This window comes from Lolium perenne, chromosome 5, assembly GCF_019359855.2.
Source record: "Lolium perenne isolate Kyuss_39 chromosome 5, Kyuss_2.0, whole genome shotgun sequence".
Lineage (NCBI taxonomy): Eukaryota > Viridiplantae > Streptophyta > Magnoliopsida > Poales > Poaceae > Lolium > Lolium perenne.
In genome coordinates, this window is record NC_067248.2 from 11,249,757 (window position 1) to 11,320,926 (window position 71,170).

Below are 71,170 nucleotides of genomic sequence, written 5' to 3' on the forward strand. Positions count from 1 at the left end.
GCACAATGAGGAGAAGACAACCATCTAGCTACTGCTATGGACCCATAGTCCAGGGGTGGACTACTCACACATCGATCCGGAGGCGATCATGGCGATGAAGAGCCCTCCGGGAGATGATTCCCCTCTCCGGCAGGGTGCCGGAGGCGATCTCCTGAATCCCCCGAGATGGGATTGGCGGCGACGGCATCTCTGGAAGGTTTTCCGTATCGTGGCTCTCGGTACTGGGGGTTTCGCGACGAAGACTATATGTAGGCGAAAGGGTAGGTCAGGGGGCGTCACGAGGGACCCACACAACAGGCCGGCGCGGCCAAGGCCCAGGCCGCGCCGCCCTAGTGTGTCGCCACCTCGTGGCCCCACTTCGTTTCCTCTTCGGACTTCTGGAAGCTTCGTGGAAAAATAGGCCCCTGGGCGTTGATTTCGTCCAATTCCAAGAATATTTCCTTACTAGGATTTCTGAAACCAAAAACAGCAGAAAACAGCAACTGGCTCTTCGGCATCTCGTCAATAGGTTAGTGCTGGAAAATGCATAATAATGACATATAATGTGTATAAACTGAAACTTCCACCATGAATCATGGTTTTAGTTAGCGGCCCAATGTTCTTCTCTAACAGTATGCATACTCAAACCATTTGATCATGAAAATCTCCCTTACTTCAGACAAGACGAACATGCATAGCAACTCACATGATATTCAATAAAGGTAAAAGTTGATGGCGTCCCCAGAAACATGGTTACCGCTCAACAAGCAACTTATTAAGAAATAAGACACATAAGTACATATTCTTCACCAGAATAGTTTTTAAGGCTATTTTCCCATGAGCTATGTATTGTAAAGGCAAAGAATAGAAATTTAAAGGTAGCACTCAAGTAATGTACTTTGGAATGGCCGGGAAATACCATGTGGTAGGTAGGTATGGTGGACACAAATGGCATAGTATTTGGCTCAAGGATTTGGATGCACGAGAAGAATTCCTCTCAATAGAAGGCTAGGCTAGCAAGATTGTTTGAAGCAAACTCAAGTATAAAAGGTGCAGCAAAGCTCACATATGAACATATTGTAGCTATTATAAGACTTTACATTGTCTCCTTGTTGTTCAAACACCTTAACCAGAAAATATCTAGACTCTAGAGATCAATCATGCAAACCAAATTTTAACAAGCTCTATGTAGTTATTCATTAATAGGTGCAAAGTACATGATGCAAGAGCTTAAACATGATCTATATGAGCACAACAATTGCCAAGTATCATATTATTCAAGACATTATACCATTTACCACAGGCGTCATTTTCCGTTTCCAACCATATAGCAATGAATGAAATAGTCCAACTTTCGCAATAAACATTAAAGATAAAGCTAAGAACACATGTGTTCATACAAAACAGCGGAGCGTGTCTCTCTCCCAAACAAAGAATGCTAGGATCCGATCTTATTCAAACAAAACAAAAATAAAAACAAACAGACGCTCCAAGTAAAGCACGTAAGATGTGACGGAATAAAAATATAGTTTCACTAGAGGTGACCTGATAAGTTGTCGATGAAGAAGGGATGCCTTGGGCATCCCCAAGCTTAGATGCTTGGGTCTTCTTAAAATATGCAGGGATGAACCACGGGGGCATCCCCAAGCTTAAACTCTTCACTCTTCTTGATCATATTGTATCATCCTCCTCTCTTGACCCTTGAAAACTTCCTCCACACCAAACTTAAAACAAACTCATTAGAGGGTCAGTGCATAATTCATATATTCAGAGGTGACATAATCATTCTTAACACTTCTGGACATTTCACAAAGCTACTGAAAGTTAATTGAACAAAGAAATCCATCAAACATAGCAAAACAGGCAATGCGAAATAAAAGGCAGAATCTGTCAAAACAGAACAGTCCGTAAAGACGAATTTTTTAGAGGCACCAGACTTGCTCAGATGAAAATGCCCAAATTGAATGAAAGTTGCGTACATATCTGAGGATCACGCACGTAAATTGGCAGATTTTTCTGAGTTACCTACAGAGAATCATACCCAAATTCGTGACAGCAAGAAATCTGTTTCTGCGCAGTAATCCAAATCTAGTATTGACTTTACTATCAAAGACTTTACTTGGCACAACAATGCAATAAAATAAAGATAAGGAGAGGTTGCTACAGTAATAATAACTTCCAAGACTCAAATATAAAACAAAAGTGCAGAAGTAAAATAATGGGTTGTCTCCCATAAGCGCTTTTCTTTAACGCCTTTCAGCTAGGCGCAGAAAGTGTGAATCAAGTATTATCAAGAGATGAAGCATCGACAGAGGAGTTTGGAGTTTTCTCAACTATACATGTTATCTTATCTATGTAAGTTTTAGAGGCTCCTTTTTCATTACTCTTAGGCTTGCTATTCTCATCAAACAAATTTTCAGGAACAAGCCAACCATAGTTATTTTCTAGAGCTTCATGCATTCCTAGGAGCTTACTAGGTATCGGTACTTTAATCTCCCCTCCATCATTAACATTATTAGTATACTTTATTCTATCAATGTTCATCTTTTCAAGGGTACTAGCAAAGTTGGTATAAGAGCCAAGCATCTTATATTTAATAAAGACCTTTCTAGCCTCTCTTGCTACACCACCAAATTCTTTAAGAAGGGTTTCTAAAACAAAATCTTTCTTTTCTCCTTCTTCCATATCACCGAGTGTAAGAAACATATGTTGAATTATAGGATTGAGATTAACAAACTTAGTTTCCAATATGTGTACTAAAGAAGCAACAGCAATTTCATAAGTAGGAGCAAGCTCTACCAAGTGTCTATCTTCAAAATCTTCAGCTGTACTAACATGAGTGAAAAAATCTTCTATATTATCTCTTCCAATTATAGACCCTCGGCCTACCGGTATGTCTTTTAGAGTGTACTTAGGAGGAAACATGATGAAATAAACAAAAGGTAAATAAAGTAAATGCAGGTAACTAATTTTTTTGTGTTTTTGATATAGAGAACAAGACAGTAAATAAAGTAAAACTAGCAACTAATTTTTTTGTGTTTTGTTTTAGTGCAGCAAACAAAGTAGTAAATAAAGTAAAGCAAGACAAAAACAAAGTAAAGAGATTGGAAGTGGAGACTCCCCTTGTAGCGTGTCTTGATCTCCCAAGAACGGCGCCTTAAAAACAGTCTTGATGCGCGTGAGACACACGTCCGTTGGGAACCCCAAGAGAAAGGTGTGATGTGCACAGCAGTAAGTTTTCCCTCAGAAAGAAACCAAGGTTTATCGAACCAGTAGGAGCCAAGAAGCACGTTGAAGGTTGTTGGTGGCGGAGTGTAGTGCGGCGCAACACTAGGGATTCCGGCGCCAACGTGGAACCTGCACAGCACAATCACAGTACTTTGCCCCAACGTAACGGTGAGGTTGTCAATCTCACCGGCTTGCTGTAAACAAAGGATTAGATGTATAGTGTGGATGATGATGATTGTTTGTGAAGAACAGTAAAGAACAATTGCAGTAGATTGTATTTCAGATGTAAAGAATAGGACCGGGGTCCACAGTTCACTAGTGGTGTCTCTCCCATAAGATAAACAGATGTTGGGTGAACAAATTAAAGTTGGGCAATTGACAAATAAAGAAGGCATAACAATGCACATACATATATCATGATGAGTACTATGAGATTTAATCAGGGCATTACGACAAAGTACATAGACCGCTATCCAGCATGCATCTATGCCTAAAAAGTCCACTTTCAGGTTATCATCCGAACCCCTTCCGGTATTAAGTTGTAAACAACAGACAATTGCATTAAGTATGGTGCGTAATGTAATCAACACAAATATCCTTAGACAAAGCATCGATGTTTTATCCCTAGTGGCAACAGCACACCCACAACCTTAGAACTTTCTGTCACTGTCCCAGATTCAATGGAGGCATGAACCCACTATCGAGCATAAATACTCCCTCTTGGAGTTACAAGTATCAACTTGGCCAGAGCCTCTACTAGCAACGGAGAGCATGCAAGAACATAAACAACATATATGATAGATTGATAATCAACTTGACATAGTATTCAATATTCATCGGATCCCAACAAACACAACATGTAGCATTACAAATAGATGATCTTGATCATGATAGGCAGCTCACAAGATCTAACATGATAGCACAATGAGGAGAAGACAACCATCTAGCTACTGCTATGGACCCATAGTCCAGGGGTGGACTCCTCACACATCGATTCGGAGGCGATCATGGCGATGAAGAGCCCTCCGGGAGATGATTCCCCTCTCCGGCAGGGTGCCGGAGGCGATCTCCTGAATCCCCCGAGATGGGATTGGTGGCGGTGGCGTCTCTGGAAGGTTTTCCGTATCGTGGCTCTCGGTACTGGGGGTTTCGCGACGAAGACTATATGTAGGCGAAAGGGTAGGTCAGGGGGCGTCACGAGGGACCCACACAACAGGCCGGCGCGGCCAGGTGTAAGGGTACATTGCCCCTATGTGTGGTTTTTTTTAATTAATGACAACCCCTATGGACTAATGTTTTCATTGAGTTTATATGAAGGAATATTCCATATGTACTACTTGCTATCCATGTGTTGGATTCAAGTATGGATGCCATGAAGATAAAGGTATACCTTGTGTATTGGCATCAAGATCATCGGTATGAAGATATATATGTGATATGATCAAGAAGAAGAAATGAAGATGGAGTTCTTATGTGGAACTCAATATTAGCCATGCTCTATCTTATGTGAGTATGAGAAGATACAAGGTTGAGTTGGGCAAGTTCAAGATGAGCATCTTGTGTGGATCACATGCTTGAAGCTTGCCGTCCATTTGGTGATAGTGAAGATGTGCATCAATGAACCTTTCCCATCATAGTGTATGGGGGAGCATTTGTGAGTATTCACGAAGCGACAATGATCAAGTGATGGGATGCGCAAGGCAAAGGTATGACCTTGATAGGTTTTCCTTTTGCCGGTCTCGAGGTGGTTGATGGGAGACCGGATTATAGGATAGATAGCCGCACTATCAAGAGGGGCTTCCGGTTGGGTAGCTTGATCACATCGTCTTAGGGAGCTCAATCCTTTGCATACTTTGCATATTCTTATTGCTTCTTGGTATTTCTCGGTGTGAGGTTCTTGAGCTTGTTGCTAGCTTTACAACAAGCCCAAGTTCATCGAAAACGGAGTTCACATGCATCTTCTATTGCGTTTTCGAGGTTGGGTGATTTTACCGGTTATTCATGATATAAGGTTCTACCTTTTATATTCATGATAAAATCTCCTCCTACAGATTCTTGGGTTTTCACTTTCTATTAGATAGCATTCGTTGTTATCTTCCAAACAAAATTGGTTTCATGCGATTCGGAGTTCGGGAGCATTTATTATTAAAGAAAAAGGAAAAGGAGAAAAGAATAAAAGGAAAAAGAAAAAGAAGGGGCCAGCCGACAGGCCGGTCTGACCGGACCGGCAACCGGCCCACCCGGTCCGCGACCGGACTTGGCACTGGTGCCATCCGGGCTGTGTCCAGGGGCTTCTGGCCCATGACCGGTTGCTGGCCCGGTCACCGACCGGCCCGCCCGGCGCCAGCTCCGGCCGGACCGGCCTCCACGCCGGCCGGGCCTTAGCGCCCGCACGGCCCACCTTCCCCCGCGCGCCGCCTTGCTCCTCGCCGCCCGTGCGCGAGGCCGCCGGCTCCCCGAGCAGGCGCGCGCGCCGCGCTCTCTCGTCGGCCTCTGGCCGGTGCCGGAGCCTCACCGCCCGCCGCCGGCCCAGCGCGGCCTCTCCCCGCGCGGCCGCAGCCTATCCGCCGCCTTTGTGAGCGCAGTTTGGCCCGCCCGATTCTTTGGGCCGGTCGGACCGGGCCACCGACCGGGCTCCTCGGTGCCCAGCCGGTCGGCCGGCTCGGCAACCGTGGGCTCTTTTTCAGGGCGTTTTTTATGCCTTTTTCACTTGTCTTTTCCCCCAACGGTTTTATTTGCTCCCATGCTATAAATAACCCTTCTTCCACCTTGAGCAAGTAGTTCTTCCTATTCTCTCTCCTCCATTGCTACTATTTGAAGAACTTGCTCTTCCCCTTGATTCCTCCAACCATTGTTGCTCATATTTGAGGATTTGAGAGAGGAGATCTAGATCTACACTTCCACCGATCCATTTCTTCTCTAAGTGAGGGAATCTCTTGGGATCTAGATCTTGGAGTCTTTGGTTGACTTTCCCCCTTGTTCTTCCTCTCCAATCTCATCCTAGCATTCGTTGCTTTGGTGGGATTTGAGTGTGAAGGACTTGAACACCTCCGGTGTTCTTGCTTTGCATCATTGCATAGTGTTGAGCTCTCCACCACGATTTGTTCGAGTGAGAGACCGTGAGCTTGTTACTCTTGGAGGGTGACCTCCTAGTTGGCTTGGTGGTTGGTGCTCCGGTGATCTCTTCAAGAAGATTGTGAAGAGGCCCGGGCTTCTCCTTCGTGGAGCTTGTGAAGTGGTTGTGGAGCTTGCCATCTCCGGAGCGGAGGAAAAGCTAACCATAAGGAAAGGGCCATTATCCTTCGTGGGTGTGGTTCGGAGAATAGGGTGAGCCTTCGTGGCGCGGGGAATCCTTCGTGGGACCTCCACTCCTCCAAACGTGACGTACCTTGTTGCAAAGCAAGGGAACACGGGAATACATCCTCGTCTCCGCGTGCCTCGGTTATTTCTATACCCGAGCTCTCTTTCCTTGTGATAGCCATCGTGCTTGAAGTACATATATCTTGCTATCACTTGTGCTGCATATATCTTGTGCCTATCTTGCTTAGCTCTAGTTGCTATTGTTACACTTAGTTGAGCTTAGCATATTTAGGGTTTGTGCTTGTAAACTAAACGATAGTTTAATTCCGCATTCATACAAGACAAATCCGCAAGAGTTTGTAATTGCCTATTCACCCCCCCTCTAGGCGACATCTCGATCTTTCAATTGGTATCAGAGCAAGGTCTCTCCTTGTTTAAGGCTTCACCGCCTTGAGAGTAAAGATGTCGGCTAGTATAGTGCACAATGACACAATTGTCTTTAATGGCCCAAATTATCTTTTGTGGAGAAATTGCTTGCTTTGTAAGCTTCGGACCTTGTGTCCACATATAGAGCAATTTCTAGATGTCGGTTTTTCTCCTCCGATGGATTCTCAAAATCTATCTTTAGAGGATGAGAAAAACTTACATCTTGAAGCTCAAGTATCTAATGAGCTTTTATTCTCTTTGAGACCCGATTTTCGTAGGTTCTTGATATATATAAAGCGAAAATCGTCTCATGAGATGTGGATCAAGCTTAAGGAAATGTTTGGTGGATCCACTTCTCAATTGGTCGGTGGTGACTCCGAGGAGCTCTCTTCCCCTTCACATCATGAAGAGCTCCAAGTTGCTTCCACCTCCTGGTCGTGATGATATATCATCTTCTTCCACTTCACCAACGTGTTGCAAGACACAAGGTAATGATATGGTGAGTGGTGAGGGAAATTGCAATGTTGATATTGTGCTCAATAGTGATGACTCTTCATCTCTATCTCATTGCAATGTTTCCTCTTTGGACTTAAACACATCTTGCATTGAAAATAATCTACATGCTTGTGTTGATAGTCCTTGCATATCATGTGTAAATTGCTTATATAGATCTCATGAGGATATGCTTGCCTTGTCTTGCTCCCATAATCAAAATGTTTCTATTTCCTCTAGTTGCTTGTTGACTAACATTGTAGAGGAAACCGAACACTCTATGGATCAAGACATGATTTCAAATGAGGATTCAAGAATATCTTCATCTTCATCCTCCCAGTATGCACATGTGCCTTATGGCAAATGGACCAAAGGTATCTCCTACTTTGACTCCTAACACACCCTCTAATGATGAGAGTGATGATGATGATAATGATGAAGAACATAATATCTTGGTGCATGATATGGCAATGGTATATGCTTCTCTTCGTGGTAATAAAGAAGCTCGTGCTTATCTCGAACACTCTATGGATACCTTGAATAAATATAGGGAAACCATGGTGGAGTTGGAGTCCCATGTTGAAAATGGGGAAATGAGATTCACTCTCCTCAAGCATGAGCTAAAAGATGAGAAGCATGCTAATTTCATGCTTACACAAAAAATTGAATCCTATATGCATGAAAATGAGAAAACTATTGTTGATGCTTGTGTTACTAACTCTAATTCTTGTGAAGCATCGACCTTAAAGGAGAATGTTGAGCTAAGGGCTCAACTTGAGTTGCTAACTAGCAATTATAGGGAATTGGAAGAAAGTCATAAAAAGCTCACAAGCTCTCATGATGATCTTCTAATTTCCTATGATGGGCTAAAGTTAGCTCATGAGGCAAGTATCACTAAGGTAACATCTTGTGAGCCTCATATGGATGTTAGCACAATCTCTACTACAAATGTTATATTGCCATGTGCTAGTCCTTGTAATCCATCTAGTCAAACTAGTGATACACCTTGTGTTGGATTACTCACTTTGCCTTGTTGCTCTAACAATGAAGCTTCTACTTCCTCTAGTACTTGCATTTCTACTAACCATGTAGAGGAAATCAAAGAGCTCGAGGCCCAAGTCCTTTCTTTAAAGAAAGACTTGGAAAAGCGTCATGAAGGGAAATCCGCACTTGACAAGATGCTAAGTGTGCAACAATCCCCCAATGACAAGAGTGGACTTGGATTCAACTCCAATAACAAGAACAAGTCCAAGAGCAAGAGCAACAAGAAGAAGGGCCAAGACAAAGTCAAGGATCCGGCCAAGTTGGTTTGCTTCAAGTGCAAGGTTGAAGGGCATCATGTTAGATCATGCCCATTGAAGAAGAAGAAGCACTTGAGTGAGAAACAACAAGGGAAACGGCCACAAGATCAAGGTCAAGCTCATGCTCGACTTCAAGTTGAAGATAGGGCACTTCCCAAGAAGAATCAAGATATTGTTCCCCAAGAGAAGAAATCAATAAAGAAGAGAAAGGGGAACACTTGCTACTTATGTCGTGAGAAGGGGCACTTTGCTTCTTCTTGCTTAGGTGGTACCTTATCTAACCCTATAATTGTTGATAATGATTATTCTCTAGGGAAGGATAAGGATGGTAATGTGTTTGCCAAGTTTGTTGGAACTCAAAGTGGTTTCAAGAAAAGAACCATTTGGGTTGCCAAGCCTATTGTGACTAATCTCTTAGGACCCAACTTGGTTGGGGACCAACAATCTCAAACTTGATCAATAGGTGCATGTGGAGGTCATTGGAGACTTGGCTACTTCATGAAGAATTAAGGGATCTTCATATATTATATTTTTACCAAGCCAAGTCGTATGGATTATCATCTATATCTCATAATCCAATGTTCCTCCTTGCGGTAACTTATACTTCAACTCTTCATGTTTATTGTAAGTTACTTGCCTCTTTGCATGTTTGGTTTTGTACCAAATATGTGTATGTATGTGTTGTGTCTTACTTGCTTATCTTGTGTGTTCAAGTATGTTTGTTTGACTCACCATATACTTGTGTATTGTTTTGAGCCTAATGCATCTTGATGATATCTTATTTGGCTCTCTTTGAAGTGATTAATGGAACATCCCATTTTGGGGGAGTGATATGCTTTCTGCATCTCTCTTTCTTTAAAATGTGTGTACATGGGTACCACCACTTAGTATTGATATTGCAAGATTATCTAGTCACTATGTGGTGTGCCATACTCATGAGAAATTCAAATTCTAAATATCCATTAATCATCTCTAGTTGAATTTTAGTTGCCTCTTATTTAGAAGAAATGTTTTATCACATTATGGGGGAGTAATATGTTTTGTACATATCACAAGCCTAGAAAATGTGAACATATGAGGTTATGCCACTTAGAGTTGATGCTCTTAATTATCTTGTTCCTAGGTGGCATGTTTGCTCAAACAAGCTCCATTCCTAATAAAAATATTTTATTACTCATCTTGTGGGCTTTTGTTTGAATATGAAATTCTTGGTGCGGTTTTTCCTCAAATACATATCTCTATATCTTATTTGGGACACCGTTTGCTTCAAGTTATTCTAATCATTGCCGTGCGTGATTGTGTGACTAGTTGAAGCTATCAAGAATCTTCATCCGTGCATAGTGCTCAATTCTATATACTTATCCTATGCCTTTTATTGTGAAGTTGATCCTTACTAACATTGTGAATACTCCACCGGAAATTATTTCCAATATACTCATTGTCTTTGACAATTGATAACCTTGTATGTGGTTGAATTTTTGGATCATCTTCACCTTGGATTGTTTCTTATTGCCTTATTTTATTTCCAACAAATCTTTGTTACTCCCATGTGTCTTCCTTGTCCCTTTGAAAAATCTTTTGATAAATTCTCTTGATTCATATCAAGTGTTTGTTTTGGAAGACAAACATTTTCCTTACGGTACATTGTGCCATTGTGAAAAGTGTATAGGGTTTGGTTTATTTTGTTTGAACCTTGCTCTTTTGGAGAGTTTGCTATCTCATTCTTTCTTACATGATTTATTTGCTTGAATGAGATAAATCCTTGAGCATGTTTGCTTTATTTCATCCTTTATGCTCAATGGTTTCTTCTTAGTTCATTTGTTGAACTTTGTTGAACAAATCTTTTGTGATTTGCGTCTTTGATATATTTTGGACAACAAATTTGTTTGGTGACACCTTTATGCCTTATTCGATTCTTTTGGTGTTTTGTCCAAAGTATATCTTTCTTGGATCTTTAAAAGTCTTTATGTGTGCTTATATGTAATTTGTTTATATTTGTAGCATGCTTGCTTTGTTTGATCCATTATATAGGGTATACTCCATCAAATCCTAAATGGCTAAGATGTGCATGAAATTCAAATTTCATCTAAATATGCACATATTTATATGGAGTGTGTCCTATATATTGTGGTTTGTCTAACCATGTTGGACCCAATAAGTTTGGGGGCCAAGATGTACTTGAATGATGTTTTAGGTACATTGGAGATGCAATGGAGGCTTGTCTCATCTATAAGGAAGGTGTTATCACCATATGAGAATTGGAGTCAAGACTAGGATGATCGATAAACTCCTATCTACTACATCATGCCATTGCTATCTCGGTAACAAGTATCTTATTCATGCATACTCATATAGCATCCAACCTCTTGTAGGTTGCATCTTGGCATGAAATTCTTTATTTCGAAAATATTGAGGTTCTTGAAAAATCCTTTTAAAGAAAACTTCTTATTGTACACGTGAGTAATTTGAGAAGATGCATATGATGGGGATATATATATATATCATGTTTATGATTCACCTATCCCAAATAGGCCCTCTAGCAATTTATTGCATATCAATTCCTCAAAGAACTCTTATGTGCAATATTGATGAAATTGCGAAATAAATCCGCATTTGTGATACTTGTTGCCTCTCTCAAAACATTCCAACTAGCTTTACTTCCCTTATTGTTGGTTGTGATGTTTTTGAGATTTTACTTGGTTGAAGCTCATTCATATACCATAAGTGAAAATTGGAGCCATAGGCTATATATATGTGCTTTATTAAGCAAACATCCTTTGGTATATTTTATGACTTCATCTTGGATACCTTGTCTTATCTATTTTGTTAACCTCTTGTGTGTGCATGTTTCTTTATGGATCACTTTGTCCACTTTAGAAACTCATATACATAAGAGCGCTAATCCATCACCTTGATATCCTTGTTCTTTGCCAACCATCTTCTTATCCTTTTGATTTTAGTGTTGTTGGTAAAGAAGATTTATGAGTGCTTAGTTTATTTGTTTTCCTTCTTGCACTCATATCTCGTAATTGTTGGACTCAAGTTTTTCTTGATAAGCATATTCTCTTTATCTTAGTCGTGTTCTAAATGATATATAGGGAGTGAGGATTCCATGTTTGTGCATATTGTATTCAAATGTAACCATTATAAATTGTGCACGAACCTTGGGGAGCTTTCTTATATTCTTTAGAGCACCATATCTCTCTTATCATGATATCTTTGTTTGTCCAATTGGATCCTTGTTTGCTTGCTTTATTTGTTGAAGCTCACTTCACCATGTTATCTTTATGCAATCTTTGATCTTCAATATAGTTTGACTTCCTTCAAGTATTCATCACTGGATATGTGCACTTGATTCCACTCAAATTATGAGAAGTGCACACTTTGGGGAGGAACTCACATTATATTGGCCTTCTATATTTTTCACCCATTTTGACAATCGATGCCAATGGGGGAGAAGTTTAGAGGGTTTAAGGGAATGGTTTTATACTTAAGTTTGGTTTGTGCTTAAGTGTTTTGCCTCTCAAGCATTCCATATTTATATGTCTTGCATGGTTGTATATATATAGTGGAAACTATCCCAAAGGTTAATCTTGACAATGTATGCAATGAATTCATGTTCATCACACGTGCATACATTGTGGGGGAGTTTTCTCTATATATATTGGTTCTACTCACATCCATTGCATTTGTTGTAGTTGTGTGAGTAGAGTCGGTTTTGATATGGACTAGTTGCTTTGTGTTACTTGACCATATCAAATACAACCTCTTGTATACAACTTATTCTCGGATAAGTTGCGTACTTGTCACTAATATTCATTATATAAACCCTCTTATTGTGGTTGTCATCAATTACCAAAATGGGGGAGATTGTAAGGGTACATTGCCCCTATGTGTGGTTTTGGTAATTAATGACAACCCCTATGGACTAATGTTTTCATTGAGTTTATATGAAGGAATATTCCATAGGTACTACTTGCTCTCCATGTGTTGGATTCAAGTATGGATGCCATGAAGATAAAGGTATACCTTGTGTATTGGCATCAAGATCATCGGTATGAAGATATATATGTGATATGATCAAGAAGAAGAAATGAAGATGGAGTTCTTATGTGGAACTCAATATTAGCCATGCTCTATCTTATGTGAGTATGAGAAGATACAAGGTTGAGTTGGGCAAGTTCAAGATGAGCATCTTGTGTGGATCACATGCTTGAAGCTTGCCGTCCATTTGGTGATAGTGAAGATGTGCATCAATGAACCTTTCCCATCATAGTGTATGGGGGAGCATTTGTGAGTATTCACGAAGCGACAATGATCAAGTGATGGGATGCGCAAGGCAAAGGTATGACCTTGATAGGTTTTCCTTTTGCCGGTCTCGAGGTGGTTGATGGGAGACCGGATTATAGGATAGATAGCCGCACTATCAAGAGGGGCTTCCGGTTGGGTAGCTTGATCACATCGTCTTAGGGAGCTCAATCCTTTGCATACTTTGCATATTCTTATTGCTTCTTGGTATTTCTCGGTGTGAGGTTCTTGAGCTTGTTGCTAGCTTTACAACAAGCCCAAGTTCATCGAAAACGGAGTTCACATGCATCTTCTATTGCGTTTTCGAGGTTGGGTGATTTTACCGGTTATTCATGATATAAGGTTCTACCTTTTATGTTCATGATAAAATCTCCTCCTACAGATTCTTGGGTTTTCACTTTCTATTAGATAGCATTCGTTGTTATCTTCCAAACAAAATTGGTTTCATGCGATTCGGAGTTCGGGAGCATTTGTTATTAAAGAAAAAGGAAAAGGAGAAAAGAATAAAAGGAAAAAGAAAAAGAAGGGGCCAGCCGACCGGCCGGTCTGACCGGACCGGCAACCGGCCCACTCGGTCCGCGACCGGACTTGGCACTGGTGCCATCCGGGCTGTGTCCAGGGGCTTCTGGCCCATGATCGGTTGCTGGCCCGGTCACCGACCGGCCCGCCACGCCAGCTCGGCCGGACCGGCCTCCACGCCGGCCGGGCCTTAGCGCCCGCGCGGCCCACCTTCCCCACGCGCCGCCTTGCTCCTCGCCGCCCGTGCGCGGCCCAGGCCGCCGGCTCCCCTGAGCGGCCGCGCGCGCCCTCGCTGTCTGGCCTCTGGCCGGTGCCGGGCCTCACCGCCCCGCCCGGCCCAGCCAGCACCGGCCTCTCCCCGCGCGGCCGCAGCCTATCCGCCGCACATGAGCGCGGTTGGCCCGCCCGGTTCTTTGGGCCGGTCGGACCGGGCCACCGACCGGGCTCCTCAGTGCCCAGGCCGGTCGGTCGGCCTGGCAACCGGCTGGGCTCTTTTTCAGGGCGTTTTTTATGCCTTTTTCACTTGTCTTTTCCCCCAACGGTTTTATTTGCTCCCATGCTATAAATAACCCTTCTTCGACCTTGAGCAAGTAGTTCTTCCTATTCTCTCTCCTCCATTGCTACTATTTGAAGAACTTGCTCTTCCCCTTGATTCCTCCAACCATTGTTGCTCATATTTGAGGATTTGAGAGAGGAGATCTAGATCTACACTTCCACCGATCCATTTCTTCTCTAAGTGAGGGAATCTCTTGGGATCTAGATCTTGGAGTCTTTGGTTGACTTTCCCCCTTGTTCTTCCTCTCCAATCTCATCCTAGCATTCGTTGCTTTGGTGGGATTTGAGTGTGAAGGACTTGAACACCTCCGGTGTTCTTGCTTTGCATCATTGCATAGTGTTGAGCTCTCCACCACGATTTGTTCGAGTGAGAGACCGTGAGCTTGTTACTCTTGGAGGGTGACCTCCTAGTTGGCTTGGTGGTTGGTGCTCCGGTGATCTCTTCAAGAAGATTGTGAAGAGGCCCGGGCTTCTCCTTCGTGGAGCTTGTGAAGTGGTTGTGGAGCTTGCCATCTCCGGAGCGGAGGAAAAGCTAACCATAAGGAAAGGGCCATTATCCTTCGTGGGTGTGGTTCGGAGAATAGGGTGAGCCTTCGTGGCGCGGGGAATCCTTCGTGGGACCTCCACTCCTCCAAACGTGACGTACCTTGTTGCAAAGCAAGGGAACACGGGAATACATCCTCGTCTCCGCGTGCCTCGGTTATTTCTATACCCGAGCTCTCTTTCCTTGTGATAGCCATCGTGCTTGAAGTACATATATCTTGCTATCACTTGTGCTACATATATCTTGTGCCTATCTTGCTTAGCTCTAGTTGCTATTGTTACACTTAGTTGAGCTTAGCATATTTAGGGTTTGTGCTTGTAAACTAAACGATAGTTTAATTCCGCATTCATACAAGACAAATCCGCAAGAGTTTGTAATTGCCTATTCACCCCCCCCTCTAGGCGACATCTCGATCTTTCACCAGGGCCCATGCCGCGCCGCCCTAGTGTGTCGCCACCTCGTGGCCCCACTTCGTTTCCTCTTCGGACTTCTGGAAGCTTCGTGGAAAAATAGGCCCCTGGGCGTTGATTTCGTCCAATTCGGAGAATATTTCCTTACTAGGATTTCTGAAACCAAAAACAACAGAAAACAGCAATTGGCTCTTCGGCATCTTGTCAATAGGTTAGTGCCGGAAAATGCATAATAATGACATATAATGTGTATAAAACATGTGAGTATCATCATAAAAGTAGCATGGAACATAAGAAATTATAGATACGTTTGGGACGTATCAGCGGCCCAGGAGGGGGGCGCGCCGCCCTATTGTGTGGCCGCCTCGGCTGGCCCCCGACGCCCTCCTTTGGACTACTTAACGCCTTCGACCTAAAAACGCACGGGGGTTAGAAGAAATCGCCAGAAGACATCCAGTACGCCGCCACCATCGCGAAACTCCATCTCAGGACCAGAAACTCCGTTCTGGCACTCCGCCGGGACGGGGAATCGGAGGAGATCATCGCCATCATCACCACCGACGCCTCTCCATCGACCAGCCATGTTTCCCCCATCCATGTGTGAGTAATTCCCCCGCTGTAGGCTGAAGGGGATGGTAGGGATTGGATGAGATTGGTCATGTAATAGCATAAGATTGTTAGGGCATAGTGCCTAGTGTCCGTAATTGGTACTTTTATGATATTGTTGCAACTTATTATGCTTAATGCTTGTCACTAGGGCCCGAGTGCCATGATCTCAGATCTGAACATGTTATCAATTCATGATGATATTCATTGCTTTATGATCTTACCTGCAAGTTGTATACACGTATTGTTGTCCGGAACCCGAGGCCCCAAAGTGACAGAAATTGGGACAACCGAAGGGGAAGGCGGTGATATGAGGATCACATGTGTTCACGGAGTGTTAATGCTTTGCTCCGGAGCTCTATTAAAAGGAGTGCCTTAATTTCCAATAGATTCCCTAGAGGCCCGGCTGCCACCGGCTGGTAGGACAAAAGATGTTGTGCAAGTTTCTCATTGCGAGCACGTACGACTAAATATGGAACACATGCCTATTGATTGATTAGTACTTGGATACCATTTTATTATTATCTGCAAATGCCCTGCTTTGATTGTTACATGAGTTTCTCTCATCCATGCAACGCCCGTTCATCCATCCCTGTACCTACAGTATTTTAATCCTGCTGTTTACTATAATCACTACTGCTGTCTTTGTTACTCTGCTGCTGTTATTTCACTATTGCTACTGCTATAAAACTGTTACTACTGATAAACTCTTGCGAGCAAGTCTGTTTCCAGGTGCAACTGAATTGACAACTCCGCTGTTAAGGCTTTCAAGTATTCTTTGTCTCCCCTTGTGTCGAATCAATAAATTGGGTTTTACTTCCCGCGAAGACTGTTGCGATCCCCTATACTTGTGGGTCATCAGGCCCCACTTCGTTTCTCCCTCGGTCTTCTGGAAGCTTCGTGGAAAAATAAGCCCCTGGGCGTTGATTTCGTCCAATTCCGAGAATATTTCCTTACTAGGATTTTTGAAACCAAAAACAGCAGAAAACAACAACTGGCTCTTCGGTATCTCGTCAATAGGTTAGTGCCGGAAAATGCATAATAATGACATATAATGTGTATAAAACATGTGAGTATCATCATAAAAGTAGCATGGAACATAAGAAATTATAGATACGTTTGAGACGTATCAGCCGCCCATTTCCAACGACAGTACCGCTGAAGACGCTCCAACGGGAAGATTCTGTAGGGTGGTATAAATAGGACATTTCCCCTACCTTGGAAAGTTGCTCAAACCTTCAAGTCCTCTTCCACCATTGTTGAGCCACCAAGAACTTGAAAATCATCAGATCTCCTCCCTCAACCACCCAAATCTCTTGAGCTTTGGAGAATCGAAGTAGAAGACCCGATCTACATCTTCACCAAAGCGATTTGCATTTCCCCCTCATTTGCTTGAGGGCACCCTTGCTAGTGTTTCTCTTTGGAAACACTAGTTGTTTGTGGTTGATTTGTTCTTGTTGTTGTTGTTGTGTTGTTACAGATATTGGGAGCCTCCAATTCGGCTGTGGATGTGTGCCCCAAGAACCTTGTAAAGACCCGATTTCCGCCTCGAGGAAATCCCTTAGTGGAAGTGGGCTAGGCCTTTGTGGCGTTGCTCATAGGAGACCTAAGTGAGGCCTTTGTGGGGTTGGTTTGGCCTTCGTGGCTGACATAGGCATCCCCGATGGGCCTGCCGAAGAAGGTACCCGGGGTTTACTGAAGGCCCATGACTCGAAGAATATGAAGCCCGGAAGCCAATTAAGTGTCGGTTTGGAAAGATAGAGTTGTATTAGGAATAATGACTTGTAACTATTATGGGACGAACTCAAAGAGTATCCCATTGTTTGTAACTTGTACATCACGAAACCCTCGGCTCCGCCTCCTATATAAGGGGAGTCGAGGGAGAAAGAAAGGATCGATTCATTGTCAACATAACCCTAGTTTTCTAGAAGTCGAGTACTTTTCCGGCTGAAATCCTCGAGATCTACTTGCCCTCTACTTTACACGAAACCCTAGTCTACAATTTGTAGGCATTGATAAGTTGATACCTTGTCAATTGGCGCCGTCTGTGGGAACTAGAGGCGACAAGGAGCTAATCTCGATGGCACGTTCAACATCGTCGATATCATCGGTGGCAAGCAACGCGATGGACGGAGGTAAACAGATCGAAACTGGTCTTGTCGATTTTGTACCTCACCCTCCCACCCGTATGGATGCATATGCGTATCTGGAGGAGCCAATGGAGATGACGTTCGGAGGTTTCCACTTCCGCGTCGGGAAGGAAGGATCGCATCGCCTCGTAACGCCGATTTCGGGTTCGTCGGCGGTCGACTCCGATTTCTCGGGATCATCATCATCGTTCGAGACAGGAGATGAAGAGATCTCGCCGCCACGCTTCGTCAAGCCCGCGTCAAGCGGAAAACTCGCCAACATCTTCGGCAACATGTCCTTCGGGTCGCATGCATACTCTGATCTAAGCAGCAGCTCGGAAAGCATCGACAGATCTACATCAGTTCGAGAGGTCCTCACCGATCCGCGCGACGGTGTCACCAACTCCAGGAGGAACAACCCGACAACATATCATCATGTCTATGTAATCGGAGAGATGAGTCGCGCACAGGAGGAAACATCAGAGGCTTTCGATGATCTGGGAAATCCATACATCGATCCCGCTGATCTCTCGCGAGGTTTGGGCACCAAATATGTCGGGCCTACACCGCAACAGAGGCTATCGCTTCCGCAAGAAGCCTGGGATAGAGCAACAAGAGCCATGAATGGCATGGATCCGATGGCCACCATTGCAACTTTAGAGGAGATGCAAGCGTATCAATATAGACTCGCTCGGGCTAGACGAGAGATAGAAAAAGAAAAGATAGAACTTGAGAAAAGGAAAGCCGCAACTTCTGCATCAAGCAGGCGAAGAGCTGACCTAAGTCGACAGTCAAGGACCTCGGATGATAACCACAGAGCAGCGCGTGATAGAGGAAGATCTCGCCTGCAGCATATACCCGAGAATGAACGGGAGCACTTGATCCAGAATCTCGACATGTCCTTTATGTCGATAGACACAAGAGGGAACATTGTCCCCAAAACACCAGAGGCAGGGTATATGGCAGCTCAAGCTTTCATATTAGCGTCAAGGCCACCAGCTGGAGACCCGAGAGAGGCACTGTATCAGATGGCCATGACAGGAGTGGGAGTCATGGGAACAGCGTTCACATGACCTAGTACACCACAACCTGCAAATGCTCCAAGGCGAAATAGTCCTCGAACCACCCCGGTGGCGCGAGACCCTCCACGAGCAGACGTGGCGAGTATGCACCTCCTGGAATGACCTTTGTGACGATGTATGGACCTATCCATGGAGATTCAAATTTCTCGTGACTGTCTTGGGTGAGCCAAAGAACCAAGTCGCCAACTTGAAAAGATCTTGGTCGCAAACGTCGACTCTGGTAATTCTTTAGGTTCTGTTGGTACGTGGTGACCCTCAATAACACCTCATCTCTAGCTTCGTCGAGCGCGTCAACATCATCCTCCAGCGCTTTCTCGAAGTTTCCTCGTCGTACTCCGCAACTCTTGGTGAATTATGCTCTATTTCTATCGGGAGCACTGCCTCAGCTCCATGGACTAGAAAAAACGGGGTTTCCTGCGTTGTAGTGTTAGGCATTGTTCGGATGCTCCAAAGGACACTTGGAAACTCCTCAGGCCAAGTGTGTCGAGCTTGAAAGGACACGGATGTCGCCTAGAGGGGGGGTGAATAGGCGGTTTAAAACTTTTACGAGATGGGCTTAATAAATGCGGAATAAAACTAGCGTTTACTTTGTCAAGCCCAAAGCCTATATACTATGGTTCACCTAAGTGCACCAACAACTTATTCTAAGCAATGGTTCACCTATGTGCACCAACAACTTATGCTAAGCAAGACAAGCAACTTATGTGATAGCAAGATATATATAACTTCAAGCACGATGGCTATCACAAAGTAAAGTGCATAAGTAAAGAGCTCGGGTATAGAGATAACCGAGGCACGCGGGAGACGATGATTTATCCCGAAGTTCACACTCTTGCGAGTGCTAATCTCCGGTGGAGAGGTGCGGTGGCTTAGTGCTCCCGAACGCCACAAGAGGCTCACCTTGAGGTGTGGTTGCTCGATGCACACCAACGCCACAAAGGTCACCCCAAGATGCGGTACTCACACCACACACCGAACGCCACGAAGGCGCCTCACCTAAATCTCCGGTGACCCTCGCCACAAAGGCCTAGGTCACGGTTCCACTAAGGGATTTCCTTCGAGGCGAAAACCGGGCCTTACACAAAGGTTCGGGCACACTTCCACAACTTAATTGGAGGCTCCCAACAAATCGCCACAAGGCCTAGAATCCGTCTAGGGTTCCAAGAACCCAAGAGTAACAACCTTCTTGCTTTCACCACCACGAATCACCGTGGAGAACTCAAACCGATGCACCAAATGCAATGGCAAGAACACCACAAAGATGCTCAAGTCCTTCTCTCTCAAATTCCAACAAAGCTACAAAAGCTATTGGGGAAATAAGAGAGGAAGAACAAATAAGAGGAGGAACACCAAATTTCTCCAAGATCTAGATCTAGTGGATTCCCCTCACAAAGAGAGGGATTTGATTGGTAGGAATGTAGATCTAGTTCTCCTCTTCCTTTTCCCTCAAAAAGATTCAAGAAGCATAGGAGGAGTAGAGGGAAAGGGAAGCTCTCAAGGTCAACAATGGTGGAGAGCACAAAGGGGTAGAGGTAGCAGCCCAAGGAGGAAGAAGGGGGGCTTAAATACCCCCTCCCATCGAAATATGACCGTTTGAGTATGCTCAGACCGGATTTTCCGGACAGGATATTTGCAAAATATCCGGGCCCCGAAAAACGGCAAAGGACCAGAAAAAACATGCCCCTGGATGGGGGCCGGATTTTCCCAGAGGCCGGATTTTTGCGGGGGGGGGGGGGGGGGGCGGATTATCCGCCCCAAACTTGGGCCGGAATATCCGCCCCCTGGAAACTGGCAGAAACATCAAACTGAAACGGGCATAACTTTAGCATCTGGACTCCGATTTTGATGATCTTGGGCTTGTTTTAAAGCTAGGAATAAGCTCTACAAGATCATGCAGGGAACCATCATAATCCAACAATGTAGGATAGAAACAAATGATGAAAGGTTTGACCTATCTAAAAAAGACATACCAGTGAAAACCTCCAACCTTGAAAATGCAACAAGTTGCCCATGCAAAAACCATTTTCGATGAACTAGAGCTTGTCATGAGAATAATCACAAGCTCTAAAACATAACATGGATAAGATCCAAATAAAACCAAGAAAGATCATGCAATGATGCAAAGGTTTGAGTTCTCTCCGAACGATACGATCGAGTTACTCACTCGAGAGCCCTCTTGATAGTACGGCAACTAAACTATAAACCGGTCTCCAACTACACTATGAGACCGGTAAGAAAGAACCCCTATCAAGAGCAAACCTTATACTTGCGCATTCCACTTGAGCTCGATGATAACGATCTTGACCGCAACAAGATGGAACGCCTTTCTTGATTGTGCTTGCTTGACGAAGTCTTGTGGATTGCTCCCCCATAATCCATCATGGAAGAGCTTCTTCTTTGGCGCATCTTCACATATCCATGAACACCATATGGAGAGCATGCTTCAAGCAAATGATCTCTTTGAGATGGCTCACCTTGAACTTGCACTTCATTTCTTCATGGCTAGCTTCAAGCATATGATCTCTTCGAGTTGGCTCATCTTGAACTTGCACTTTATTTCTTCATGGCAAGCTTCAAGCATATGATCTCTTCGAGTTGGCTCATCTTGAACTTGCACTTCATTTCTTCATCATGTAGATGTCTTGAAGTAACTTGAGGGCTCACTTCATCTTCATCTTCAAGACATACTTGACACTTGATATCCTTCATCAATTTCTTCTTATTGCAACCTTGAAGCCAACATATGGTTCAAACATTGCCTATGGACAACACCTACAAATATAACTCAATGCAAACATTAGTCCATAGGGATTGTCATTAATTACCAAAACCACACATGGGGGCTCCATGCACTTTCAGAGCTTTCTCCAGCGGTGTTAACAGACATTTCTTGATTCCATTGCAGATGATGCCGTTTGATTTTTCGACTTGACCATTGGTTTGCGGGTGTGCTACCGACGCGAAGTGCAGTTTGTTGCCTACTTCATCACAATATGCCTTGAACTCCTTTGAAGTGAAGTTGCTCCCGTTGTCTGTGACAATACTATTTGGCACGCCAAACCGAAAAACTATGCCTTTGATGAAACTCACCACTGATGCTGCATCTGCCGAAGTTACTGGTACTGCTTCAATCCACTTTGTAAACTTGTCGACAGCCACGAGCAAGTATATGTATCCTCCAGGCCAGGCCTTGTGTAATTTTCCTACCATGTCGAGTCCCTATTGTGCAAAAGGCCAAGATATTGGTATCAGCATCAATTCTGCTGCTGGAGAATGAGGCTTTGCCGCGAATCTCTGGCACGCGTTGCACGTGCGAACTATTTCTTTCGCGTCCTCTATTGCTGTGAGCCAATAAAATCCAGCTATGAAAACTTTGGCTGATATTGCTCGGCTGCTCGCGTGGTGGCCACATACTCCCTCGTGCACATCTTTAAGTATGAGTCGTTCTTCCTCGGGTGTCACACACCTTTGCAATACTCCCGAGATACTCCGCGTGTACAGTTCCCCTTTAACCACAGTAAAGGCTTTGGATCGTCAGATGACTCGCCTGGCTTCAACTGGATCGTCGGGTATCTCGTTTCTTGCAATATATGCCACATAGACCTGCATCCAGGGAATTTCTACCATCATAACTTCGTGTGGTTCTTCCTCATCTCCCGATATATTTGCTTCTAGTTCTGCTGCAGCCCCCGAGCCTTTCTTTAGTTTCTCCTTTTTCTTCGACTGCGTCGGATTTTTCTTCGGCTTGGTAGATCTTTCACTTATTTCTTCCCAGAACACACCAGGTGGTATTGGCAGGCACTGCGACCCTATGTTTGCAAAAACGTCGGCTTCATCGTTGTTGAATCTGCTGATGTGATTGATTTCGCAGCCGTCGAAGAGCTTCTCGAGTTCATTGTACAGTTCTTTGTATGCTATCATACTGTCATTGACTGTGTCGCACTTGTTCATCACCTGTTGAGCCACCAACTGAGAGTCACCGAAGATTTTTAGGCGAGCTGCTCCACACGCCTTTGCTATCTTCATCCCAGGTATACGTGCTTCATATTCTACTTCATTATTTGACGCGTTAGAGAACGTCATCCGAAGTATGTACTTCATCTTGTCGCCTTGGCGTGATACGAGTATCACGCCTGCGCTAGCTCCCTCCAATCTCTTTGGAAACAATAGTGGATATTTTGTGGTTGATTTGTTCTTGTTGTTGTTACAGATATTGGGAGCCTCCAATTTGGTTGTGGATGTGTACCCCAAGAACCTTGTAAAGGCCCGATTTCCACCTTGAGGAAATCCCTTAGTAGAAGTGGGCTAGGCCTTTGTGGTGTTGCTCACAGGAGACCTGAGTGAGGCCTTTGTGGCGTTGGTTTGGCCTTCGTGGCGACCACACCCCTCCAAATGTAGATGTACTTCCCCTCAAAAGGAAGGAACTACATGACAAAATAAAAGAAAGCCATTACTCCTATTATTGGTTTAGTAGAAAGTCCACAAGGTCAAGTCCAAGAATGAATGGTCACATGGCGGTAACATGGAGAGTCGAGTGAGTGAGTGAAATGACAATCCTCTCCTCGTCACTGTCTGTCATCATGTGGCCTCGCCGCCATTAACACGCGCTCTCTCCTCTCCTCTCCGCCCCACCGAGCTCCGAGGGAGGACGCATTGCGACTGGGATTTGCTGGCGGGCATTGCCGGCGGCCATGGCAGATCCGTACGGCGACGGCGGAGGCGGCGGCAGGGCGATGAAGCAGGCGCCGCAGCAGCGGCAGGCCCGGCTGAAGCCGGCGCTGGAGATGGAGGACCTCATCAGCCTCCTCCACGGCTCCGATCCTGTCCGCGTCGAGCTCACCCGCCTCGAGAACGACCTCCACTGTAAGCTCCTCATCTCTCACCCGATCTGCTCTGATCTGATCTGCCAAGCTCCACTGCCGCGCGCGCGCGCGCCCAGATCTCCGACCCATTCTTGATTGAATTGCTCCTGCAGATAAGGAGAAGGAGCTTGGGGACGCGCAGGCGGAGATCAGGGCCCTCCGCCTCTCCGAGCGCGCGCGCGAGAAGGCCGTCGAGGATGTCAGTACTCTGCTTCTCTCTTTCACTTCTTGGTAGACTACTACGTACTAGAAAGATCCCCAACTTCAGAGCAAGCAATTATGTCTTTTTCCTGGACAAGGACACCATCATTTTCCCCACGAAAGCTCCATATATGTAACCATCTTCAATGCGTACCAACTCTGATATTGTGATAGATGATTAATTGCTTACAACTAGATAATGGAAACATGCAAGGAAGAATGAAAAATCACTCTCAATGTTGTTGTCATTGCACATGAAATGTTTTCTTCGTTCACACATCTGTCAAAGTTTGAGCTAGTTATTTTGGGACAGAGGGAGTAATGCTTTCAAAATTAATATGTTTCTTCAACTCTCTGGACAATCCTGACTTTGCCTTCCGCGTCAATGTAAGCTTACGGAAGAACTGGCGAAGGTGGACGGGAAGCTCAAGCTCACAGAGTCTCTCCTCGAAAGCAGAGTAATGAAATGGACCAGCCCTTCCTTTCTCTCTCGTTTAATTAAACTTCAAAGTTCTATCTAACGACATTTGGCACGCTGCAGAACCTCGAAGCGAAGAAGATCAACGATGAGAAGAAAGCAGCAATGGCTGCCCAGTTCGCGGCAGAGGCTACGCTGCGGAGGGTCCATGCGGCACAGAAGGACGATGACATGCCTCCTATCGAGGCCATCCTCGCGCCGCTGGAGGCCGAGCTGAAGCTAGCTCGTCAAGAGGTGCTTCATCCAGACTTGCCTGCAGATGTCACGGTCCCTGTTCATTCAGTGTACTCCTGCTGAAAGGCTAAGCTGTTGGTTTTCTCGTGCAGATTGCAAACTTGCAAGATGACAACAGAGCATTAGATCGCCTTACAAAGTCCAAGGAAGCAGCTCTGCTGGAAGCGGAAAGGACGGTTCAGATAGCATTAGCAAAAGCTTCCTTGGTGGACGATCTGCAAAACAAAAACCAAGAATTGATGAAACAGATTGAGATATGCCAGGTATAAGGCGTACAGTTACTAGCTGTGGCATGCAATTAGTTACGGTGTATGAGACTTTTTTTTTTTGGTTTTTCAGGAAGAGAACAAGATCTTGGACAGAATGCATCGCCAAAAAGTTGCAGAGGTTGAAAAGCTTACTCAGACTGTCAGAGAGCTAGAGGAAGCTGTTCTTGCTGGTGGTGCAGCCGCGAATGCTGTGAGAGACTATCAGCGGAAAGTTCTGGAGATGAATGTAATGCGTCATGGCTGGAACCCTTATCTGTGTATATTTCAAGATGTTTAGTGTATCTGAAATCACATTACTATATGCCAATGTATCTTACCTGCGTGTTGTTGTTGTTGTCAGGAGGAAATGAAAACTCTGGAACGTGAGTTATCTCGTGCCAAGGTTTCAGCAAACAGGGTTGCAGTAGTGGTGGCAAATGAGTGGAAAGATGGCAATGATAAAGTTATGCCTGTTAAACAATGGCTTGAAGAACGGAGGATTGTACAAGTAAGTAACGAAGGCTTCATGTGTTCTAGTTTTACACTGGTGTTGTGTAGTTCTGGATGGATATTCAAATGTGACGTTTTGTATTTTCTTTTGTTTTACCGGACTAAACTATGGCGCTTTTTGTTAATCTCTGGAGGATTATCCTTTTACAGGGAGAAATGCAGCAGCTCCGGGATAAACTTGCTATAGCAGAAAGGGCTGCAAGATCAGAAGCTCAACTGAAAGTATACATCTGCTCTTCATATTTCTCATCAAGTCCCTTTACTTGTGTCTTCCTATGAGTTGTCTTTCCATCCTCTCTTCATCATGATCTGCATCGAATATCGCAGGACAAGTTCCAGCTTCGGCTTAGAGTACTCGAGGAAGGACTGAGAATGTCTACTACATCTCGAACCAATGCAAGCGCCGCCCGTCGCCAGTCTATCGGCGCTGCCGAGAGTGTATCCAAGACCAACGGCTTTCTATCAAAGCGGCCATCATTCCATATGAGATCACAAGCATCTTCTACCACCACAACTACTCTAGTGAACCATGCAAAAGGGGCATCAAAGTCTTTTGACGGAGGATGTAGATCGCTCGACCGCTATAAGGGCCATGTAAATGGGATCGGCATGAACGTATCTACAGACTCCAGCGAGGACAAGGAGTCAAATAACTCAGATGAAAAGGAAGTTGTTGAACAGGAGGATACAGTATCGGGGATGCTGTATGATATGCTGCAAAAGGAGGTTGTTGCTCTAAGGAAGGCGTGCCATGAAAAGGATCAAAGCCTGAAAGACAAGGACGATGCAGTTGAGGTAACTTTAGCTGGATACTAGTATCAAAAGGTCCGAGTTCATTCTCTTGCATTCCTTTAGCCTGCCTCATGTTAAATGAGTGGTTTGATGTGCAGATGTTGGCTAAGAAAGTTGATACCTTGACAAAGGCGATGGAATCAGATGCCAAGAAGATGAGGAGGGAGGTGGCCGCCATGGAGAAGGAAGTGGCTGCTATGCGATTAGAGAAAGAGCAGGACGCGAAGGCGAGAAGGTTTGGTAGCTCAAGTGTTTCTTCAAACAGTTCACAGCTGCCACCTGGAAGGTAGGTCACATTTTACAAGAGATATCATTTTCTTGTCTACATTTTGGAATAAATTTCTTTGCCTCAGAGTATGTTGCTCAAAGAGTGAGTGTGTATCTCAGGACTCTGCCTCGGAGCGGTTCGGCACGCAATATGTGATATGGAAAGGGAAACTGTGAGCGGATTCAAAGGACCTCAGAGCATCTCTTCTTTAGTTTAATCATGGGATCCTCTTGCTGGTTGCTTCTTGGAGAAAAGAAGATGGCATTGCATATTGCTACCAGGCAGAAGCGGCAATCCTTTGCCCAGATAGAAAATCAATCGATCAACCAGTGACTGGAGTGAAGCTAGTGTGATTGATGAGTTTTTTTTTTCATATTTGTTATTGCGGAACTGGGACCCTTCGCCGCTGTTCGTGCATAGGTTTGGTGTGTGCTTGCATTTTTTTTTCCATTTGTAATCTACTCGAGAGTAATGTATGGCTGGTGTTTTGTGGTAGCCAAGTTGTGAATAACATAACATGATGATGATAGTGCAATCAAACGGGCGTCTCTTGTGTTGAGTATGGTTGCAAAATACTGATAAATAGTTTGTGGTTGGTACTATGTAATTCGTTGAAAAAAAGCTAAATAGTTTGTGTATATACATTATTTATCTAATTTTATTTTTGATTACTCGCAATTTCATTTGTATGAAACTGACAAAACAGTGGTACTTCTCCTAGCCGAAAGGAAGAAAAACATAGGCTAAACCGAATAACTCTGCTATCAAAACACAACATGTAGCATGAATTCCTACAGTTACTACAAGACACTCAGCAGCAGAAACTGAACCTCAAAAGATGAAAGTATCGGTTCCCACTCTTTTCTCATGTCCACCATTGTTCATCCCTCCATCTGAAGCACTTCGATGAACCCTATAGTGCTTCGACGAAAGAACTCCGTGGTACTAGTTGCTTTGCCCCATTAGAGGAGGAGTCCACCCCATCTTCACCAAACCCTGAAAGCACTTTAACAACTCTGCTCAAGGTGTTGTCTCCGACTTCTACAAGCAAAAGACTCTTGTTGCTCAGTTTATATGTAGTTGAATTCAGAATTAGAGAAGAGAGAACATCAACTTTGCGATGCATTTACCTTCGACATGGGTTCCAAAGTTTATTATTATGTGGTCTTTAAAATAAAAGACTACTGTTTGAACTTCAGTTCTATCAGCTACCGGAGGCTGGCCCAAGATTCCTGAGTATATATACTACCATTCTATCGAAAGAAGCTTCATCGGTAGATGACTCTGCTGGCTGCTTTCTCATAACAGAATATAGAGACAGAAACAAAATTCAATACTGTGAGACGACAAGTGTGCTCATCTTCCTATTGAACACATATAAATACTACACAAAAAAGCATCAGCTTTATTGCAAACATCATGATAGGCAATAAGTGTGGTAGGGGATGACTGAATTCTAAGCCACACGACCTCCAGTTCGCAATGTCATTTAAGAGGAGATTTACCTTTGAGAGTATCAGTCTATCCACTGTCATGTAATATGAACTACGACACCAACCTCTTCTCAAATTTGATCAGCATAATATAGCTCATAAGAAGAGGCAGAGACAACTTATCTTCGCCATGAACAAACTAATTGTGTATCCTCCATTTGTTTAAAAACTCAACGGCTCCTCCTAGATTGTGGTAAGAAACTCGACGATATCTTTCTTCAATTGTGGGTTTTTTCTTTTCCCACGTTGAGCCATTTCTTGCCCAATATTGACCAGTTGCTCAGTCAGATACCTTTCTGAATCTGCTTTAGCCTGAGACTGCCGCCGCCTTACTATGGCATTGTATTGTATTGCTTTGCGTTCACATAAACATGCTCTTCAATTGCATAAGCAGGCGACCGTAGACCAGATGGATGACCAAATGGTGGATGTATGGGGAAAAGCACACCAAAATCTATGAGCTGGACTAGTCTGAATAGAGTGACAGCAGTATAGGAAGGTTAAGAGCTTCCCTACTTCCCTAGTATATTGACTTAATTTTGGGCAGTCGGAACCTTCTAACCAGACTCCCAACACCGGCATTTTTTGCAACCAATTTTAGCGGATAGATCAACAAATTCCATGTAATTTCAGCGCCAACTTTGGAAGGGCGAAGAACGATAAGTTGACTTTGATGGAGGAAAACAGCCAGCTGACCACCAAACAAGCTGCCAAGCACCAAGGATTCCGTAAAAGTTTTGTGTAGAAATGCAATCGACACAATACTACAGTGCATCAGAAGGCTTGCCTGAATAACAACAGATAGCCTTGTGTTCCCTCCATTGTGCACACAAGATTAGAGTTAGATAATAACGTAAGGAAAAAGCATAACTCATCTGCTTCTGTCCCACTGGTCTGTATGGAAGAATACTCTTTCCATTAGAGGTAAACAGGCAGGGAGGGTTCACCTACGAAAATAACAAAGCTCCATTATAAGACACAAAATTACTATTTCCATTAGAGGGAAAAAAAATTCACCTATGAACATGGTTCAGAATTGCAGCAAACCCAAAGTGCCAAGAACCTGTGAAACAAGTGGTAACATTATAGTAAATCCCTGAAATTTGAGGAAAAGTCTACTTAAAAGCTAGTACAGTAATATAATATTGCACCGGTAACTACTCGGGAAAAACTGCTCCTGATTACTTATATGATAGCAAATTCTAGGATAAGATCCATTGAGTTCTCTTCGCACTCCTTTGTGAAAGAGTAGAATGAGAAAGCTAATGAATCTTAAACCCATTGATAAAAAGAAAAAAGAGGATAAATACTATAAATTAGGGAATAAATGAGGGTTTGGGGATAGAGGGACTTGAACACTCACGACTTACAAATTCGACGGATTTTCCTTTTACTAGAAATTTCATTGTTGTCAGTATTGATATGTAGAATGGACTCTCTCTTTGTCCTCATCTGATTAATCCACTTTTTTAAAGACCTCAAAACTTTGAACTGAAGGATTTGAATACAAAATATTCAATTGGAATGGATTCACAATAATTCCAAAAAAAATCTGAATTTTTGATTTCATAATCATTTCTGTTTAAAAAGAACACCAACAAGCCCATGCTTACTCATTCTCCTCAGCTACAAAGCATGCATTCTCCTCATATCCTATTACGAGGATTGTATTGTATTAGATAGATAAACAAGGACAAGGAAGATTTAATAAAAGCCTTAATTTTGTACACAAATGCCAAGAATATCAATCATCAAGTAGAAGCAAACTTTCAACAAGCCCATGGTACATTGGATGTATTTCATCAAGCCTTATCATCAATTGCAATATTCAGTCTACTAAAATTGCTCACATGAGCTTGACTATATTTTGTTCAGGGAGCGCCATAGCAAATTTGTTCAGTTTTAGTAAGAAGAACAATGCTCTGCCACCGGAAATATAGTGTTGGCATACATTAGTAAGAAATAGAACCAGAAGGATACACAAATGACGATTTACTTCGCATTGCATAATATATACGACATACAGATATTTGTAGATGACATCAATCCATACGCTACTGGAAACACTAAATGAAAATACAACTTCTTTCATAACGTCGAGACAAACGCCTTGTCCTCAACAAGACGGGACCAAGCAACAGTGATCTCCAGCTCAGAGTCGCCAATGTGACATATATTCTCGGTTATATTGCACTCCTGGGCATCGATGGATACTACTACCTGACCAGCCATAGCCCCACATCGCGATCTGGCTTCTATCACAAGTTCAAGCTTTCCCCGTAGTTTTACAGAGACGACATGCCTTGCTAGATTAAGGTAACCCTTTGAACAAGTAGTCATTGCTCCATCTTGAAGCACGACTTGCCGAAACGAGGGGTCAGCAGCAATGTGTTCAGAATCAGGCAACTCCCCTTTCCTCCGAGGCAGAGAGGAGCAAACAACCCGGCCGCCATACTCAAAAGGGTTTGGGCTCCCTTCAGGAACACGGACACGGATACCCACGATGGTTGCCTGGACTGAGGCTCCAAGTGTCTCTGCGCTTAACACCATTGTGCAGTAGTCTCCTTCCAGAGGGGTATATAGAGTGCGTAACCCTTGATAACTGCTGCTGTAGTACCAGCGATGTCTCATCAACACACTATCTTCAGACTTTGTTGTGCCCTTCACTTTCAGCTCGATTTCCACATAAGCAGGTTCAGTCACAATTGCACGAGACGGACCAGTCAGGCGCAAAAATGGATCCTGCATTTGACGTTGATTATTCAGTTTTGCATTATTTCTACTTGTTGCCTAATTGTTTAGTGCTTGATATGTGTTCTTAACTACACGCTATCCTTATCAGGAAACAGAAAATAGAAAGAAAAAAATGCAATACGGACCTCTGGAGTGAGTATTTGGCAGTTATTCCTCTGACGGGAGAAGAGAATGTTGCGATTGCGATCCACCGTGTCTCTTGCAGCAACCACGCCGTACACTTGCAGCGGCCAGTTCAAGCCAGAATCATCTTCTATATCTGTGACTTTGATGGAGTATATCTGCAGAGTGCTATCGACCAAAGCACCACGTGGGCGGTGTCCCGGTGTACTGTGTGTAAAGTGCATCGGACTCAATGATGCTGCAGCCATCAATCAAAAAGGAAGAGTATTTAGAGAATTCATTCCGCTGGTACAAGGAGTAATAAAGTAAATACCTTCCCTTATTGAACAATGAACGAATGATACCAAATGCAGTAGGAAACAAATGAGCAGATAAGTGGCATGAACAAATGTTTAGAGAATTCATTCGCCTGGCTACTAGGAGTAATTACGTAATTTCCATCCCTTATTAAAGAATGAATGAATGGTACAAAATGCAGTACGAGAGAAGAACACAATGATTAGCAGATAAATAGCGTGAATGAATGTTTACTCACTCGTCTCTGTGAAGCTACCGCAAAATATGGACCAACTCAATACCCAGCCCTGGCGGTACCACTCAAAGTACTCCTCCTCAGTCTGTGTCTTATCGCTATCTTCGTCTTCCTCTCCCATCTCGTTGGCTTCATCTATCTCCAATTTAATGTCTGTGGAAGAGGAAATCCTCGGTGACACCTCATCCTTCACCTTGGCTGCCTCCAGAGTCTCCCTGGACAGCTCGGAGAACGATTGGGATTTCAAGGTACGCTTGTAACTAAGAAGCCCCATCTGATCCAACCAGGTGCAGAACTGGTCCAACCCATTGAAGAGCGCATTCGGTCCGTATTTGTTGTGCACGTTCTCCATCTTCAGCAGCAAACTTGTCACGTCTCTGTACATGTTATTCATGTGGATCTGGACCTCGCTAATGCTATAGTCGCTGATCCTCAGCTTCGGCTCGGCTTTGAGCTTCATGGCATTCTTGGAGATAAGATCGAGCAAGGAGTAGATCTTCGTGGCCGACTGGCTCTTCAATGTTGCCTTCATCCGCTGGATCCACTTTGTTGTATGCTCGAACGCCTGAACATCGTCATCCACACATTCTTCCCTCCTCGAGATACACCGCTTGTCTCGAATCAGCAGCGACCAGGCAACAGTTACCTCCACCTCATAGGGGCCAAGATGACATATGCCGCGGCTTGACTTGCATTCCTTGGCCGGGAAGAAGACATGGCCACGGAATTTGGGCGAACGGATGATAACCCTCAGCTCTCCGTTTAACTCAACAGAAACAACACGCCTTGACAGATCAAGGTAACCATCACGGGAAGCAGTGCTAGCCGCAGTCACTTGATCTTGAAGTACAACCTCTTCCTCTTCTTCTTTAGGTTTAACAATTGGCCCCTTGGCAACACAGCTAACTTTACCACCATGTTTAAAAGGCCATGCCCTCTTCCTCCAGTTGATAACACGGACAGCCACTATAGTTGCCTGGACAGTGTTTTCCAACTTGGCACACCGTAGCATGATTTTGCAGTGGTCATTACTCGGCAGAGTGACCTCGTTATTACCGCCGCCGTAGACGAAGGTCTGATGCATCAGCACCCTATCTTCTGATGCCTTTCTTCCGCTGCCCTTTACTTTCAGTTGGATTTCCAAGTCAACAGGATCTATAGCAACAATTGCACGAGACGGGCCAGTCAATTGCAGAGATGGATCCTGCAACAAATTTCCGTCAGGATATATATAATTAAGAAACAAACCAAGAAAGATGCAAGCAAAAGGAAGTAAAGAGAAACCCCCCGCGCGGGCGGACCTTCTGAGTGAGAATTTGGCAATTTTCCCTCGCACGGTGGAAGAGAATGTTGCGGTTGCGATCCACGGTGTCTCGGGCGGCGACCGTGCCGTACACACGCAGTGGCCAATTCGACCCGAGAGCTTCCTGGTTTACCTCTTGGAGTTTGAGAGAGAAGATCTGCAGGGTACTAGCAACGGAAGCGGCATCACCCGGCTGTGTAGCGTGTGTGAAGTGCATAGGACTCAATGACGCTGCAGCCAGCAAGCCAGCCACCGGTAAAAAACATTAGGACTGGTCACTACAAGTAAAGTAAAGTATAGTAAAGCAAACCCCTTGTTGCTAAGTAATCTTCATGGTTACAGTTACGGGTGGGCAAACACGGTGTCACGAGGTTTCACAGATTTGAGCTTAGTTCAAAATTTTGTACTAAACTGGAAATAAGAGATTTAGGTTTGTAAAGAAAAATGACCTAGGTGACACTGACCGGTTTGAAACGGTGTGAGTTTTGCACACCCCTAGCTAGTTTGAGGGGTGCAGCATTGTGTGAAGTGAAGGAACTAGTAAGAGCAGGTCTAACAGATCCCGTAAAAGGGGCAAACCCGTATAATAACCGCCGATTTGAGGGTTTCGGCTCTACCCGGCCGTCTAGCACGCCCCGTAAAAACGGCCCCCGAATCTTTTTTGCTGTTTTCGAGTACGGGGCGGGTCCTCGCCCCCTACTTGTGCGGGGTGGGAGCGGGGATAGTGGGCGAAGCCAGTATCCCAATTCCGAAAGCGCGCGCGAAGATTTCAGTTCCCCCCACCCGTTTTCCCCCGCGCGCCGCCGCCGCAATCCGTCAGATCCGTGCCCCTCCGCCGTCCGCCCAGCCTCGTCGAGGTTCGTCGACGCCCGCCGCACCTCCGCCGCACCCCCGCCGAAGTTCCACGTCCCTCCGCGCGCGCCGCCCGCCCTCCCGCCGTGGTCTTTTCCGCCGGTGAGTATTCCGCCGCGTTCTTCTTCGTTGCCGCCGGTAAATTGGTCGGATTTGGGGCTGATGTATGGTACACCGTGGTAGATGGCTTCGGAGGATGTGCACATGGCGGATTTGGACGCGACGTCGATGGATTGGTCGTCGTCGGATTCCGACGATTCTTCCATTAGAACATTTGTTGACATTTATTGTAATAATTAAGACGATTATTGTGTGATGTAAAACATTTATTTTATGTGAATGGTGTGTTGGTTCTAATATGCAATTTGTCAAAAAACCCTGTTTTGAGGGGCCGGAAACTCGGACGAGCTAGCAGAGCCCGTATCCCCAAAACAGAATACTGTTTTACGGGGTGGGGATACGGGCTCTGCTAGCTCGTCCGAGTTTTTGGCCGGTGAAATCCGGATACAGGGCCCTCTACTCGGGTTTTACGGGCCGAAAAAATACGGGGCCTGTTAGACATGCTCTAAGGGAGGCAGAATTGGTACCCAGTCGTATCATCATCTTTGTAGGTTGTGCTGAACAATTTGTACAAATTCGCTAGGAAGAATCTGGAGCCCATATCCAAGAATTGGCCGGTCTGCATCACCGTCCCCTCTTTGGCTTCCTCGGTCTCGTGCAATTCTTCTGTTGTCTCACTGCCCATCTCATTGGCTTCCTTAATCTCTGACAATTTCGTATCATCTGCCGAAGCGGAAATCAACTCGCCTTGGCTTCCACTGGCTTCATCCATGGATTTTGTACAATTCAACCTGGAAGATGAATCGGCGTCATAGAAGAAAAGCCAGGAGGCTTCCTCGATCTCGTCCAATTCTGCTGTCTCGGTGCCCATCTCATTGGCTTCCTCAATCTCTGACAATTTTGCATCTGTGGAAGCGGAACTCAACTCGCCCTGGCTTCCACTGGCTTCCTCCATGGTTTTTGTAGAATTCGGCCTGGAAGATGAATCAGCAGCGTCATAGTAGAAAAGCCAAGAGGCTTCCTCCTCCATCTCCATGGTGATCGATCCTCAGTCTGGCTTCCTTCCTGTAGTTGGATTCTGGTCTCCAGTTTTATTCTTGTCAGGTTGTCTTTGAACAGATCGGAGATTGGTTTGGAACCGGATTCGAGTGGTGCGAACCGGCCCACTGCCGAATCCAAAGCGGAACCCGGCGCAAATGACGGCTCAGTTTCTCGGAGAAGCGGAACGGGGCGGTGCGCGATGGTCTTCTCGGAAGCGACGCGGGGTGGTCCGTGCGGTGCTCCTCGGAGAATGGTGCGTCGGCGTTCAGCCCGTACACCGGCGGCGGCGGAGGGGTGTCACCATCGCAGGCGGTGGATTTGGGGAAGAGAGGAGATGCACGTCTTTTTTTATGTATTTTCACAAACAATACCATATACTACTGTACTAGGAGTAAGTATATTCGTAGTAATCAAATCCAGCGATTATATACAAAATAAAGTCCAAATTAAACGGCAAAATCTTTGAGATCTTAATTTTCTTTCTTTCTTTCATGACATAATAATGTATTTTTCTGAAAGCAGTCACCGAATAATACCAACAAAAGTTATATCCCATGATTTTAATTTGAACTGTTGTGGCAAAGCTAGGTATTAAAATAGTAAATCAACGCTGGCGAAAATACCAACACCAGTATACTAGGAAAAATAGTACCATTGGCAAGAGTACCAACACATCGTTGGGGAGCCGCAAAATATAAATCAGCATTGTCAATAACGTAGTAGCCAGGACAAATACTGCAAGGTCTCGCGACAACTACAAGAAAAGATCTAAAAATCTATTTTTAAATGTTTCCCTCTCCATGGAGGTAGATGTTAGAAAGAAAGAAGATGGATACCAAACCCTGTAAAAGACTATTTTTTATTAAAAACTCCATACATCGATCGGGTTCCCCCACCCCTCCCAACGACGGTGAGGTCGGCGGGAGGAGGGGAAACCGATCTACGGAGGAGGCGTAGGTGGAGGCCCTGCTAGATTTAGGTTTAGAAGAAGATGCGGTTAGTGGAGAAGCATGCTTCCGATTAGAACCTTTACATGAGGTTCACACAAAAAATAAGAACACCACATCATTTTGGCGCTAGATTGATGTGCAAAATGATCTTGTCCTTGAGAGGGGCCAGAACTTCCGAGGATCCTAGGGACCGAAGATTCCAGTGGCTCGGACCTTGGAGATTTCGATGCAGCCGAGGTCAGAGATTCCGGTGTCCTGGAATGACCTTGAACAACAACTTGAGGGCTCGTAGTTTGTCTTTGGCTGGCATTAGATTGCTCCTGTGCAACACAAGGGGTTCCTCAATGGAGCGGAAGAATCCAACACTCATTCTTCTTATGGTCTCGGGAGGAATTACATCACTTACATCAAAAAGATCACTCTGCCGCACTTTTTTCGATAAAGGGAATATATTAATATCAAAAGATACCAATTACACCCAGCCTCTGCAACAACGCACCACCCTAATGGCACTACGGATGCACACAGCCAAAAAACGAAAAGAAAACTAAGAAACAAAAGTCCCGCTACAATATCTCGGGCCTAACAACAACAATACATCCACCGCCAAGACAACACCTGAAAAACAGACTCTCCAAAAACGACGCCTCCAAGAAGGGAACAGTGCTCTAACACCGTCGTTGTCCGATCAAAGATCTTAGGTTTTCACCCTAAAGATAGTCCCCGCTCTCAAAACAATGCCTACAACAAGGTTATTGCCAGGCACAACCAGTTAAGGCCAGACCTTGGGTTTTCACCCTGAAAGGTAGGACTCTGAACTTCACCTGTGTTGTCGCCCCACATTCATACCGCTGCTGTGAAGCCCGGAACACCAAGCAAGTCCCTCAACAGCGCGGAGACTTCAACCTCCCTTAGCTAGTCCCCCCTCCGGCCTTCATGAAATTCTCTTCTTCCGACTTTCATCATGGATCCATAGTCACTTGATGTCAACACAGAAAAAGAGCTTCGCGCCGCTCCCTCCAGAACCAATCGGTCGGAATAAAAGCATGGGTGCGCACGACCGAATACCACCGATCCAGCAAACTCCAGGCAAAAGCACTGTTACATTCGCTGGCGGAGCCTTCCGGAACTCAACACTCCGGCCAGATCACGAGTCCAGGCTTCCGGTAGGTCCTCCTCTTCACGCAAGAGAGGCCCTAGGACCGCCGCCTTTATTCAGGTCGGACCCCCACGTCGGCAACCACCCTGGGCTGGCCACTCCAACCCTCCACCGGCGACACCATCATCGGCTTCCAAGCCCCTCCATCTCGCCGCCAGAACGCGGTGATAGATCAATAGATCCACCACCACCAACCGCAGGCCGATCCTCTCCGCACCTCCACCGTCGAACCCAAGGCTGCTGCCCCGGGCGTCCTCGTACCGCGGGAGAAGCCCAAGATCATCACCCCTCACTGGCGAGAGGCGGAGGGAAAGGCGCCCGCCTCCACCAACCACCACCGCCAGCATGCCGCCGATGGGAGGCGGGGAGGCCGCAGCCCGTAGCTGGATCGACCCCGGGAGGGCCGCCGCCGCCCCTACATCCTCATCCGGCCGCCGCCGCCCCGGGAGGCGGAAGGGCCGCCACCGCGTGAGAGGCTCCATTGGCCGCCGTTCCCAACGCGCCATGAGGGGAGGCCCCCGCCGCCGCCACGCCCCGAGATCTTTGCCCCGGCGGCGCTGCCGGCGGCGGCGGCGGCGGGAGGGTTGGGAGGCGGCGGCGGTAGGCTAGGGTTGGGAGGAGAAGGAGGGGTTGGGAGACATTATTCTCGTCGAACTTCACATTGCAAGTTTTCGCAACGTGACCAGTGATCTTGTTGTAGATCATATAGGTGCGTGAGTCCACGACATAGCCAGCAAACATACCATGTTTCGCTTTGGATTCAAACTTAGCATAACACATACCTTTTTATGAGAATATAGCACTTGCATCCAAACACACGAAAATAAGAGATATTGGGATTGTGTTCAAAGAGAATTTCATAAGGCGTCTTGTTAACGCCTTATAGATAGAGACGCCTAGTAGCATGGCAAGCGGTTTAAATGGCTTCGGCCCAAAAATTATATGGAGTCTTGAACTCTACTGACATAGTTTGTGCCGCATCCATCAACATTCTACTATTCCTCTTATCCATACCATTATGTTGAAGCGTGTAAGAGCATCTCCAGCCGCGTCCCCCAAAGCGTCCCCAAAGCAATTTGGGGCGCGCCGGACCAAAAAAAACGTTCCAGCCGCGTCCCCCAAACCCGAATTTTGTCCGGCGCGCCCCGATACGGTGTCCGGTGCCCCGAGCCCATCCCTGTCCCACATGAGACGCTCCGGGGACACCGGACACACCGAACAGCGAGGCGGGGAGTGGCGGGGCCGACTCGTCAGCGGCACAATAAATTTTAACCTAACCGTCGCCTACCTCGCAACAGAAGTTATTGGCTTTGCAGCGACGGTGCGGTTCCCGCAGAGGCGCAGCAACGCGTCCCGTCGCGCCTAGCTCTGCGTGCCGGCGTTAATGAGCGCCACCGCTCCTCCGCCTCCCTCCGGCCTATAAAAGGGCCGCCTCTCATCGTCCCTCTCACACAGAAACCCTAGCGCCTCTCTCCCAAACCCTAGCCGCCACCATCTCAACAAGACTCGACGCTATGTCTGGTAGAGGCGGAGGCCGACCTCGCGGCCGTGGTCGTGGTCGTGGCCGCGGCAGAGCTGAACGCTCGACGTCGCCTCCCACGCCGTCGGCTTCATCGTCGGAGATGGACGTGGAGCCGGACGTGCTGTTCGAGTTCGTCCTCGTCCTCAAGGGCGACCCGCGCGGCATCCAGAGGCTGTCGGACTCCTTCGCTGACTACGTCGCCGGCGACGACTGCCCGCGCACGATGCATCTGCGGGAGGCTGCGTGCGGCTACTACCGGTGGATCGTCGACGTGATCTACGACGCGCGCGGTTTCAACATCGGCTGGGAGAAGTTCGTGCGGCACCACAGCCTCGAAGCCGGCTTCATCCTCCTGTTCTCCTACTTCGGCGACAGGGACATGAGCGTCAAGGTCTTCGACGAGTTGCCGCCGGGACTACCACGGCAACAACACCGATGAGGAGGACGACTGATGATGCAGAGTGTTGTTTCTTCGCAGCGAACACGTGCACGGAAGTTTCTGGATGTTCGCCTCATCGGTAGAACCAACAAGGGCACCATCCTCCCGCTGGATTTTCCAGTTTGGGTGACTGGGTGTGCCCTCGAGTGTTCTTTCTTAGCAACGAATACAGGAAACATTCGATGCACGGCCTAGTTAGGTTTAGTTTCTTTGCAAAATTTTATATTTGTGTCCACCATGGTTCAAACTATGTATTAGTTTGTGGAAAACCATGTTCCAAATTGTGTCTTTCTGTAAACCACGTTCCCAATTATGTATTAGTTTGTGGAAATTGAAATAAAAATGCCAAAAAAATATTTTAAATGTTTGGTGGAGGCGTTTGGGGGACGCGGCTGGGGAGCGACGTCCCCCAAACGCGGCACGAACAAAACACGTCCCCCAAACGCTCAATCCGGCTCGGTTTGGGGACGCTTTGGGGGACGTGGCTGGAGATGCTCTAAGGAGCCAAGTTGTGGTGCTTTATCCCCTCATCACTAAGGAACTCATGCAAAGTATAGTTCTTGAACTCTGGACCGTGGTATTGTGTTGGCATTGAACTTCATTGACAAAGTCGATGACAGTCCTTTGAGTCTCACTCTTGCTCTTGAATAAATAAACTCAAGTGTATCTTGGATAGTCATCAACAATAACTAAGCGATACTTCTTCCCACCAAGCCTATCATGAGATGGAGGTCTGATGAGGTCCATGTGAAGGAGCTCTAAGCACCTTGTAGAGGAAATGGTGGTATTAGACTTGTGATGAGTTTCATGCATCTTCCCTTCAACGCAAGCCCTACACATACGAATCTTACAAAAGAAACATCTTGTTTTAGCCTGAGGATGTGACCATCCATGTGGTGACTTTGCAAAGACCTCATTTTGACATGGGCTAAACGGCGATGCCAAATCCCCTGAATCACTAGGATAGCATGAAGCCTCAAAAAGTTCAAATACATGTGAATATCATATGGAATAAACCATGTGATTAACATGCCATATGAATTTCAAATTCCAAACTCGATTTACAAATTCGAGGGGAGAAAACAAATTGGATGTGATCAAATTTCGACTTTGCCCTCCAAGTGGAGCCGAATTTGCCTCCAAGTGACATGTGCCAAATATCCCGATAGACCCCCGGTAACCATTCTTCCTACCTCCTCACCGGAGCGGAGCTCTCTCCCGTTCCTCAGATCGGAATTTCGCCGGAGCCGCCCGCCTCCACCTCAGGCCGCGGCAGCCCTCCAAGATCCGCCGGTAATGGCGCCGCCACCTCCCTGACCAGCCCGCCCTCCCGCCCGACTTACTCCCGCATCCCCCACCGACGCCGCAAGCGCAAGGTACTCACTGTTCTGAGAGAGCTCGCGTCGGTACTCAACTCACTGTGTGTGCCGGCCGAGGTGTGAGCTCCGGATCTGCCCCCACCCCTCAAACCTTCTTCTCTTTGCAAGCAAATACCCCAAAATTCCTGATTTTCACAGCTCTTTGTTACCACTCGAGTCTTTCAGCTTCACTTTCACTTTCTTGTGGCTGTTTTGCAAATTCTGACTTCTAGTGCTACTAGACGAATTTCTGATTATGTTTCATTTTATGGCTGGTAACTGATGCTATTTTTATCTTAATGGTACCGCATCAGCCTGAAGCTGAGCTATGTAGCAGTAATGTACTATTTACCTAAGGCTTCACTCTTCAGTGCTGCAGATTGATACAGAGGATTCCTGAAGCTCAAGAAACACAGATGGTAGTTGCATAATGCAGCCTTCAGATATCTGGAAGGCGCATGCCGGACCACCATCACCCCAACCATCGCTGGACATGGAGAGAAACGGCTGCAGCAGCCATCACCATAACTGCTGCCCGTCCCCGTCGCCACTCCAGCCAGTTGCCTCAGCCGGCCAGCACTCCGAGAGCAGCGCTGCCTACTTCTCCTGGCCTACGTCTACCCTGATGCACGGGTCCGCCGAAGGCCGCGCCAACTACTTTGGGAACCTGCAGAAGGGGGTCCTCCCGGGCCACCTTGGCCGCCTCCCGAAGGGGCAGCAGGCCACCACCTTGCTTGACTTGATGATCATAAGGGCGTTCCACAGCAAGATCCTGAGGCGGTTTAGTCTGGGCACGGCGATCGGGTTCCGGATCAGGAAGGGGACGCTGACCGACACGCCTGCGATCCTCGTGTTTGTTGCGAGGAAGGTGAACAAGAAGTGGCTTAGGCCTACGCAGTGTCTTCCAGCTGCCCTTGAGGTACAAATGTTCTTCTATATTTTTAGCAGATTATTTAGGTCATGCGAGATTTAATAATCTATTTCTTTCTGTTCCATAAACAGGGGCCTGGGGGTGTGTGGTGTGATGTTGACGTTGTTGAATTCTCTTATTACGGTGCACCTGCAGCGACTCCCAAGGAACAACTGTATGATGAGCTTGTGGATGGATTGCGTGGCAGTGATCCATCTATTGGTTCTGGTTCACAGGTCATTTTTTTTGCTCTGCTTCTTCTTGACAATTGAAAGTTAATGTAGCACCGGTCGCCTTTCACTAGTATTGCAAATATTTTAGGGCCTCAAACTTCTTGGAAATATACCTTTTGTTTTTTGTACTGTGCAATCAAACAACTCAAACCTACATATTTATTATTACTACATTTACCAAATCATTCATCATGGAGGCCCTTGCCTCCTGATCTGCTTGGCTTAATCAAATAAGAGGACCAAAGAATCTGTTATTATTTTATTTCAATAATCTTTCCTGTGCATTAGAATCATTATTTAGCTGTCAGTTTCATGAACTGATATGATGTAACTGAGAGTTGTTTGTTTTATAATCCTCAGGTAGCTAGCCTTGAAACCTATGGGACTTTGGGTGCCATTGTGAAGAGTCGATCTGGCAACAAGCAAGTAGGCTTCCTAACCAACAGACATGTTGCAGTTGACCTGGATTATCCTAATCAGAAGATGTTCCATCCCTTGCCCCCTAATCTTGGACCTGGAGTTTACCTAGGTGCTGTTGAGAGAGCAACATCTTTTATCACTGATGATGTTTGGTATGGTATCTATGCAGGAACAAACCCAGGTAACATGCTGTGTCACGAGAATCACTTGATATATTAATTAAACAATTCAACGACCAACTCTAGTCCAACTGAAAGAATAGTTTATTTGTGCATCTTTCCTTGTTACATATATTTGTATCGTATTCTGTCAGGTCTATCTTGCAGTCCATTCATTTCATGCTTTTACTGTCTACTTTTGTTACTGTGATATGTTCTTATATAGTGTTTGTGTTCCCTAAATATCATTTACCCTTGTGATGCATCTGCAGAAACATTTGTCCGGGCTGATGGTGCATTTATACCGTTTTCGGACGACTTTGACATTACTAATGTCAGCACTTCAGTTAAAGGAGTGGGACTCATTGGTGATATCAAGGCAATCGATCTACAGTCCCCAATTGGCAGTCTCATTGGTAAGCAGGTTGTTAAAGTGGGAAGAAGCTCAGGTCTGACAACAGGGACCGTCATGGCATATGCTCTTGAGTACAATGATGAGAAGGGCATATGCTTTTTTACTGACTTTCTCGTTGTCGGGGAGAACCAGCAAACGTTTGATCTTGAAGGGGACAGCGGAAGCCTTATAATCTTAACAGGACAAGACGGTGAGAAGCCACAGCCTATAGGGATTATATGGGGTGGCACGGCTAATCGTGGAAGGTTGAAGCTGAAAAGCGGTCAGGGTCCAGAGAACTGGACGAGTGGAGTTGATCTCGGCCGCCTTCTTGATCTCCTTGAGCTTGATCTAATCACAACGAGTGAAGGTTTGCAAGGTTTGCGCTTTGTTATCACTCAACAGAAATTTGATCTTTGTTTGTAGCATTATCACCTTGATTTCCTCTGATGAAACACACCTCACTCTTTTGGTACACAGAGGCCCTGGAAGAACAGAGGATCACTATAGCAGCAGCTGCTGCTGCAGCTAATTCTACGGCCACAGAATCATCACCAGTAGCCACCCCCCAGGAGAACGAGAAAGTCGACAAGATCTACGAGCCCCTCGGTATCAATATCCAGCAACTTCCCCGAGACGGTTCTGCCAACTCGACGGACCAACCCAACGAGTTCCACGTCGACACAGTGGAAGGGATGAACAACGTCGAGGAGCGCCAGTTCATCCCAAACCTGATCGGCATGTCTCCTATGCGCGATGCTCAGGAAGGCAATGGCGAGTTGGAGAACCTGGCGGAGCTGCAGAACTCGCCTGAGGACATCTGTTTCTCTCTGCACCTGGGCGAGCGGGAGCCAAAACGGCTCCGCTCTGATTCCACAACTGTGGACATAGACTTACAGAAGTGAGGGAACTGCATTATGACGCAGCAGCGTCTTATTCATTCCATCATTGAGCATTTGTAATTTGTATGCATTATTATTTGAGGCGATTCGGATCTGTGCCAGCAGTGGAAAAATAAACCTTCTGTGTAAACCAGCTGTATCGAGTTTAAGTAAGTAGTTTCAGGTGAAAATGATGGTCACTCCTGCAGTCTTGTCTCTATAATGTAGAAGTGAACTGCATGATTTAACTTGCCTCCAAACTCATAGAGCCAAAGCCAACTAACTTCTTGAAACAGTATATAATGTGTGCAACAGCATGAGTATTTTCATGGAGTATATTATGTGTATCTGTTTTTTATTTTCTTTTTGTTGTCGGTTAACCCCAAACATGACTTTATTATAATTTTTTTCTTATTGTGTTTTGAAACTCAAATGTTTAGTTTCTCAATATATTCACCAATTTGCTTACTTGTGTTTATACATATTTCTTCTTTCAAAAATTTCAATATCGGTTTACTTGTGAGTTTTGAAAGTTCACATCTTTATGATGGTGTCTTTAAAAAAGCACAAACATGAAACTGCATTGATTCAGTAGAGTTCCTAACTAAAGTTTAAATCTTAAATCTGCATTGTATGTAGAAATTTTAGGATGCTCAAATTCAGAATATGTAGACCAAAAGATTTCATAACATCTTTTGTTACGTTATATTAGCATCACAATACGAGAGTCAATAATAATGTTACTTGATACTACACTGTATCGAGAATATTAGAAATATTTATTCACTTGATGAGTCCAAGAAATGCAATAATAATAATCATCTCGACCGCTAGCCGGCCATTACATTATATTGAATAAAAAGATATAATGCTTGCACGTCATCAGATGACAGACGGCGAATGTGATGCATTACATAGCATTAAACAAGAAAAAAAAATGTAGATTCCCGAAGAAGAGAAATTAGAAAGGGAAACCAAAAAAAGAGGATCATTATCGATCCGACGGGGCCGTGATCGATCGATTGACCGAGCGGGCGCGCGACCATTAGGTACTCCGGGTTCGCGCGCTGTAGTTTGTTTGGCGATGATGAAGGAAGGATGTAGTACGTATGTGTATCTAGAAGCACTTCCGGTGGACGATGGATGGTCCGGATTCGTCGTACTCGGCCTTGGCGATCCACATCTGCTGGAAGGTGCTGAGGGATGCGAGGATGGAGCCACCGATCCAGACACTGTACTTCCTCTCTGGCGGCGCGACGACCTTGATCTTCATGCTGCTGGGCGCGAGGGCGGTGATCTCCTTGCTCATCCTGTCGGCGATGCCGGTGAACATGGTGGTGCCACCGGAGAGGACGATGTTGCCGTAGAGGTCCTTCCTGATGTCGACATCGCACTTCATGATGGAGTTGTAGGTGGTCTCGTGGATGCCCGCAGCTTCCATCCCGATGAAGGAGGGCTGGAAGAGCACCTCGGGGCAGCGGAAGCGCTCGGCGCCGATGGTGATGACCTGGCCGTCGGGCAGCTCGTAGGACTTCTCGACGGTGGAGCTGGTGTTGGAGGTCTCCATCTCCTGGTCGTAGTCGAGGGCGATGTAGGAGAGCTTCTCCTTCATGTCGCGGACGATTTCGCGCTCCGCGCTGGTGGTGAAGGAGTAGCCGCGCTCGGTGAGGATCTTCATGAGGTAGTCGGTGAGGTCGCGCCCGGCGAGGTCGAGACGGAGGATGGCGTGGGGCAGCGCGTACCCCTCGTAGATGGGCACGGTGTGGCTCACACCGTCACCGGAGTCGAGAACGATGCCTTGTTCGTTGTTGGTCCGGATCAAGTTAGTTAAGATTGTACATATTGACATAATCGATCTATACCGGCCTAAGAATAGAGAGACAGAATGAGATGTACGTACCGGTGGTGCGTCCGGACGCGTAGAGCGAGAGCACGGCCTGGATGGCGACGTACATGGCGGGGGTGTTGAAGGTCTCGAACATGATCTGGGTCATCTTCTCCCTGTTGGCCTTGGGGTTGAGCGGCGCCTCCGTCAGCAGAACGGGGTGCTCCTCCGGCGCCACGCGGAGCTCGTTGTAGAAGGTGTGATGCCAGATCTTCTCCATGTCGTCCCAGTTGGAGACGATGCCGTGCTCGATGGGGTACTTGAGGGTGAGGATACCACGCTTGGACTGCGCCTCGTCCCCGACGTACGCGTCCTTCTGCCCCATCCCCACCATCACGCCCGTGTGCCGCGGCCGCCCCACGATGCTGGGGAACACGGCCCGGGGCGCGTCGTCGCCGGCGAACCCGGCCTTCACCATGCCCGTGCCGTTGTCGCACACCAGGGGCTGGATGTCCTCGCCGTCCGCCATCTTCGACCTCCGGCGATCGACCGCCCGGCTTCTGGTTGTTTTTGGTGTTCTAACGAGAAGGAGACGCGAAAAGGGAGATGGACCTCCAAGACCAGCTACGATCCATGGAAGGGTGGATGGAGTATTATTTAACGTGAACGCAAGCGGAGGCCCGCACTCTTCGCCGCCTTCCCATGCACGGACAGAAAAGAGAGAGGGAGAGGAGAGAGTCCTCAGCCTCACAATTAATCACCTTTTTTTTCTCCAAGCGATTAACTCTATATCATCATTAAATTAATTCACAGGTGGAGTGGCCTTTACATATAGAGAGAAAAGGATGTTTTTTTTTCCGCACGTAGGAACATCTTTGGGTAAGAAATTGTGCGATACATGAGAAAATTCCTATACCACATGTCTGCCTTGTATCCTCTCCATCTTAAAATGTAAGGCGTCTAAGCATCGGTCAAAAATCAACGTTTTTAAAGTTTGATCAAGTTTATACATAAAGATATGAAGTTATGAACATTTACAATACAAAATCAATATTAGTAGATTCGCCACAAAGTATATTTTCTTAATATGTTTATTTGATGTTGTAGATGTAATTTTTTTCCTAAATTTTTTTTATCAAAGTTAGTAAGATTGGACTTTCGACTAATCCTTAGACACCTTACATTTTGGAATGGGGAGGGAGTACTAGTGTATTTCAGGGGATCAGAGGGGATTATCCAGAATCCTGAAAAATCCCGAGTAGTATGTTTACTTCTTCTGGTTCGAACGGGATAATCCCGAGACATCCCTTCATATCACCTCATTTTTGTCTAGATCAAAAACTCTCCCTCATACTAGTGTATTTTTGGATAAGATTATTTGAAAGGATGGTAGAGGGTAGGGTGAACACCAAATCCCCTCTCATCCCTAAACTTCTTGGAAGTGAAAATAGGAGAGAAGTAAACAAGGCCAAAGGCGATTAAGGTGTTGGTAACAAATGACCAGGGACCAATTGTATGTCTATGTCTATAAGTTATCAATGGCGACTCAATTCACACCACCAATGGTGTTATTGTACTCATTAGTACCCTACTGCTCCAGGCCTCCATGTACCTTCACTCTGGGCAGAAGCCCTACACACCAACACGAGGTACCTACGCCCATAATTCAAAACTACACACTCCATTTTCTTTTGCCTCCAACCAACCTATCAACGACTTCCCCTCTCCATCCCCCTCTCCGTAGACATGATAAGCTCTATACTAAGGCTCATTTTGTCAAAGCATAGTTTCTCTTCTGGATATAACATCTCTATATCTTTATTGAAGAAGAGTTTTACAAAAAACATTTTTGTTGAACTACTAGGTAGGGGTCACCCATTTTATTTCCTCCGGTCATCTATATATGACCAAATCATCTTTCCATCTTTTCTTCGTACCGTCAAGGTACACTTTGCTCCATACCAACTGGTATCCTTTCCAAATGTTGGGAAAACATTTTTAGTAAACAAAAAACCCTTTAGGCTAAGTAACATGCCTTCCCAGTCGTGCATGATATTGGACAAGGCTATTTGAATAGTTTGACACTTTGCAAAAGTTGTACACTTTTCCCACAAGATCCGGATACCTGTCATGCGGGCATCATCCATGCATAGCATCGTATGCTATGACAAACACCCAATTATAGTATTTCACATGCTCGCCTTAGCATAAGACACACCGCTTAGAGATGTACCCCTCAGCACCGGAGTCCCAGGGGATGTTTGTCTAGGATTTGCAAGATCCCCCGCCAGCTTGACCCTCCGAAATGTCTCTACCATTTGTATGATATTTTGAATGAGAGCTCATAGGTTCCAGAGTTTGTGTTTTTTTGGTTTCTTTGAGTTTCTCTTGATTTCTTTTGCGTTTGGTTTTGACATCTTTTTCTTGTGTTTCTTTTTGGGAGATTCATCCAAGTTTGGCTTTTCCTTGTTGATTTCTTGCAAACTCGAATGAATAGTACCTTTACCAGTTACAACCTCTAATTTCAAGCCATTTCCTACCTCGAGAAACTATTCCGTCTAAAAGCACAAGCCCCCACTTAAAATCTAGGATTTATGGAATTTAGCAACCAGTACTACCGGTGGTCAGGTCGGTACTACCGCCCCCTTGCAGTGTTCTGGCGTCGTCAGAATTCTGCCTTGGAGCGGTACTACCGCCTAAGGTACCGGTTAGTACCAGGAAGCGGTACTACCGCTTTTGCGACCGGTATTACGCTTCGTCTTTTGACTTAAGGTACCGGGTCGGGGCCGGACCACACTGTCCACCTCTTTTCCCCAACCCACCTCAAGTCAAAGGACGCCGCCAGTTCGAAGATCCCCGAGGAGAGTCGCCCCGATCTCCTCCTCCGGCCACCCTCGGCCCCATCTCCTCCGTGGAGAAGCTTCCTCACCTTCTTCTCCACCATGGCCTCCGATATGAACTCGATCCTCCCTCTCTAGGGTTTGTTGGATTCCCTACAAGAATAGGTTAGGGTTCTTGGATATTTTGGTGGAGATTCACCCTAGTAGCCATTCCATGTATGTAGATACTAGCTAGCTACGTTGTGTGAAGTTTTGGACCTCAATGCCATGGACCATTGCCAGATCTGGGCATACTGGGCTCGAGCGGTAATACCGGTTATTTTTTACCGATACTACCGGATCTGGCAGTGGTACTACCGCTTGAAACAACTTTTCACGAATGTTGCTTATTAGTGTCTCATGCTTTACACCTCCAGGGCTTGTGCACTTATCTCCTATTCCCTCTGCAACCTCTGTTGTTTACTGCTGAGCGTGGAGTTGATGAAGGAGAATTTATGCGCAACGTTGAGTGGAACCCCAAGAGGAAGATATGATGAGCACAGCAGGAAGTTTTCCCTCAGTAAGAAACCAAGGTTTATCGACCAGTAGGAGAAAAATGTTCTCTCCCGAGGTGTTGCGAACCAACTCGTGGCAGGGCGCACTGCCGGCGTCAAGAGCAACGTGGAGACCTGCACACAAACAACCAAGTACTTTGTCCCCAACTTTCAGCGAGGTTTCAAGCTCACTGGTTTTGCTGAAAACAAAGGATGAAACGAACCGTGTGGAAGAAGAATTGTTTGCAGAGAACAGAACAGAAAAATGCGGTAGAAAATTGCAATTAAAATAAGAAGGACCGGGGTCCACAGTTCACTAGAGGCGCCTCCCCAATAAAATAAATATGCTGGGTAAACAAATTACAGATGGGCAATTGACAAACAAAGATTCTACGCTAATGGTTGGTGCAGAATACATGCTATGAAAGTATGCGGGCATTACAACAATATACATAGACCGTAATCCAACTGCATCTATCACTAATAATCCACCTTCAGGATTGCATCCGCGACACCCTCCAGTATTAAGTTGCAAGCAACGGACTATCGCTTTAAGCAATGTGTGTAAAGTAAACGATGAAACTACCCTTGAATAGAACACCGTTGTTTTCTCCCTAGTAGCAACAACACATCTGCAACCGTAGAGAACAAGGTCACTTCCCATGGTTAAATAGAGGCATGAACCCACTATCGAGCATAAATACTCCCTCTTGGAGTCGCTAGCATCTACTTGGCCAGAGCATCTACTAGAAACGGAGAGCATGCAAGATCATAATAACATAATACATAATCTCAACCAAAGAAATCTCTCTATAAATCGGATCCACATCAAACCAACATGTAGCAATTACAAATAGATGATCTTGATCATGTTAGGCAGCTCACAAGATCTATACATGAAGCACAACAAGGAGAGGACAGCCATCTAGCTACTGGTATGGACCCATGGTCCCGTGGAGGACTACTCACGCATCACCTTGGATGAAGACATGACGATGTAGAGGCCTCCGGCGGTGATTTCCCTCTCCGGCAGGTTGCCGGGATGGACTGCAGAACCCTCCCGAACTAGGGTTTCGGTTGACGGCGGCGTCGAAACTTTTCGTGGATAGAGGCTCTCATACCTGGGGTTTTCCCGATACAAGGAATAAATAGGCGAAAGGGCGGAGCAAACGAGGCGACAGTACATGGGCCAGGCGCGACCAAGGGTGGGGTCGCGCCTGCTCTATATACTGCCACGTGGCAGCTCTCTTGCGCGTGTCCTTCTGGCTCCGTCTTCGTCCCGGAAAAATAAGACTCTCGGCTTTTGTTTCGTCCAATTCCAAGAAACTTTCATGTACAACTTTTCTGAAACACAAAAACAGCAGAAAACAGGAACTGGCACTGCGGCACTGCGTTAATAGGTTAGTCCCAGAAAATGCTAAAAAATATGGAAAAGTGCACATAAAACATATAAGAATTGTAACAAAACAAGCATGGAGCATCAAAAATTATAGATACGTTTGGGACGTATCATTTACAGGTTCGAAGCCTCGGGCTCCAAAGAAGACGAACCTCCCCATCTCTCATCGCCAAGGCGAGATTGAAGAAGAACCCCTCTCTCCTCGCACGACCAAGCGACAACGAGCATCGGCAACCAAGAAGAAGACCGCCACGGGACCTGTCAAGCCTATGGACCAGTTGTCCAAGAACCAATTCTTGGAGATTCACAATGTCAATCTGTATGTGGTCAAGAAGAATGTCCTCTTGTGCCCCAATACATACTTCTACCACAAGAACCAAGAGAGGATCTATAATGAAATCTATGGCGTCAAGGAATTTGCTTGTTGCCCTCAATGCTATATCAACTTGCAGAAAATTGATTCCGAGCCCGAATACTTCGGAGAGGCCAAGGAAATATGTGAAGAATTGGGGCTCATTCCCTTGATGAATTTCACCATCCATTCTCCAAGGAGGTCATATGCCAATTCTATGCCACCGTCCAATTCGACATCGATGAGAATGACGTCCGCTCTCTCACTTGAATGACTGATACGTTGCAAACATATCTATAATTTTTGATGCTCCATGCTTGTTTTACACCAATTGCTATATGTTTTGTTTACACGTTGTGGCACTTTTATGCATTTTCTGACACTAACCTATTGACAAGATGCCACAGTGTCAGTTTCCTGTTTCCTGCTGTTTTTTATTTCAGAAAAGTTGTATAGGAAATATTCTCGGAATTGAACGAAACAAAATCCAAAGTTCCTATTTTTCCCGGAGCGAAGACGAAGTCTAGAGGAGAGACGAAGGGGGGCCACAGGGTGGCCAAACCTACCCTAGGCGCGGCCTGGACCTAGCCCGTGCCTAGGGGTGGTCTGGGGCCACCAAGCCTCCACCGACCTCGCCCTTCCGCCTATATAAAGCTCCTGACACAAAAAAAAACCCTAAATATACAAGCCTCCGTCCACAAAAAGTTCCGTAGCTCCGCCGCCGTCATAGACAAGATCCGGGGGACAAAAGTCTCTGTTCCAGCACCCTGTCGGGACGGGGAATTGCCCCCGGAGCCATCTCCATCGACTTCACCACCATCTCCATCGCCGTTGCTGACTCCCATGATGAAGAGTGAGTAGTTCTCCCCCGGGGATGAGGGCTCTACCGGTAGCTATGTGGTCTGTCTCTCTCTCCCATGGTGTGATCTTTATGTGACCATGAGCTTTGTAATCTAGATGTCGTTATGCTATTCAACTGAACTTTACTTATGTGATCTCCGGAGACTCCCTATCCCACGTGTGTAAAGGTGGAGTGTGTGCACCGTGTGGGTCTCTTAGGCTATATTTCACAGAATTATGATTTGAGATGGATGTCTCTATGAAATTGTGGTGTGTTAGTACCGCCTATGAATGCTCAAAGTGCAGCGCGGGATGTACATTAGTACTTGGGAATACATTTTTAAGGTTTGCTTTTGCAGACCTACGCAGTGGATTTGTGTTCGTTATCCAGCCAGAGAGTTTTTCAGAGTAGGATAGTGAAGTGATTATATTTATATTCCTTTATGATATCATTGTTGAGAGTGACCACTAGTGAAAGTATGATCCCTAGGCCTTGTTTCCAAACATCGAATCACCGTTTATTTACTGTTTTACTGCATGTTTACTCGCTGCCATATTTATTTCAGATTGTTATTACCACTCATATTCATCCATATCACTTGCATTTTACTATCTCTTCGCCGAACTAGTGCACCTATACATCTGACAAGTGTATTGGGTGTGTTGGGGACACAAGAGACTTCTTGTATCTTAATTGCAGGGTTGCTTGAAAGGGATATCTTTGACCTCTACCTCCCTGAGTTCGATAAACCTTGGGCGATCCATTTAAGGGAAACTTGTTGTTGTTCTACAGACCTCTGCACTTGGAGGCCCAACACTGTCTACAATAATAGAAGTGTGCGTAGACATCAAGCTCTTTTCTGGCGCCGTTGTCGGGGAGGTAAGGTAATAGGTACTCACATCCTCTGGCTACTAAGTTTTTTAGTTGCTGGTGAGTGCTCGAAGTTATTTACTTTAGATTCTGCAATTACATCTTTTTGTTTCTTGTTTTTATTTCCACTAGTTAGTCTTAATGGAAAACAACAACAAAATTAGAGAGCTTTATAGTATTTATCTTGTGTTAGGACATGAGGTGTTTGAAGAGAAAATTTAAAAACCTATGAAACTTTACTTGCATGCTGATAGCAATGTTATTAGTATGATTTTTTTGAACACCATTATTGCTAATGTTATGGAAAAATCTAAGCTTGGGGAAGCTAGTTTTTATGAAAATGATCTTTTTAGTGCCCTAGCTTTTAAGGAGGAAATTTGCTATGATGATACTATGCCTCCAATATATGATGATTACAATGATGATTATGTTATTTTCAGTCCACCTACTATTGAGGAGAAAATTAATTATTATTACAATATGCCTCCTAAATTTGATGATTATGGTGAATAATAATGATAGCTATTTTGTTGAATTTGCTCCCACTATAATTAATAAGAATGATTATGCTTATGTGGAGAGTAATAATTTTATGCAGATGGCTCATGATAAGAATATTTTATGTGATGTTTATAATGTTGATTTTATTCATTATGCTACTGAAAGCTATTATGAGAGAGGAAAATATGATTTTAGAAATTTTCATGGTACTAAAACACCTCTCTATATGCTGAAAGTTTTGAAGTTACTCTTGTTTTATCTTCTTATGTTTGTCACTTTGTTCTTTGTAAATTTATTTGTGTACAAGATTCCTATGCATAGGAAGTGGGTTAGACTTAACTTTGTTTTCTATTTGCTTCTTGATGCTCTCTTTGCTTCAATTCATATTTCTTATGTGAGCATCTTCTCAAATTACTGCGCCTAGCTGAAAGGCATTAAAGAAAAGCGCTTATGGGAGACAACCCATTGTTTTATTTATGTCATTTTTCTTTTATTTTGAGTCTTGGAAGTTGTTAACTCTGTAATAACCTCTCCTTATCATTTTTATTTAGTGTTTGTGCCAAGAATATCCTCTAATAGGAAGAAAGTAATGTTTGGGGAAGTTGCTGTCCTGAAAACAGATTTTGTGCTGTTACCATAAAAATCCATAAAAATAGCCAGAGCGTAATTTGAGCTATAATGTTGTATGCATATGACCCTAGTTATTATCTAACTTTCGTTAGTTGACCACCTTTCAAGTTAAGCAATAGAGCATTTTCAGAAAAATCGATCTTTACCTACTGTTCTGTTTTGACAGATTTCTGCATTATTTGCATTTGCCTCTTAAATCTCGTTCTTTTTTAGTTCTTTTTATCAAAGAGCTTTTTGAAAGGTTGCTACAGTAGCTAATGCTTTAATAGATGTTTCATATATGTTATCACTGAATCCAAGTGGATTTGTTTATTTTAATTGTACTAATGCTGCTAATAGAGAATTGTGTGAAGTTTTGTATGAAGGAAGTTTCAAGTGTAGAGAGAGAAGAATGATGTGATGAGATGAAGAATGGACAAAAGTTCAAGCTTGAGGATGCCCAAGGCATCCGCTCTTCATCAACAAAGCAACATGTCATCTTTCTATGCGCTATATTTTTATTGCTTCATACGATATGTGTTGTTCTTGGAGCGTATTTATTTTTGTTTTTAGTTTAGTTTAGTTTTGTTTTCTTTAGCATATGGTTACATCCTAGCATTCTTGTGTGGGAGAGAGACACTCTTCGTTTTCATTGCATAGAACACTCTAGTTTTTGTTGTTTTTGTTCCGCAGGTGTTCTAGTTTTCTAGTATTGCGTTTAGCTCTTGTTCTTTCACTTAAATTTTGTTCAGAGCTTGTTAGTATTATTTATTTATGCATGATTAGCTCTCTGGTCCATAATGTATTTCATCTCTGAGAGCTATTTCAAATAAGTTGATTGGTGTTGGATACGAGTAAAATATTTCATGGCTATAGTGATGCAAAAAGAAGCTTGTCTAGACTGTGAGCATAGACTTTGGCATGTCATGTTGGATGTTATTGTTGTCATATGCTTAGTATTTATTATCGTAGCATGACTTGTTTCAAATGGCTGAGAGTTCATAATGTGTCATTGAAAGAATCATGTATTGTTTCTATCATAAAAGCATAATATTGTAGTATTCTCCTTTGATGCTTTATTGGGTTGACTTTGCGCATGCTTATACCATGCTATGACTATAATCAGTCAACTAAAGCCTCTATGATCATTTAGTTTTTGACTTGTAATAGCACTTTATGCTTTGATTGATAATGTTTTATCGCTATGCATGATTATGGCCATTATTGCTCTCTTAGTTGGTCGCTCCCAGTCTTTTGCTAGCCTCCGTCTGTGCTGCGTATGATCTCTACTCGTGCATTCAACCACCATGAACCAAAGTTTTCCAATTGTGTCCACCATATCTACCTAGTAGCACTATTGCTATTCCAAGTATGCTCATCATGTTTTTATTTATCTTCCAAATTAAATTTTGGCATGAGAAAATTAGTCAGTAAAGCTCCCACGAACTTGATGACGCATTTACTTTCTTCTACTCAATAAATTTGATCATTGTGCCTATCTTATGAAGTTTATGTGTTTGTAAATTGCGAGTTGTGAGTTAGTAGAACCATGCTTTCATGGGGAACACTTTCGACATTGCACTTATATTTAGTTGATGTCATGTTCTTTTGTTTATGGATGCCTAGTGGTGCGAAATAAAATGGAAAATTATAAGTCCATGGAGTTTGTATATGAGTTAGGGAACCTGGGCCGCTAATCTAAGCCATGCATCATTCATGGTGGAAATTTACAGCTAAGCCATAGTGGGCATTCTATGAAGCATTTGCAATAAAAAGCTATACCCATAGTAAATAAAAAATGATGAGATGCTCACTGTCTGTTTGTCTTGTCATTTAGGCATGTGATTGCTCTTACAAGAGTACCTCCATATCATCGGGAAAGAGGTACCCCGTTGGCGGTTCTCAATGATACATGTATACTTCCAATGACAAGAACTTATTTGGGACCTAAGTTGAGTAGCATGAGGTTTAGGTACTCGCATTCAAGAGGCATGAGATTTTCAACTTGTGATTTGCAAGCATATATCTCATTTTTGACTCACATTAACTTTAACCATTCAAGATACTTATGATAGGGGCAATGAGAGCTCAAAGCTAATAAGTACCATACTTTTTGGAAGATTTATAAAATTTGTTTATCTTGCTTACTCTGTGAAGAATCTCTCTTTTACTATTATGTTGAGTCTCCATCTTCTACTTTATGCACCGATTAAGAGAGCATAGTTGTCATTCTTAGTGCAATGTGCATAGTCCCAAAATTATTATTGATTCACTCATGATTGTGCTATTGCTTGCTCTTAAATTACTTGTATCTAGTCACCCTCTGAACTTTGAAGGTGTCCTAGCATTTATGTTTTGCTATTCAATAAAGAACATGTTGAGTACCACTTTGTTATGTTTACTTTCAATGCACTATTATTCATGATCCTTTGTTTGAGTTACTCTTCATGTTATAACATAGTTGCTAAGTTCTGTTGTTAGAATTATATCTATCATGTCTATGTTTAGAGTACTTAGATCCCAGCTCACGATGCTTTACATGCTTGATCAAGATTATGTTGGCTTCATGTCACCTTAAAAATTATCTTTGTTATCACTTACCTACTCGAGGACGAACAATAGTTAAGCTTGGGGATGTTGATACGTTGCAAACGTATCTATAATTTTTGATGCTCCATGCTTGTTTTACACCAATTGCATATGTTTTATTTACATTTCGTGGCACTTTTATGCATTTTCCGGCACTAACCTATTGACAAGATGTCACAGTGCCAGTTCCCTATTTTCTGCTGTTTTTGTATTTGAGAAAAGTTGTATAGGAAATATTCTCGGAATTGGACGAAACAAAAGCCAAAGTTCCTATTTTTCCCGGAGCGAAGACGAAGTCCAGAGGAGAGACGAAGGGGGGGCACAGGGTGCCCAGACCTACCCTAGGCGCCCGGCCTAGACCTGGCCCACGCCTAGGGGTGGTCTAGGGCCACCATGCCTCCACCGACCTCGCCCTTCCGCCTATATAAAGATCCCGACTCAAAAACCCTAAATATACAAGCCTCCGTCCACGAAAAGTTTCGTAGCTTCGCCGCCGTCGTAGACAAGATCCGGGGGACAGAAGTTTCTGTTCTGGCACCCTGCCGGGACAGGGAATTGCCTCCGGAGCCATCTCCATCGACTCCACCGCCATCTCCATCGACTCCACCGCCATCTCCATCGCCGTTGCTGACTGATACGTCTCAAACGTATCCATAATTTCTTATGTTCCATGCTACTTTTATGATGATACTCACATGTTTTATACACACTTTATGTCATTTATATGCATTTTCCGGCACTAACCTATTGACGAGATGCCGAAGAGCCGATTCTTTATTTTCTGCTGTTTTTGGTTTCAGAAATCCTACAAAGGAAATATTCTCGGAATTGGACGAAATCAACGCCCAGGGTCTTATTTTTCCACGAAGCTTCCAGAAGACCAAAGGGGATACGAAGTGGGGCCACGAGGTGGCCAGACCATAAGGCGGCGCGGCCAGGGAGGGGCCCGTGCCGCCCTATGGTGTGGGCCCTGATGTCTACGCACGCTTCTATTCCTGCAGACAGTGTTGGGCCTCCAAGAGCAGAGGTTTGTAGAACAGCAGCAAGTTTCCCTTAAGTGAATCACCCAAGGTTTATCGAACTCAGGGAGGTACAGGTCAAAGATATCCCTCTCAAGCAACCCTGCAATCACGATACAAGAAGTCTCTTGTGTCCCCAACACACCTAATACACTTGTCAGATGTATAGGTGCACTAGTTCGGCGAAGAGATAGTGAAATACAAGTAGTATGGATGTATATGAGTGGTAATAGCAATCTGAATAAAATATGGCAGCGAGTAAACATGCAACGAAACGATAAATAAACGGAGATTCGATGTTTGGAAACAAGGCCTAGGGATCATACTTTCACTAGTGGACACTCTCAACATTGATCACATAATAAAACCACTCTACACTCTCTTGTTGGATGACAAACACCATTTATTGTGTAGAGCTACAAGAGCACCTCAATGCCGGAGTTAACAAGCTCCACAACATTCGATGTTCATATTTAAATAACCTTAGAGTGCATGATAGACCAACGCAATTATACCGAGTACTAACATAGCATGCACACTGTCAACATCAGCTATGAAAGGGGGAATATATCACATCAATACTATCATAGTAATAGTTAACTTCATAATCTACAAGAGATCACAATCATAACCTATACCAAGTACTTCATGATGCACACACAGTCAACATTACATCATGGAGGAGGAATAGACTACTTTAATAACATCACCAGAGTAACACATAGATGATATTCAACTAGATCACAAAGAGAGAGATGAACCACATAGCTACGGTAGAGCCCTCAGCCTCGGGGGAGAATTACTCCATCCTCATCATGGAGACAGCGATGGCGGTGAAGATGGCGGTGGAGATGCCTTCCGGGGGCAATTCCCCGTCCCGGCAGGGTGCCGGAACAGAGACTTCTGTCCCCCGAATTGGAGTTTCGCGATGGTGGCGGCTCTGGAAGGTTTTCTGGTGTTTCGTCAATCCGTGTCGAAGATTTAGGTCAGGACGGCTTAAATAGGCGAAGAGACGGAGTCGGAAGGGGTCTGGGGGTCCCACACACCAGGGGGCGCGCCCTCCCCTCTGGCCACTGTCGTCGTGGTGAACAGACAGATGCCATGGGATGGCTTAAGATGGGGCCGAGTTGGACGCTAGAGGATTCGGGGGAGGGTTTTGGATCAGGTAGGATGAACTTCTGGGTGCTTTCCTCAAGAACTTGGCCAAGGCCAGAGGTAGAAGAAGAGAGACACAAGGACGAACTCCGTTCTAGATCTTCTCTATTCCATGAACAAGGTTACAAGAGGTATCTTCGTACATACATGCATCTCGCCCGTGAAGAGGGCTGCCCCCTCTCCTTATATAGGGGAGAGGGTGGCTTACAGGGGAAGAAACCCTAATGGAATCTTTGAATAGACAAACTACTCTACAAAGCTACTTTAATCATAGGTGACGCCGGTATCTTCTTTAATCGGAGGGGCTGACGTCCTCCGGTTGCCTTTGGCGTCACCTTCCTCTTTGGCGCCAGGGCTTCGTTTAAAGCTACTTTGCTTAGGTCATCTTTGTCTTCTAGCCTCCGAGGGAATCTTTGACCAGCTTTGCTTATACCGGTAGTCCGGTATCTTCCTAGCTCGTTCCGGCATGCCCCTGCTTGGGCATACCGGTATAAGTTCTTTAGCTTAAGTTCACAGTCCGGATTAAACTGTAAACCGGTATCTTGATAGGCCAAACCATCCGGTTAGGCCTGCCTTTGGCATACCGGGGGTCATCCCCCCAACATTAGTCCCCGAAGCTGGTATAGTCCGGTGAATTTTATCCGACGGGCTATGCCAGGTTCCTATCTCACAAGGTACCGGTTTGATCTTTCCGGCTCCCTGTTCGAAGATGCCGGCCTCTTTCTGTTATCTTCCGGACTTTCCCGGTATCTCATGTCATACTTACATTTTCCTTTCTTTGCGAAGTGTCTCCGGCGTGTTTTCTCCGGTATCGTCGACATTAACTCCTTCCTCGGCGAAGTCGAGAATTTCTCGGGTACAGCGCCTGTCAGGGACATGCGCACTGTGTCTGACGCGCCAGTGTTAGTGGTCACTTCGCTTCGGCTTCTACACCAGCATTAAATGCGCCACACCGGATCCTTCTGGCCATTCCGGATCCGTGCGGCGACCCTGTGGCCTCTCGATTTTTACGCGTGTATCTTCGCGCCACGTGGCGGCCCAAGAAGCGAACCGCCGCGGCCCGGCGGTTTCCGGCCCATTTCCTCTTCTCTCTACTTAAGGGTGGAGCAGTTCATCTTCATCCTCTTCTTCGCACTTGTCCCCATTTCCAGCGTGCTTCGAGCTCCTCGCCTCGTGCAACCTCATCGCCGCCGGTCGCCGCCAAAGCCTAGCTTCCGATGAACTCGCGCCGTCGCTCTCGCTGCGCCGCAGATCTTCGCCGCGGAGAGATCCACCAGCTCTTCTTCGCCGCCGCTGCCTCGAGCTTTCATCGGCGGCTTTCCCCCTTCGCCGTCGCCAGCCTCCGTCGGCCTTCGTGAGCCCACCGTTGCTCCGGCGACCTTCTTCTTGAGCATCTCCGCCGCCCCAGGTCAGGCTCGATTCACTTTTACCCCTCTTTTCTTTGCCTTTCAGATCTTGGGCCGGTAGAATATTTACTTTCTCTTTTCTTTTGCTTTTCTTCTTATTCGTAGATCTTCGCGCGAGGGTAGTTCTTTGGAAAACTGTTTTTCGGGTAGATACCGGCGTTTCTCAGATCCATATGTCTAGAGAGGAGTCTCTCTCCGCTTCGTCCTCCAGTAGAGCTTCCGACGGGCTAAGCGCAGACCTTGCCCGGATGGAAATCGACTCCGGCAACGATCAGGAGGCCGGCAGTTCTAGCCATACCCCCGGACAAGATCTTTCCGGTATCACACGCGGAGCCTGGAGGGGCTCCGATGTCACGCAACACGAAATCGACTGGCTCCGCCGGTCTAGGAGGATACCGGAGGGAGTATCCTGCCGGCTCCCTGGCGATGAGATCGAACCAGTACTTAACCCCGGTGAGTTCGTGGTTTTTCTCGCTCACTTTGAGCGCGGCTTCGGCCTTCCTGCCTCCAAGTTCTTCCGCGAGGTCCTGGATTTTTATCAATTCCAGCCTCACCATCTTCCCGGCAACGCCGTTTTCTACCTTTCTTGCTACGCCACTTTCATGGAGGCCTACAGCGGCATCCGCCCCACCCGCGAGACTTTTGCTCGCTTCCTAAGCCCAAGCCTCCCGTTCAATGCGGGTCTTGCATTATCGGCTCCCGCCAAGGTAGCCCCTTTTTTAAGTTCTTCGGCCTCGAGTCTTGCCGGTTATGGCAAACGACGTTCTTCTACGTGAAGAACGAGGGCGCCGCGGATCTCATGAACCTACCGGCATTCAACCCGGCGTCGCCCACCAAAGTCAACTGGGGCTACTTCCCTGGGACGAATCACATCGAGACGAACCGGGTCGTACGGTTCATGGAGAAGCTGATGAGGGAGACCAACATCTGCTCTGACGACATCATTCGCGCTTTCATCTCACGCCGGGTGCTTCCCCTTAAGCGTCGGGCTCACAAGATGAGCGAGATGTACGGTCCCGGCGATCCCACCAAGATCACCGGCCTCCCCCTAAGTAAAGCAGATGTAGTCCTCAAAGCTAAACAAATCTGCAGAACGGACATGCCGGATAACTGGGAGTGGGGCTTCGTGCCTCTTAGCTCCACCAACCCTCCAACCGACGAAGTAAGAGATTGCCACCCGGGCTGCTCTACCGGTAACTTTTATGCTGCAGCTTACTGGCTTTCTTTTTGTTTTCAGGCCAAGGACCGCTTCCCTCGCATCGAGTCGGACAAGCGAGGCCCTTGCCGGAAGCGCCCACTGGACAAGGTTGACCCAGATCCTTACGTCCTTTGGACGGATCTCAAGATGGGCCGCACGCACACCTCGCGCCCCGGTAATGTTTTGTCTGAGGCTTCCGGCTCCGTCGATGATCTTACTGTGCTTGAGGTAGTTTTCCTTTCCGGTCTCTCATGCTTTACTGTTATTCTCCCTCTGTAGATGCTTCCTCAACTGGCCCCCAACCACAGGTCCACGAGCCCGTGGTTCCCCTTCAGGCCGAGGTTGGCCAGGAATTCCTGGACAAACTCGCCTCCGAGGGCAGGAAGAACAAAGCCCCGGCACCAGATGCCGGTTCGAGCCAGACCCCTCCTGCCAAGTGCCCTCGGACGGAAATCCTTGGAGGCAAGGAAGTAGGCAAGAGGCGCTACAAGAAGAGGAGTATGCCTGTCTCTTCCGGGTGAGTTTTACTTTTTGGTTGTTTGATTTCACAAACCTCTTCTTCCAGTTGCTTTTTCTTATCTTTTCTTTCTTTCTTTTTAGCCCTGCGCTCTCGCTCTCCAAAGGTGCTACCGGTACGATGCCGGGAAGCTCCGTGGGAACGGCCAGGACCTCGTCCCCTCCTCGTTCGAGCCCGGTACACTTAGGTACCGGCAGCCCTTCTGCCTCCCCTTTGGGAGGCACTCCAAGTGCGGGGCGCGCGGCCCCTACAACTTCTGATCACCGCGCGAAGGAGGATCTTGTCCCTCCTCCAAACAGACAAGATACCGGCGCTAGCAACATCGGCGCCGATATTGAAGCTGCCGGGCGGGCGGAACCCCAAGTTCCTCCCGTCCTGAAAGAGAAGAAGAAGAAGAAGAGCTCATGCTCTTCCCCCTCCAAGGCCGTGCCGGACTCTTTCGCGCCGGCCAGCTCTACGCCGCCACCGGAAGCTCATGTTCTTGAGCCAACCGGGGCTACGCCGACGCCGCCGCCAGAAACCCCGCTCCTGAGCCAGCTGGGGCCACGCCAACACCACCACCGAAAGCTTCTACCGCCAAGCCCACCAAGGACGCGCAGATGCCGCCGCCAGCCCAAGGACCCTCTGCGTCCAAGCCAACGCCGCCACCAGAAGGCGTCAAGCTTCGCGTGTCCGAGCCCTTCAAGGGAAAAGGCACGGCTTCCGGCCCGCAGTCGCTGGTGCTGCACGCCGGCCCCGCCGCTGTCGTGGCTGGGGAGAGAGCTACCGACCTCCTCGGTCGGATTACAGAACTGAAGCGCGAAGGCAAGGAGCTGGGGCACCTGCTTGAATACGCTGAGAAGTGGAATCAGGCGGATGTCTCCGCAGCTACGCGTGGCCTGGGGAAGGACCGGCTTCCCGCCATCGATCCAGCCGGCCCCCGGAGCACCAAGAACACTTCATGCGACTTAAGCGTGCAGTGAGGGAGTTCGACAATGCATGGCACGACGCCACCAGCAATGTGGTGGTAAGTTTCACCAACTTTGTTGTAATTTTTCTGTTGATGCCGGTTTTGTTCTTTCCGGATTCACACATATCCTCCCAGTCCCCGAGTTTTGGGTTTAGAGCGCCGCTCGGAGCGCGAAACTTTTTTCAATTTTTGTGAAACCGGCAGCTTTCTCATAGTTACTTCATTTGTCAGAGCACCGCAGACGCCCGGAAGCAGCTCTTCGAGGAGCTTCTTTGGGAGCACCGGGACCTTGCCGAGGCCCACAGCCACTGCCAAGGTTTGTTTTCTTTGGGCATCCGGCTTCTTTCTTACGCAAAGATTTTGCTTCTCAGTACTTACAAATTTTTCTCTAACAACCATCCCGGAAGCCTCCCTTGAGGCCCTCAAGACTCAGATTGTCAATCTCCAAGGTACTGTTTTTTCTCCGGTTGCATTATCTTTCCGTGCTTTACCGGTTTTGTTCAAACTTGTCCCTCCGTGTTTCAGCCGAAAAGGAGCAGCTCCTCCGGGACCACCAGAAGGCCTTGGACGCCCAAAAAACTATCTCCAGGGAGCTCAAGGAGCAAGCTATGCAAGCCGCGCTCCAGCATAGCCAAGAGCTGAAGGATGCCAAGGCAGCAGCCGAGGCTAGGCTGGCGGAGGTCGTGGATGATTCCGCGAACTCCACAGCGGTGCTGAGGACAGAGCTGGAGGAGGAGAGGAAGGCGCGGAAGGCGGCTGAGCACCGAATTGAGCTTTTGACCACTGATCATAAGGAGTATGATCGGCTGGTCATGCAGATTGATGTGCTGGCTCTCAGTAAGATTCTGTCTTGTCTCTTCTTTCGCTCACAAGCTTATTTTGGAAGCGTATTCGCGCTCTTTTTCCTTCCGGTAGATTGTTTCCCGGTATCTTAAGCTTATGTTTTTCCTTTCTCTCTGTAGAGCACTTCCCGGACTCTCAGACGCATGCTGTGAAAAAGGTGATGGAGGACAGGGTGGCGCGGGAGTTCCCCAACATGGACGCGTATTGGGATGGATACGACTATCTGGTCGCACTTTCCGCCCGAGTGCAGCATATGCGCTCAGTAGACCGGCACCTTGCCGATCTGCCGGACGTCGCCATTGATACGTCTCCGACGTATCGATAATTTCTTATGTTCCATGCCACATTATTGATGATATCTACATGTTTTATGCACACTTTATGTCATAATTATGCGTTTTCTGTAACTAACCTATTGACGAGATGCCGAAGGGCCAGTTGCTGTTTTCTGCTGTTTTTGGTTTCAGAAATCCTAGTAAAGAAATATTCTCGGAATCGGACGAAATCAACGCCGAAGATCTTAGAATCCCCGGAAGCATCCAGAACACCCGAGATTCGCCAGAGGGGGGGCACAGGCCCACCAGACCATAGGCCGGCGCGGCCAAGGGGGGGCCCGCGCCCCCCTATAGTGTCGTTGCCCTGTTGACCTTCTGACGCCGCCTCTTCGCCTATAAGAAGCCCCTCGACCTAAAACCTCGAGACGAAAAAAGCCACGGTACGAGAAACCTTCCAGAGCCGCCGCCATCGCGAAGCCAAGATCTGGGGGACAGGAGTCTCTGTTCCGGCACGCCACCGGGACGGGGAAGTGCCCCCGGAAGGCCTCTCCATCAACACCACCGCCATCTCCATCAACGCTGCTATCTCCCATGAGGAGGGAGTAGTTCTCCATCGAGGCTCGGGGCTGTACCGGTAGCTATGTGGTTAATCTCTCTCCTATGTGCTTCAATACAATAATCTCATGAGCTGCCTTACATGATTGAAATTCGTATGATGATGCTTGTAATCTAGATGTCATTATGCTAGTCAAGTGAATTTTACTTATGTGATCTCCGGAGACTCCTTGTCCCACGTGTGTAAAGGTGACAGTGTGTGCACCGTGTGGGTCTCTTAGGCTATATTTCACAGAATACTTATTCACTGTTATGAATGGCATAGTGAAGTGCTTATTTATATCTCTTTATGATTGCAATGTGTTTTGTATCACAATTTATCTATGTGCTACTCTAGTGATGTTATTAAAGTAGTTTTATTCCTCCTTGCGGTGTAATGGTGACAGTGTGTGCATCCGTGTTAGTACTTGGCGTAGGCTATGATTATGATCTCTTGTAGATTATGAAGTTAACTATTGCTATGATGGTATTGATTTGATCTATTCCTCCTTTCTTAGCATGAAGGTGACAGTGTGCATGCTATGTTAGTACTTGGTTTAGTCGTATTGATCTATCGTACACTCTAAGGTTATTTAAATATGAACATTGAATTGTGGAGCTTGTTAACTCCGGCATTGAGGGTTCGTGTAATCCTACGCAATGTGTTCATCATCCAACAAGAGAGTGTAGAGTATGCATTTATCTATTCTGTTATGTGATCAATGTTGAGAGTGTCCACTAGTGAAAGTCTGATCCCTAGGCCTTGTTCCTAAATACTGCTATCGCTGCTTGTTTACTGTTTTACTGCGTTACTACTGCTGCGTTACTACTGCTTGTTTACTGTCCTGGGCAAAGCACTTTTCTAGTGCCGTTGCTACTGCTACTATATATTCATACCACCTGTATTTCACTATCTCTTCGCCGAACTAGTGCACCTATTAGGTGTGTTGGGGACACAAGAGACTTCTTGCTTTGTGGTTGCAGGGTTGCATGAGAGGGATATCTTTGACCTCTTCCTCCCTGAGTTCGATAAACCTTGGGTGATCCACTTAAGGGAAAACTTGCTGTTGTTCTACAAACCTCTGTTCTTGGAGGCCCAACAACGTCTACAGGAAAAGGAGGGGGCGTAGACATCAAGCTATTTTTAAGGCGCCGTTGCCGGGGAGGAAAGGTAAAAGGTACTCACACTCCGGACCTCGGCTACTAAGCTATTTTCGCCGTTGTAAGTACTCGAAGCTATTTCCTTTAGATCCTGCAATTGCATCTTTTTGTTTCTTGTTTACACTAGTTTGGCATAATGAACAAGAATGAGCTTCTTATTCTATTTCCTGATTTAAAACATGGATTGTTTGATGCGAAAATTAAAAAACCTATGGAATCTTATTTGCATGCTGGTAGTAATATTAGTATGAATGCTTTGAACACCATTGTTGATAATGATATAGAAAGTTCTAAGCTTGGGGAAGCTGGTTTTCATGATCTTTTTAGTCCCCCAAGCATTGAGGAGAAATTTTTTTTTGATGATACTTTGCCTCCCATATATGATGATTATAATGATAGTGGTCTTTTGGTGCCACCTACTATGGAGAGTAAATTTTGTTGTGATTATACTATGCCTCCAACACTTGATGAGAGTAATAATGATAGCTACTTTGTTGAATTTGCTCCCACTACATCTAATAAAATTGATTATGCTTATGTGGAGAGTAATAATTTTATACATGAGACTCATGATAAGAATGCTTTATGTGATAGTTATATTGTTGAGTTTGCTCATAATGCTACTGAAAGTTATTATGAGAGAGGAAAATATGGTTGTAGAAATTTTCATGTTACTAAAACACCTCTCTATGTGCTGAAATTTTTGAAGCTATACTTGTTTTATCTTCCTATGCTTGTTACTTTGCTCTTCATGAACTTGTTTATTTACAAGATTCCTATGCATAGGAAGCATGTTAGACTTAAAGTTGTTTTGAATTTGCCTCTTGATGCTCTCTTTTTGCTTCAAATACTATTTCTTGCGTGTGCATCATTAAAAGCTATTTGAGCCCATCTTAATGGCTATAAAGAAAGAACTTCTTGGAAGATAACCCATGTGTTATTTTGCTACAGTACTTTGTTTTATATTTGTGTCTTGGAAGTTGTTTACTACTGTAGCAACCTCTCCTTATCTTAGTTTTATGTTTTGTTGTGCCAAGTAAAGTCTTTGATAGTAAAGTTCATACTAGATTTGGATTACTGCGCAGTTTCAGATTTCTTTGCTGTCACGAATTTCGACCTGCCTCCCTGTAGGTAGCTCAGAAAATTAAGCCAATTTACGTGCGTGATCCTCAGATATGTACTCAACTTTCATTCAATTTGGGCATTTTCATTTGAGCAAGTCTGGTGCCATTTTAAAATTCGTCTTTACGAACTATTCTGTTTTGACAGATTCTGCCTTTTATTTCGCATTGCCTCTTTTGCTATGTTCGATGAATTTCTTTGATCCATTAATGTCCAGTAGCTTTATTCAATGTCCAGAAGTGTTAAGAATGATTGTGTCACCTCTGAACATGTTAATTTTTATTGTGCACTAACCCTCTAATGAGTTGTTTCGAGTTTGGTGTGGAGGAAGTTTTCAAGGATCAAGAGAGGAGTATGATGCAATATGATCAAGGAGAGTGAAAGCTCTAAGCTTGGGGATGCCCCGGTGGTTCGCCCCTGCATATTCTAAGAAGACTCAAGCGTCTAAGCTTGGGGATGCCCAAGGCATCCCCTTCTTCATCGACAACATTATCAGGTTCCTCCCCTGAAACTATATTTTTATTCCATCACATCTTATGTGCTTTGCTTGGAGCATCGGTTTGTTTTTTGTGTTTGTTTTGTTTGAATAAAATGGATCCTAGCATTCTTTGTGTGGGAGAGAGACACGCTCCGCTGTTGCATATGGACAAGTATGTCCTTAGTTTCTACTCATAGTATTCATGGCAAAGGTTGAATCTTCTTCGTTAAATTGTTATATGGTTGGAATCGGGAAATGCTACATGTAGTAATTCTAAAATGTCTTGAATAATTTGATACTTGGCAATTTTTGTGCTCATGTTTAAGCTCTTGCATCATATACTTTGCACCCATTAATGAAGAAATACATAGAGCTTGCTAAAATTTGGTTTGCATAATTGGTCTCTCTAAGGTCTAGATAATTTCTAGTATTGAGTTTTGAACAACAAGGAAGACGGTGTTGAGTCTTATAATGTTTACAATATGTCTTTTATGTGAGTTTTGCTGCACCGGTTCATCCTTGTGTTTGTTTCAAATAACCTTGCTAGCCTAAACCTTGTATCGAGAGGGAATACTTCTCATGCATCCAAAATCCTTGAGCCAACCACTATGCCATTTGTGTCCACCATACCTACCTACTACATGGTATTTCTCCGCCATTCCAAAGTAAATTGCTTGAGTTCTACCTTTAAAATTCCATCATTCACCTTTGCAATATATAGCTCATGGGACAAATAGCTTAAAAACTATTGTGGTATTGAATATGTACTTATGCACTTTATCTCTTATTAAGTTGCTTGTTGTGCGATAACCATGTTCCTGGGGACGCCATCAACTACCTTTTGTTGAATTTCATGTGAGTTGCTATGCATGTTCGTCTTGTCTGAAGTAAGAGCGATCTACCACCTTATGGTTAGAGCATGCATATTGTTAGAGAAGAACATTGGGCCGCTAACTAAAGCCATGATCCATGGTGGAAGTTTTAGTTTTGGACATATATCCTCAATCTCAAATGAGAAAAATTAATTGTTGTTACATGCTTATGCATAAAAGAGGAGTCCATTATCTGTTGTCTATGTTGTCCCGGTATGGATGTCTAAGTTGAGAATAATCAATACGAGAAATCCAATGCGAGCTTTCTCCTTAGACCTTTGTACAGGCGGCATAGAGGTACCACTTTGTGACACTTGGTTAAAACATGTGCATTGCGATGATCCGGTAGTCCAAGCTAATTAGGACAAGGTGCGGGCACTATTAGTATACTATGCATGAGGCTTGCAACTTATAAGATATAATTTACATGATACATATGCTTTATTACTACCGTTGACAAAATTGTTTCTTGTTTTCAAAATCAAAGCTCTAACACAAATATAACAATCGATGCTTTCCTCTTTGAAGGACCATTCTTTTACTTTTATGTTGAGTCAGTTCACCTATTTCTCTCCATCTCAAGAAGCAAACACTTGTGTGAACCTGTGCATTGATTCCTACATATTTGCATATTGCATTTGTTATATTGCTTTGCATTGACAATTATCCATGAGATATACATGTTACAAGTTGAAAGCAACCGCTGAAACTTAATCTTGCATTGTGTTGCTTCAATGCCTTTACTTTGAATTATTGCTTTATGAGTTAACTTTTATGCAAGACTTATTGATGCTTGTCTTGAAGTACTATTCATGAAAAGTCTTTGCCTTATGATTCATTTGTTTACTCATGTCATTACCATTGTTTTGATCGCTGCATTCATTACATGTGTTTACAATAGTATGATCAAAGTTATGATGGCATGTCACTCCAGAAATTATTCTTGTTATCGTTTACACTGCTCAAGGGACGAGAAACTAAGCTTGGGATGCCGATACGTCTCCGACGTATCGATAATTTCTTATGTTCCATGCCACATTATTGATGATATCTACATGTTTTGTGCACACTTTATGTCATAATTATGCGTTTTTCGAACTAACCTATTGACGAGATGCCGAAGGGCCGATTCTTTGTTCTGCTGTTTTTGGTTTCAGAAATCCTAGTAAAGAAATATTCTCGGAATCGGACGAAATCAACGCCGAAGATCTTAGAATCCCCGGAAGCATCCAGAACACCCGAGAGTCGCCAGAGGGGGGGCACAGGCCCACCAGACCATAGGCCGGCGCGGCCAAGGGGGGGCCCGCGCCCCCCTATAGTGTCGTCGCCCTGTTGACCTTCTGACGCTGCCTCTTCGCCTATAAGAAGCCCCTCGACCTAAAACCTCGAGACGAAAAAGCCACGGTACGAGAAACCTTCCGTAGCCGCCGCCATCGCGAAGCCAAGATCCGGGGGACAGAGTCTCTCGTTTCGGCACGCCGCCGGGATGGGGAAGTGCCCCCGGAAGGCTTCTCCATCAACACCACCGCCATCTCCATCAACGCTGCTGTCTCCCATGAGGAGGGAGTAGTTCTCCATCGAGGCTCGGGGCTGTACCGGTAGCTATGTGGTTAATCTCTCTCCTATGTGCTTCAATACAATAATCTCATGAGCTGTCTTACATGATTGAGATTCATATGATGATGCTTGTAATCTAGATGTCATTATGCTAGTTAAGTGAATTTTACTTATGTGATCTCCGGAGACTCCTTGTCCCACGTGTGTAAAGATGACAGTGTGTGCACCGTGTGGGTCTCTTAGGCTATATTTCACAGAATACTTATTCACTGTTATGAATGGCATAGTGAAGTGCTTATTTATATCTCTTTATGATTGCAATGTCTTTTGTATAACAAATTATCTAAGTGCTACTCTAGTGATGTTATTAAAGTAGTTTTATTCCTCCTTGCGGTGTAATGGTGACAGTGTGTGCATCCGTGTTAGTACTTGGCGTAGGCTATGATTATGATCTCTTGTAGATTATGAAGTTAACTATTGCTATGATGGTATTGATTTGATCTATTCCTCCTTTCTTAGCATGAAGGTCACAGTGTGCATGCTATGTTAGTACTTGGTTTAGTCGTATTGATCTATCGTACACTCTAAGGTTATTTAAATATGAACATTGAATTGTGGAGCTTGTTAACTCCGGCATTGAGGGTTCGTGTAATCCTACGCAATGTGTTCATCATCCAACAAGAGAGTGTAGAGTATGCATTTATCTATTCTGTTATGTGATCAATGTTGAGAGTGTCCACTAGTGAAAGTCTGATCCCTAGGCCTTGTTCCTAAATACTGCTATCGCTGCTTGTTTCTTGTTTCTTTGCGTTACTACTCTGCGTTACTACGCTTGTTTACCTTTGTCTCCTGGGCAAAGCACTTTTCTAGTGCCGTTGCTACTGCTACTATATATTCATACCACCTGTATTTCACTATCTCTTCGCCGAACTAGTGCACCTATTAGGTGTGTTGGGGACACAAGAGACTTCTTGCTTTGTGGTTGCAGGGTTGCATGAGAGGGATATCTTTGACCTCTTCCTCCCTGAGTTCGATAAACCTTGGGTGATCCACTTAAGGGAAAACTTGCTGTTGTTCTACAAACCTCTGTTCTTGGAGGCCCAACACTGTCTACAGGAAAAGGAGGGGGGCGTAGACATCAAGCTATTTTCTGGCGCCGTTGCCGGGGAGGAAAGGTAAAAGGTACTCACACTCCGGACCTCGGCTACTAAGCTATTTTCGCCGTTGTAAGTACTCGAAGCTATTTCCTTTAGATCCTGCAATTGCATCTTTTTGTTTCTTGTTTACACTAGTTTGGCATAATGAACAAGAATGAGCTTCTTATTCTATTTCCTGATTTAAAACATGGATTGTTTGATGCGAAAATTAAAAAACCTATGGAATCTTATTTGCATGCTGGTAGTAATATTAGTATGAATGCTTTGAACACCATTGTTGATAATGATATAGAAAGTTCTAAGCTTGGGGAAGCTGGTTTTCATGATCTTTTTAGTCCCCCAAGCATTGAGGAGAAATTTTTTTTTGATGATACTTTGCCTCCCATATATGATGATTATAATGATAGTGGTCTTTTGGTGCCACCTACTATGGAGAGTAAATTTTGTTGTGATTATACTATGCCTCCAACACTTGATGAGAGTAATAATGATAGCTACTTTGTTGAATTTGCTCCCACTACATCTAATAAAATTGATTATGCTTATGTGGAGAGTAATAATTTTATACATGAGACTCATGATAAGAATGCTTTATGTGATAGTTATATTGTTGAGTTTGCTCATAATGCTACTGAAAGTTATTATGAGAGAGGAAAATATGGTTGTAGAAATTTTCATGTTACTAAAACACCTCTCTATGTGCTGAAATTTTTGAAGCTATACTTGTTTTATCTTCCTATGCTTGTTACTTTGCTCTTCATGAACTTGTTTATTTACAAGATTCCTATGCATAGGAAGCATGTTAGACTTAAAGTTGTTTTGAATTTGCCTCTTGATGCTCTCTTTTGCTTCAAATACTATTTCTTGCGTGTGCATCATTAAAACTGCTGAGCCCATCTTAATGGCTATAAAGAAAGAACTTCTTGGAAGATAACCCATGTGTTATTTTGCTACAGTACTTTGTTTTATATTTGTGTCTTGGAAGTTGTTTACTACTGTAGCAACCTCTCCTTATCTTAGTTTTATGTTTTGTTATGCCAAGTAAAGTCTTTGATAGTAAAGTTCATACTAGATTTGGATTACTGCGCAGTTTCAGATTTCTTTGCTGTCACGAATTTCGACCTGCCTCCCTGTAGGTAGCTCAGAAAATTAAGCCAATTTACGTGCGTGATCCTCAGATATGTACTCAACTTTCATTCAATTTGGGCATTTTCATTTGAGCAAGTCTGGTGCCATTTTAAAATTCGTCTTTACGAACTATTCTGTTTTGACAGATTCTGCCTTTTATTTCGCATTGCCTCTTTTGCTATGTTCGATGAATTTCTTTGATCCATTAATGTCCAGTAGCTTTATTCAATGTCCAGAAGTGTTAAGAATGATTGTGTCACCTCTGAACATGTTAATTTTTATTGTGCACTAACCCTCTAATGAGTTGTTTCGAGTTTGGTGTGGAG

General features: G+C 45.1%; 4 protein-coding genes across 5 annotated transcripts; 2 read left to right on the plus strand and 2 right to left on the minus strand.

Annotated features, from left to right (window-relative positions):
- The first annotated feature begins 23,403 nt into the window (after positions 1–23,403).
- LOC127298979 (microtubule-associated protein 70-1) lies at positions 23,404–27,031 on the plus strand. The gene is made up of 11 exons (XM_051328845.1): positions 23,404–23,742; positions 23,855–23,940; positions 24,335–24,400; positions 24,484–24,654; positions 24,747–24,917; positions 24,994–25,149; positions 25,264–25,410; positions 25,563–25,634; positions 25,740–26,207; positions 26,303–26,490; positions 26,592–27,031. Exons 1-11 carry the CDS (start codon positions 23,571–23,573, stop codon positions 26,626–26,628), a joined length of 1,734 nt encoding a protein of 577 aa, XP_051184805.1. The 5' UTR covers positions 23,404–23,570; the 3' UTR covers positions 26,629–27,031.
- A 2,909-nt stretch (positions 27,032–29,940) lies between these two features.
- LOC127303246 (uncharacterized) lies at positions 29,941–33,795 on the minus strand. Its single transcript, XM_071820670.1, has 5 exons — positions 33,567–33,795; positions 32,676–32,908; positions 31,378–32,578; positions 30,845–31,080; positions 29,941–30,707 (listed from the first exon to the last, which is right to left on the minus strand). The coding sequence occupies exons 1-5, from the start codon at positions 33,793–33,795 to the stop codon at positions 30,054–30,056; spliced, it is 2,553 nt and encodes an 850-aa protein (XP_071676771.1). The 3' UTR covers positions 29,941–30,053.
- Positions 33,796–39,873: 6,078 nt separating this feature from the next.
- On the plus strand, positions 39,874–43,245 carry LOC127298978 (protein NARROW LEAF 1). 2 transcript variants are annotated; one of them, XM_051328844.2, is made up of 6 exons: positions 39,874–40,076; positions 40,438–40,977; positions 41,061–41,204; positions 41,562–41,802; positions 42,052–42,552; positions 42,654–43,245. In XM_051328844.2, exons 2-6 carry the CDS (start codon positions 40,489–40,491, stop codon positions 43,076–43,078), a joined length of 1,800 nt encoding a protein of 599 aa, XP_051184804.1. In that variant the 5' UTR covers positions 39,874–40,076; positions 40,438–40,488; the 3' UTR covers positions 43,079–43,245. The 2 variants fall into 2 exon arrangements, with proteins under 2 accessions (XP_051184804.1, XP_051184803.1); XM_051328843.2 differs by having other exon boundaries at positions 39,875–40,076; positions 40,430–40,977.
- A 571-nt stretch (positions 43,246–43,816) lies between these two features.
- Positions 43,817–45,518, minus strand: LOC127298977 (actin-1-like). Its single transcript, XM_051328841.2, has 2 exons — positions 44,955–45,518; positions 43,817–44,851 (listed from the first exon to the last, which is right to left on the minus strand). The coding sequence occupies exons 1-2, from the start codon at positions 45,406–45,408 to the stop codon at positions 44,172–44,174; spliced, it is 1,134 nt and encodes a 377-aa protein (XP_051184801.1). The 5' UTR covers positions 45,409–45,518; the 3' UTR covers positions 43,817–44,171.
- Positions 45,519–71,170: the final 25,652 nt, after the last annotated feature.

Excerpts from the sequence above, each read along its gene's own strand:
- LOC127298979 (XM_051328845.1), top strand. The coding sequence starts at position 23,571 with ATGGCAGATCCGTACGGCGACGGCGGAGGCGGCGGCAGGGCGATGAAG. Across the intron at positions 25,635-25,739 it reads GATCAGAAGCTCAACTGAAA|GACAAGTTCCAGCTTCGGCT; the intron begins GTATACATCTGC and ends CGAATATCGCAG. Across the intron at positions 26,491-26,591 it reads TCACAGCTGCCACCTGGAAG|GACTCTGCCTCGGAGCGGTT; the intron begins GTAGGTCACATT and ends TGTGTATCTCAG.
- LOC127303246 (XM_071820670.1), bottom strand. The coding sequence starts at position 33,795 with ATGGAAGAATCGTCGGAATCCGACGACGACCAATCCATCGACGTCGCG. Across the intron at positions 32,909-33,566 it reads GACGTGGAACTTCGGCGGGG|CGTCATTGAGTCCTATGCAC; the intron begins GTGCGGCGGAGG and ends TGCTGGCTGCAG. Across the intron at positions 30,708-30,844 it reads GCCAAATACTCACTCCAGAG|GATCCATTTTTGCGCCTGAC; the intron begins GTCCGTATTGCA and ends CGTCAAATGCAG.
- LOC127298978 (XM_051328844.2), top strand. The coding sequence starts at position 40,489 with ATGCAGCCTTCAGATATCTGGAAGGCGCATGCCGGACCACCATCACCC. Across the intron at positions 41,205-41,561 it reads CTATTGGTTCTGGTTCACAG|GTAGCTAGCCTTGAAACCTA; the intron begins GTCATTTTTTTT and ends TATAATCCTCAG. Across the intron at positions 41,803-42,051 it reads CTATGCAGGAACAAACCCAG|AAACATTTGTCCGGGCTGAT; the intron begins GTAACATGCTGT and ends ATGCATCTGCAG.
- LOC127298977 (XM_051328841.2), bottom strand. The coding sequence starts at position 45,408 with ATGGCGGACGGCGAGGACATCCAGCCCCTGGTGTGCGACAACGGCACG. Across the intron at positions 44,852-44,954 it reads CGCGTCCGGACGCACCACCG|GCATCGTTCTCGACTCCGGT; the intron begins GTACGTACATCT and ends ACAACGAACAAG.